At 41.0% G+C, this 72,073-nt stretch overlaps 1 protein-coding gene across 5 annotated transcripts; it reads right to left on the reverse strand.

Annotated features, from left to right (window-relative positions):
- Positions 1-31,090: 31,090 nt before the first annotated feature.
- LOC311117151 (NXPE family member 3-like) lies at positions 31,091-58,578 on the reverse strand. 5 transcript variants are annotated; one of them, XM_084192134.1, is made up of 7 exons: positions 58,479-58,515; positions 50,685-50,769; positions 42,278-42,335; positions 35,505-35,574; positions 34,249-35,081; positions 33,850-33,917; positions 31,091-32,821 (listed from the first exon to the last, which is right to left on the reverse strand). In XM_084192134.1, exons 3-7 carry the CDS (start codon positions 42,298-42,300, stop codon positions 32,082-32,084), a joined length of 1,734 nt encoding a protein of 577 aa, XP_084048260.1. In that variant the 5' UTR covers positions 42,301-42,335; positions 50,685-50,769; positions 58,479-58,515; the 3' UTR covers positions 31,091-32,081. The 5 variants fall into 5 exon arrangements, with proteins under 5 accessions (XP_084048260.1, XP_084048259.1, XP_084048262.1 ...); XM_084192133.1 differs by lacking the exon at positions 50,685-50,769 and having other exon boundaries at positions 58,479-58,578; XM_084192136.1 differs by lacking the exon at positions 42,278-42,335.
- Between the last annotated feature and the right edge of the window lie 13,495 nt (positions 58,579-72,073).

The following is a 72,073-nucleotide window of genomic DNA, read 5'->3' on the forward strand; positions in this document are numbered from 1 at the left end:
ATACACTGTGAGTAGAGACTAGTGAGACCATAGGACACCACATACACTGGGAGTAGAGACTAGTGAGACTAAGACCATAGGACACCACATACACCGGGAGTAGAGACTAGTGAGACCATAGGACACCACATACACTGGGAGTAGAGACTAGTGAGACTAAGACCATAGGACACCACATACACTGGGAGTAGAGACTAGTGAGACTAAGACCATAGGACACCACATACACTGGGAGTAGAGACTAGTGAGACTAAGACCATAGGACACCACATACACTGGGAGTAGAGACTAGTGAGACCATAGGACACCACATACACTGGGAGTAGAGACTAGTGAGACTAAGACCATAGGACACCACATACACTGGGAGTAGAGACTAGTGAGACCATAGGACACCACATACACTGGGAGTAGAGACTAGTGAGACTAAGACCATAGGACACCACATACACTGGGAGTAGAGACTAGTGAGACTAAGACCATAGGACACCACATACACTGGGAGTAGAGACTAGTGAGACTAAGACCATAGGACACCACATACACTGGGAGTAGAGACTAGTGAGACTAAGACCATAGGACACCACATACACTGGGAGTAGAGACTAGTGAGACTAAGACCATACGACACCACATACACTGGGAGTAGAGACTAGTGAGACCATAGGACACCACATACACTGGGAGTAGAGACTAGTGAAACCATAGGACACCACATACACTGGGAGTAGAGACTAGTGAGACCATAGGACACCACATACACTGGGAGTAGAGACTAGTGAGACTAAGACCATAGGACACCACATACACTGGGAGTAGAGACTAGTGAGACCATAAGACACCACATACACTGGGAGTAGAGACTAGTGAGACCATAGGACACCACATACACGGGGAGTAGAGACTAGTGAGACCATAGGACACCACATACACTGGGAGTAGAGACTAGTGAGACCATAGGACACCACATACACTGGGAGTAGAGACTAGTGAGACTAAGACCATAGAACACCACATACACTGGGAGTAGAGACTAGTGAGACCATATGACACCACATACACTGGGAGTAGAGACTAGTGAGACCATAGGACACCACATACACTGGGAGTAGAGACTAGTGAGACTAAGACCATAGGACACCACATACACTGGGAGTAGAGACTAGTGAGACCATAGGACACCACATACACTGGGAGTAGAGACTAGTGAGACTAAGACGATAGGACACCACATACACTGGGAGTAGAGACTAGTGAGACCATAGGACACCACATACACTGGGAGTAGAGACTAGTGAGACTAAGACCATAGGACACCACATACACTGGGAGTAGAGATTAGTGAGACTAAGACCATAGGACACCACATACACTGGGAGTAGAGACTAGTGAGACCATAGGACACCACATACACTGGGAGTAGAGACTAGTGAGACTAAGACCATAGGACACCACATACACTGGGGGTAGAGACTAGTGAGACTAAGACCATAGGACACCACATACACTGGGAGTAGAGACTAGTGAGACTAAGACCATAGGACACCACATACACTGGGAGTAGAGACTAGTGAGACTAAGACCATAGGACACCACATACACTGGGAGTAGAGACTAGTGAGACTAAGACCATAGGACACCACATACACTGGGAGTAGAGACTAGTGAGACTAAGACCATAGGACACCACATACACTGGGAGTAGAGACTAGTGAGACCATAGGACACCACATACACTGGGAGTAGAGACTAGTGAGACTAAGACCATAGGACACCACATACACTGGGAGTAGAGACTAGTGAGACTAAGACCATAGGACACCACATACACTGGGAGTAGAGACTAGTGAGACTAAGACCATACGACACCACATACACTGGGAGTAGAGACTAGTGAGACCATAGGACACCACATACACTGGGAGTAGAGACTAGTGAAACCATAGGACACCACATACACTGGGAGTAGAGACTAGTGAGACCATAGGACACCACATACACTGGGAGTAGAGACTAGTGAGACTAAGACCATAGGACACCACATACACTGGGAGTAGAGACTAGTGAGACCATAAGACACCACATACACTGGGAGTAGAGACTAGTGAGACCATAGGACACCACATACACGGGGAGTAGAGACTAGTGAGACTAAGACCATAGGACACCACATACACTGGGAGTAGAGACTAGTGAGACCATAGGACACCACATACACTGGGAGTAGAGACTAGTGAGACTAAGACGATAGGACACCACATACACTGGGAGTAGAGACTAGTGAGACCATAGGACACCACATACACTGGGAGTAGAGACTAGTGAGACTAAGACCATAGGACACCACATACACTGGGAGTAGAGATTAGTGAGACTAGACCATAGGACACCACATACACTGGGAGTAGAGACTAGTGAGACCATAGGACACCACATACACTGGGAGTAGAGACTAGTGAGACTAAGACCATAGGACACCACATACACTGGGAGTAGAGACTAGTGAGACTAAGACCATAGGACACCACATACACTGGGAGTAGAGACTAGTGAGACTAAGACCATAGGACACCACATACACTGGGAGTAGAGACTAGTGAGACTAAGACCATAGGACACCACATACACTGGGAGTAGAGACTAGTGAGACCATAGGACACCACATACACTGGGAGTAGAGACTAGTGAGACTAAGACCATAGGAAACCACATACACTGGGAGTAGAGACTAGTGAGACCATAAGACACCACATACACTGGGAGTAGAGACTAGTGAGACCATAGGACACCACATACACTGGGAGTAGAGACTAGTGAGACCATAGGACACCACATACACTGGGAGTAGAGACTAGTGAGACCATAGGACACCACATACACTGGGAGTAGAGACTAGTGAGACTAAGACCATAGGACACCACATACACTGGGAGTAGAGACTAGTGAGACCATAGGACACCACATACACTGGGAGTAGAGACTAGTGAGACCATAGGACACCACATACACTGGGAGTAGAGACAAGTGAGACTAAGACCATAGGACACCACATACACTGGGAGTAGAGACTAGTGAGACCATAGGACACCACATACACTGGGAGTAGAGACTAGTGAGACTAAGACCATAGGACACCACATACACTGGGAGTAGAGACTAGTGAGACCATAGGACACCACATACACTGGGAGTAGAGACTAGTGAGACTAAGACCATAGGACACCACATACACTGGGAGTAGAGACTAGTGAGACTAAGACCATAGGACACCACATACACTGTGAGTAGAGACTAGTGAGACCATAGGACACCACATACACTGGGAGTAGAGACTAGTGAGACTAAGACCATAGGACACCACATACACTGGGAGTAGAGACTAGTGAGACTAAGACCATAGGACACCACATACACTGGGAGTAGAGACTAGTGAGACCATAGGACACCACATACACTGGGAGTAGAGACTAGTGAGACCATAGGACACCACATACACTGGGAGTAGAGACTAGTGAGACTAAGACCATAGGACACCACATACACTGGGAGTAGAGACTAGTGAGACCATAGGACACCACATACACTGGGAGTAGAGACTAGTGAGACCATAGGACACCACATACACTGGGAGTAGAGACAAGTGAGACTAAGACCATAGGACACCACATACACTGGGAGTAGAGACTAGTGAGACCATAGGACACCACATACACTGGGAGTAGAGACTAGTGAGACTAAGACCATAGGACACCACATACACTGGGAGTAGAGACTAGTGAGACCATAGGACACCACATACACTGGGAGTAGAGACTAGTGAGACTAAGACCATAGGACACCACATACACTGGGAGTAGAGACTAGTGAGACTAAGACCATAGGACACCACATACACTGTGAGTAGAGACTAGTGAGACCATAGGACACCACATACACTGGGAGTAGAGACTAGTGAGACTAAGACCATAGGACACCACATACACTGGGAGTAGAGACTAGTGAGACTAAGACCATAGGACACCACATACACTGGGAGTAGAGACTAGTGAGACTAAGACCATAGGACACCACATACACTGGGAGTAGAGACTAGTGAGACTAAGACCATAGGACACCACATACACTGGGAGTAGAGACTAGTGAGACCATAGGACACCACATACACTGGGAGTAGAGACTAGTGAGACCATAGGACACCACATACACTGGGAGTAGAGACTAGTGAGACTAAGACCATAGGACACCACATACACTGGGAGTAGAGACTAGTGAGACCATAGGACACCACATACACTGGGAGTAGAGACTAGTGAGACTAAGACCATAGGACACCACATACACTGGGAGTAGAGACTAGTGAGACCATAGGACACCACATACACTGGGAGTAGAGACTAGTGAGACTAAGACCATAGGACACCACATACACTGGGAGTAGAGACTAATGAGACTAAGACCATACGACACCACATACACTGGGAGTAGAGACTAGTGAGACCATAGGACACCACATACACTGGGAGTAGAGACTAGTGAGACTAAGACCATAGGACACCACATACACTGGGAGTAGAGACTAATGAGACTAAGACCATACGACACCACATACACTGGGAGGAGAGACTAGTGAGACCATAGGACACCACATACACTGGGAGTAGAGACTAGTGAAACCATAGGATACCACATACACTGGGAGTAGAGACTAGTGAGACCATAGGACACCACATACACTGGGAGTAGAGACTAGTGAGACTAAGACCATAGGACACCACATACACTGGGAGTAGAGACTAGTGAGACTAAGACCATAGGACACCACATACACTGGGAGTAGAGACTAGTGAGACTAAGACCATAGGACACCACATACACTGGGAGTAGAGACTAGTGAGACTAAGACCATAGGACACCACATACACTGGGAGTAGAGACTAGTGAGACCATATGACACCACATACACTGGGAGTAGAGACTAGTGAGACCATAGGACACCACATACACTGGGAGTAGAGACTAGTGAGACTAAGACCATAGGACACCACATACACTGGGAGTAGAGACTAGTGAGACTAAGACCATAGGACACCACATACACTGGGAGTAGAGACTAGTGAGACTAAGACCATAGGACACCACATACACTGGGAGTAGAGACTAGTGAGACCATAGGACACCACATACACTGGGAGTAGAGACTAGTGAGACTAAGACCATAGGACACCACATACACTGGGAGTAGAGACTAGTGAGACTAAGACCATAGGACACCACATACACTGGGAGTAGAGACTAGTGAGACTAAGACCATAGGACACCACATACACTGGGAGTAGAGCCTAGTGAGACTAAGACCATAGGACACCACATACACTGGGAGTAGAGAATAATCAATAGTGTTGCTGTGGACACCGGATAATCTGACTAACACACACCTGTTTGACCTCTCTGGGATACTGTAGTACTACTTCTGTTCCTTTTCTGAGTCAATGCAGGAAGCATTCAATGTCCTGTGTTTGTGTTAACCATGGCAACCAGCATTGTAAATAAAGAGATGTGCAGAAAGATAATCAGAAAATTGCAGTAAATAGCGCCACAGTCAGGCAGAAAAGTCGGAATGTTCTATCATAAAGTGAGTACAATTAGTTTCCCTGGCTGATATTGCTTCTACATAGAAATACTATGAGAGTAAATGAATAGATGCCATTCACTGCTATAAACCTGTCTCCAATATAATCAGCTAGTTTACACAGACCCACCGCGGACCTTCGCGTGTAAAGGCCTTTTATGGTCTGTTTTGGCAACGAGCCCAGATGATCCCAATAATGTAGGTTGCCTAGTAACTGATGCCCTCCTCTGGTATGTTCTATTGTGAACTGTCTGGGACTCCTTGTTGTTTCTCTGTTTACTACTCAAACATATTTCACTGATTAAGTCTAAAACAAAATTAACTGCAAATATATTAGCGTAACTAGACTACACAGAACATGGCGGACCAACTGTAAAATGAGAGTATTTTATGGTATTAAAACGTGTCCCAGTCCAACATGCCTAGCTCTGCCCACTGGGGCCTGGTTGACGGAGCGCTCTCTGAAAGAAGTCCTCGTATCGTCGTATTCCACCGGATAGAGTTCTCTCATCACACCGGCAGTAGCAGTTCTGTCTCCTCATATTGATCCGTCATCAAGTAGCGTGTCCCCTTCACTGGATTAGGACGCGCTGTTTGAGAGCGTTGCTCTGAAAGTGCTGCTACTGCTGTCGGTGCTCTCCCCCGACATGCCCGCTCCAAATAGGCCATTTATCTTTTAATGCAGTCATCTCGCTTTTCATTTCAAGCGTCTTTTTTATCCTTCGCTTGCTTGTAACAATTGCAAAGACATTGGCAACGTTGTATTTGTAGTCCAACTTCGTTGTGAAGTTATCGGCGGTCACAGAGAGACAGATAAAACATGTAGATTTTTTGTTTAGTGGAGGTCTTCTGTGCATGAAGAGACGCAGTAGTGAAACAACGCATCTAACGACGCACTTGGCTGTTCTACGAGTGGTCTGAGGCAGTCGGTAAATAATGAGGGTTTTCAAGTGCACTTGAACTTTAGTAACGATGGTTTTTGGGGAAACAGCTCGGAGATTTAACAATGCTCCTACAAAGGTTCTACTGATAAACTTAGCCTTCAGATGCTTTTTGGGAAACCGGTCCTAGATGGTCTCCGTAGGAAATGTTGTGAAAAATATTGGGCTTAGGCTACATGCCCTGTTATTTAGACTTAACACCGATTTGTAGGTGATCAGTCCTGCTACTGATAGCCAATGGGAACTGATATGAACAGGTTTAGGCTGGTCATCTAGGATATGTAGACCATATCAGAAGTACAGTACCAGTCAAAAGTTTGGACACACCTACTCATTCCAGGGTTTTTCTTTATTTTTTTACATTACATATTTACATAGGGTCCAGAGTTTTACTGGTTAGGTTAACAGATAAGGAAAAACTCTGGGCCCCAGGAGGTAAAATTGCCCCTCTACTCTGGGACCTATGGTGCCACCAGTCTGCTTGCAGTTGTCAGTTATCGTCAGGTATGTGGATGATCAGGGCGTTATTCAGGAATGTTTCTTGGGCTACTTTGATGTGTCAAGTGGGCGAGATGCGAACTCTGTGTTTAACTTCACGCAGAAACATGTTGTTCAAACCTATGAGTGCGCAGCTGTAATGGAATGTATCTGCTATTTGTTTTTCCAGCTAAGTCCCCTCCTGTTCCCTGATTTAAGAGGTGATGACTGCTCCACTCTACTACCATTGTCAACTCTGTCCTGACATGAACTGAAGCCACGTCTCATGTGCCCGCTCATCCACTGGCACATTGGAATGTTTCCTCTCCAAGCACTGTGAGTACCCCTATCAATTTTCTCTCGTTACTGTATGTAGAGTCAATCACATACAGAAACACAATGACATTATTACACATCAATGGTTTTACTCCTTGCTTGGCCTGTCTCCTTCTCAGCTCTTTGGTCTCTAACTGTGTAGTGTGTTGTGTTGTTGTTTTTTGTCTTCCCAGTCAAATCCTGTCCTGCACTGAAGTCAAGCCTCTGAACACCTCAACACATGCCTCGTAACCTCATTCAACCACTGCTGTGATCCCTTCCCAACACTGTGGAAGTAGCCCTCTCATTCCCATTCCCCATAATATTGTACTATAAATGTCTTTATTAAATGCTTTAGGTTAAAATAATTACTCTTTGACGATTTTTGAAACACACTTTGACATCTCAGTGCGTTCCGCGCCTATACCGTGGGTCTCCCATCCTCCTTGATTTTTCAAGTCACCAGCCTCTGCTGCTTTGTTACCAGTACAGTAGAGGAAAGACCCTTCTTCTTGGATAGACAGTAGTATGAATACCTGTGTTACCAGTACAGTAGAGGAAATACTCTTCTTCTTGGATAGACAGTAGTATGAATACCTGTGTTACCAGTACAGTAGAGGAAAGACTCTTCTTCTTGGATAGACAGTAGTATGAATACCTGTGTTACCAGTACAGTAGAGGAAATACTCTTCTTCTTGGATAGACAGTAGTATGAATACCTGTGTTACCAGTACAGTAGAGGAAAGACTCTTCTTCTTGGATAGACAGTAGTATGAATACCTGTGTTACCAGTACAGTAGAGGAAATACTCTTCTTCTTGGATAGACAGTAGTATGAATACCTGTGTTACCAGTACAGTAGAGGAAAGACTCTTCTTCTTGGATAGACAGTAGTATGAATACCTGTGTTACCAGTACAGTAGAGGAAAGACTCTTCTTCTTGGATAGACAGTAGTATGAATACCTGTGTTACCAGTACAGTAGAGGAAAGACCCTTCTTCTTGACACGCCCCAGCAGCAGTGGATGCAGCAAGGTTGATCTGCTCCTGTTTGGGAGACATCCAACAGAAACCAACCACCTCACACTCCAGCCACTCCAGTTGGTCTTCATGCATTGTGGGAGGTCAGCAGGTACTTGGTCCACCTTCTAAGTTCCACTGATTTTGGTGGCCAGAAGGGTGACATAAGCACCTGCTGCCAACTATATGAAGCAGAAACATGAAACAATCAATGATCACATATCTCCAAGTAGGGTTTTCCATATCTTGGATGTGTAAATCCAGGATGTGTAACTACAGGATGTGCAACTACAGGATGTGCAACTACAGGATGTGTAACTACAGGATGTGTAACTACAGGATGTGTAACTACAGGATGTGTAACTACAGGATGTATAACTACAGGATGTGTAACTACAGGATGTGTAACTATAGGATGTAACTACAGGATGTAACTACAGGATGTGTAACTACTGGATGTGTAACTACAGGATGTGTAGCTACAGGATGTGTAACAACAGGATGTGTAACTACAGGATGTGTAACAACAGGATGTGTAACTACAGGATGTGTAGCTACAGGATGTGTAACTACAGGGTGTGTAACAACAGGATGTGTAACTACAGGATGTGTAACTACAGGATGTGTAACAACAGGATGTGTAACTACAGGATGTGTAACTACAGGATGCGTAACTACAGGATGTGTAACAACAGGATGTGTAAGTAAAGGATGTGTAACTACAGGATGTGTAACAACAGGATGTGTAACTACAGGATGTGTAACTATAGGATGTGTAACTACAGGATGTGTAAATATAGGATGTGTAACTACAGGATGTGTAACTACAGGATGTAACTACAGGATGTGTAACTATAGGATGTGTAACTACAGGATGTGTAACTACAGGATGTGTAACTACAGGATGTGTAACTACAGGATGTGTAACAACAGGATGTGTAAGTAAAGGATGTGTAACTACAGGATGTGTAACTACAGGATGTGTAAAAACAGGATGTGTAACAACAGGATGTGTAACTATAGGATGTAACTACAGGATGTGTAACTATAGGATGTGTAACTACAGGATGTTTAACTACAGGATGTGTAACTACAGGATGTGTAACAACAGGATGTGTAACAACAGGATGTGTAACTACAGGATGTAACTACAGGATGCGTAACTACAGGATGTGTAACTACAGGATGTGTAACTACAGGATGCGTAACTACAGGATGTGTAACTAAAGGATGTGTAACTACAGGATGTGTAACTACAGGATGTAACTACAGGATGTGTAACTACAGGATGTGTAACTACAGGATGTGTAACTACAGGATGTGTAACAACAGGATGTGTAAGTGATAGATTAATTATTAATGACTAATTATTACACCCTGAAACTGTGTATAATGTGTGAGTGTAGGACCAGTAAAGGCTATGGCATTGAGCCATTATTTAGCAATGTGAGTAAGAGTCAGGCCAGACAACAAAGACAACTGAGAAACTAAGATAAAGAGGCCTCCCAATTTAGGGAGGGGAGAAACTTATGAAAACATGGTGCAGAATATTGTGAGAACGGCAATAACTGAGTAAAGCAGGGAGTAGGATATGTGTGTGTGTGTGTGTGTATGTATGTGTGTATGCATGTGTGTATATGTGTGTGTGTGTGAACTGAAGGTCAGTAGAGCAGTTTTAGAGTGGAAAACTACAGCCCGCCTACAGAGGGAAGGGATTTCTTTTTGTATGACGTATGAGTATAAAAGATGGACTCTGAAATTGTGATGGCAGAATTCTCAATGAATAAATATCTCTGACCATGCAGACCGGGACTCTGGGCGTTACTTAAATCCCAAAAGACTTACAACCTTTTGGGAGACGCACAGAGACACTAAAATAGTTTGTTAAATAATTCACGTAACAGCTTGGTCCTTCTGAGCCGGACTCCAATACCCTGTTTCTGTCATTCCAGGTAACTCTGAAAACCGTCGACGGGCGAATGATACATTCGTAAATAGAAAGTCCTGCCCTTTGACATTAAGGGTTAAAACAGGCCAGAGGACACCTGATTAATGACAGAGACGGTGACGGAATCCAAACCTACATTGAATCTCGGCTGCAAGGATAAGGTCAGTAGTCTTTATTCATTAACTTGGTGAAATTGATTTGAGAACTTGCTAAAATATTGAAAAGTAGCAAATTGATCAATGCGTAGCCATTTTAAGTGGGGTTGACTGTCAGGAATTATCAAGATTACATTGTGAGGATAGACTCCTCCGTAGAGTATGAGATAATTCTGGGGGACTAGTCAACCTGGTGGTGGGTCCGTAATGATTCACGGTAATAGGCCATTACCAAAAGAAACTACCCGGTGTTGAAATAGAAGGAACTATTAAAAGTACACCTATGGGATGTAACCTGTAAGAGATTATTGCGCAGTCAACAAATAATCCGGGTTAAACAAATACAAAAAGTACACCAGAAGGAATTAAAATAGCATGTGTGAGAAATAGAATATTAGTTAAGTCAAAAGTCACAAACAACTGTAGATTTTGCTGTAACTCTATCCGTTCTGGAGCCTTATAAACTCCAGGTTACCGATATAACACCAATAATCATGTAAGGTTGTATACGTGTGAGACCTAATGTTTGCTCAAAAGTCACATGAATAATTCCAGGTGGTTGTATAGAGGAGGGAGAACCCATTCCTGTTGTATGAGACTGTCAGGAATTATCAAGATTACATTGTGGGGATCAATCCCTCTGTAAAAGTATGAGATAATTCTGGGGGACTAGTCAAGACTACATATACAGGGAGAGGTGGTTGTATAGAGGAGGGAGAACCCATTCCTGTTGTATGAGACTGTCAGGAATTATCAAGATTACATTGTGGGGATCAATCCCTCTGTAAAAGTATGAGATAATTCTGGGGGACTAGTCAAGATTACATATACAGGAAGGGGTGATTCAAGGTGTTGTTGTGTGAAGCTATTTTGAATTACTTGTTAAATTGACTTGTTATATAGAAGAGGTGGCTAAGGGATTTTTAACAGTACCAACCATGGGGGGGGGGCAAATCCTCACAAGAGGTCCCAGAATTTACTGGGGACGAGAAATACTTGATGTAATTAAAATGGAATCCAGGGATAGAAGAAATGTCCATTATGTAACCAGGTGGAGGGAGAGGTATGGTTTTGAGGGACGTCTAGACGCAGATAAACTCGAATCCATGCTTAAACAGATACATAAGGTGTGTAAAGGAGAAATAAGCAGTGAGAGAGAGAGAGAGTAGGAGGGGGGCCAGTACCCACTGATAGCCTTACCTAATCTATTGGCGGGGAATGAAAGGGGCCCCAGCAACCTTAGATGTATACAGTAATAATAATAATATGCCATTTAGCAGACAGGCCATGAACACAGAGGACGTGGCCAGAGCGGTAGAAGGAATGACCCACCCCGAAACAGGAATAGTAAGGTTTGGGCTGCCGTTAGAGGGCAGTGGGTTTCAGGGGATGCCCAGAGGACACTTTTGCCATGGGCCGATTACGGAGAGTATGTTGGGAAAATAACTGAATTGTGTAATAGCCTCAGAGAGACATGCAATCCATCATGAGCAGAATAACAGACAGGACAGAGCCAAGAAAGAAGAGGAAGATGCAGAGTAACTAATTGCCACTCTGGGAGAGATGGCGGGTAGAACTAGAAACTTAGGAGAGAGAGGAGATAAGGCAGGAAGAAAAGAGAAGTGAAGGTTGAGGTCTCCGTGCCTCCCCCAGAGCAGAGGGCAGAAAGGTTATATCCAAACTTGGCAGACCAGGCATGGAGAGAAAATCCAGATGATGAATACGTAGGGAGGAGAAGGAGAGTGCAGGGGAATAATGTTGCCCCCAACCGGCCCCACCTCCCTATGAGGAAGAAGGGGCTGGAGGAGGAAGGGAAGATGAAGGTGAGGAAGAGCCAGAGATAGAGGAGTACAGGACAAGGGCAGAGAAAGTCAGACAGGAGAGAAAAGGAGAAGCAGGAGAGAGAACTGGAGGTGTTTGATCTGTCTCTTGTAGATTTGGCATTACAACAGGAACAGAAACCATACCTAACATTGACAGTAATGGGTAAAAAGATAACATTTCTCTGTGATACTGGGGCAGACCGAACCTGTATTTGTAAAGATAATGCACCAGAGGGAATTGACATTAATGGAGAAAAAATTATAGTGCGATCAGCCTCTGGTCATAAAGGTATTGAACAGCTGTCTGCACCAGTAACACTGAAACATGTAAAGACAGGGAGTGAAGCTACTCTGCCTGTACTGATTTCAGTACAATGTCCTGTTAATCTATTGGGAAGAGATGAGATGACGCAGTTAAACATAGAAGTAAGACCGACAGTGAGGGGAATGCAGGCTCATGTGATAAAGGATAATATGGTTGTAAGTGGTGAAGGGGAACCATGTTATTGGTATAGCCAGGACCTGTTGAGGGGAGGTAACTCAGACATACCAAAGACCTTAGTAGACTTGACTAAAACCCTAGTACCTGACTCACCTAAAATGACTGAGGATGACTTACATTGTACTCTGTGGTATAATACACACTCTGTCCCTAGTAAAGAATATGAGGAAGCTCTGTTTAAAACCACAGAAAGGACTATAGCCTTGAAATGGTTTTACTATGACAACACCCACGCAGTAGTGGAGGTGGAAATAGGGCCCCAAAGTCAGAGACTGTTCAGGGAAATATGGAGCCCACATGTGTCCCTAGCAAAGGAGCCAGCAGAGGACTGGAAAGACATGGGCCAGTGGGTATCCAAGGGCAAGAGGATCACTGATTGGGTCAATATTGTGAGTGGCGATCAACACAGCCCATCCACAGATAGTACATTTAGATGAGAATAGCAGATGCTGAGGAGAGGAATACCTGTTGACAGAACAACAGGAGTCAGACTTAAAAGAAGTTCCAGAGCATTTGTGGTCCCAGGGTCCAGCAGACGTAGGATTAATAAAAGGGGTAATTCCAGTACAGGTGATACCCAAATCTAATCATAGGCTATATCAGAAGCAATACCCTATGAAACCAGAAGCAATAAAAGGTTTGCAGTTTACCAAGAGCAGATTGGGAGGGACCTTGAGGGAGGGCCAATTCCCGGGGAGATAGTGAGGCCAGAAACAAAGGTGCAGTGTCCTGGAAATCACAGTCTGTTTTGTTTTTTTTCAGTTCTGCTGGGAGTACATTGGATGATGGGGTTTTGTGTTGAATTAGAGACAGTGAGACTATTAGTCAATAGCTAGGAGAGAAGAGAGGTTACGGTAGCAAAGACAGACAAGAAGGAAATGGTAATAGTGGAGACAGGAGTGAGTGGAAGTGTTACAATTGTGACAAAACGGGACATTTTGCTAGAGAATGTGAGGAACCGTGTAGTTACTGTGCAAGGGAAGGGCACCAGTTAAGAAACTGTAGGCAGAAGGGGAAGAGAGAAATCAGGAGTCCTCATGACCTGGCTGTTTGGTTGTTGTTTTTTAATTGGGGTTTTCAAATAAAAAACAACACACCTAGTATGATGTTTATAAAGCCTTGTTGTTTCAATTTTGGGGGGTTTTCAGCAGGTCAAGGGTGATAGGTCTTAGAGGAGCACACAGTGAATTTTATGGAGTTTTTTAGGTTTTTGCTGAGTTTGGGGTATATATGATTTCTTATGAGAATGAATGTCATGAGGATTAATGAACACTTGGGATAAGTAACATTTATTAAATATTTAGAATAATGGTAATGTTTGGTATACTATGGGATGGAATTTCAATTGCCTCTGAACTCTGTTTTAACTTTCTGGTGTTAATTAATCATCCACACTGGTAAATTCTAAAGGCATGAGAGGAGGACTTTAAGATAGTTTATTTTACCAATAAATAAAAATAAGGGATGGCAATTGGATGATAAATTACCAATATTACCTAAGTGATTGTTAGGTAGGTGATAATATTGACACATGGGCAGTGACATGTGTCAAAAGGAGGGATGGATGGTAGAACAGATTAGACAACACTTTGTTGCACATGGGATTACTAATTATTTTTAAAAAAAAATATGTGTTATCTGTGCTCAAAATAATCACCAGGGCAGACAAAGGGCACCTCAGGGTGAGTATCCTCCGGCTAAGTACCCTTTCCAGCAATTGGAAATGGATTTTATAGTGTTATCACGGAGTGAAGGGAAGAAATTTAGAGTAACCCCAGATAAAATGGGTTATCCCCCTTTGAGAAAGTGTTTGGAAGACCTTACAGAATGCCACAGTTGGCAGAACCAGACAGGCAGACATAGAACTAGAGAGCACCCTAGCAGAACACGTGAGAAGGTCGTTTATTAACCACACCTGTATGTCAGAGGTTTTGTGCCCCCACAGGTGAATTAAAGGAGAAGGTGACCCACTCTATCTAACCAGGAGACTGAAGCAGGCCTGGCGGGAAGGGCCCTACCAAGTACTGCCTTTGCCAGCAGAACAGCTGAGAGATCCATCTGGGTGCATGTCACACACTGTAAAAAGGCAAAACCAGCTACACCTGACGAACAAACACAGAGTTAGGAGAAAGATCCGATAACCACAAGGGTCCGGGGGTTGGCTCCTTAACGAAGATTCCCTTACCCTGTCTGATCATCCCTGTGTGAGTTCGGTAGAAGGTGAAGCAATGGGTTGGCCTCTGGCATCTGACATGTTCTCAGGGCAAGGGTGGGGATTCACAGGTCTCCCGACGGTAGGTAGCTGTCTGATTGTGGGGGCCATATTCCTAACACACATGGACCCTCCTGTTTCAGCCAGAAGTGGTAGTTAACCTAACACAAGTTGAAAAGGCATAGGAGACAGCTAGACGTAGGGAAAGGGGAAATACTAGGGACTTTAGGGAAGGACATCACCATATGTATGTCACCATGTACATCCTGGGACTATGTAGTTGCTTATACCAAGCGGGGGGGGGGATATGTCAATCTCCATACACAGTTTAGGGACAGGTGTAGTATTGTGAAAGTAGGGAATTATCAGAAATGGCAGTGCGACCCATATGAGGGTAGGTACTGTCTGAAAGTCTGAATTATGCTAAAACAGATTACAGACCTGACAAGTGAGATATCTTCTTCAACTGGGGCACCCTATAGAGTAAACCTCTCTGAGGGAGGTAGTGAGACAGTGCAAACTATAGACCTGAAGGAAGTAGTACAGATGGAGACGGAGTAAATAGATTTTAACCTGTGGTTGGAATGGATTCAGTATACGGTCTAAAGAGGACTGTTATGCCTGTAGGACAGCCAAACCAAGGTTAACAACTACTCCGTTCCCCTTGACAGGCTTTAACTCTCTGTCAGGTTCCATGCAAGCCACCTGGGAATGTGGTGAAAGAGTCTTATGGTAACTTGCACTATCTGTTTCCCCCGATAACAAAGTCATCCCGACCTGGGTTGCCTCAGTTTGAAGTCACAGGGGATTCTTATTATTGTTTTTCTAGGACTAGTAAGGATAGGATACAGGGTAGGGCATCTTAGCTCCTGCTCCCACACAGAGAATGTCACACCTAAAGAGACCATGACTAAATCTCTCCTCTTTGTTGCAGAAAGAGGATTATAGGAGCCAAAAGCAGGCCCGTGCTGACATCTGATGGTTGTGTGGTGATAACTGATTGTGAACTCACCTACATACGCAAACAATCAAACGTGTCAGAGACTGGTGAGTTGTCACGTAGAAAGTAGAACCTCCTCCCGGGATCCTTTGATGAAAGGATATATATATTGATGGGATAGGAGTACCTCGAGGGGTTCCAGAACAATTCAAAGCTAGGAATCAGATCGCAGCTGGGTTTGAATCAAGTATTTTCTGGTGGTCAACAATTAATAAAAACGTAGATTGGATGAATTATGTTTACTATAACCAGCAAAGATTTATAAACCACACTTGTGATGCAATAAAGGGATTAGCTGAGCAGACAGCGGCAACTAGCTTAATGACATGGCAGAATAGAACAGCTTTAGATATGCTTTTGGCTGAGCGGGACGGGGTTTGTGTTCTGTTTGGATCTATGTGCTGTACTTTCATCCCCAAACAATACAGCACCGGACGGGTCCGTGACCAAAGCGCTTCAGGGACTCACCACGCTGGCGAACGAACTGGCTGAGAACTCTGGTATTGATAGCTCCCTAAACGGTTAGTTTGATAACATATTTGGTAAATGGAAAACTATTGTTGTAACTATTCTGGGTGAAGTTATAGCTTCTATGAGTATACTTGTTCTTTGTGGATGTTGTCTTATTCCCTGTGTCTGAGGGTTGGTGAGCAAGGCGGTTTCCCAACAGATGGTGAGATACGGCCCAATCCCGGACTCCGACTGAAGGATATGACCTACCAGGCTTGGTGGAGGACGACGACGATCCAGATAATTTGAGACTGGATGTTTTCCTAGAACTATAAATCTCTAGTTTAAAAGTTATTGTAATGATCTTTTGTGTATTAAAGTCTCGTTTTAAGTATGATGTACTAGTTACCATTGCTAAAAAGTAACGTTATGCTTTTAATCATGGGGTAACCCTGATGAACCTGTAATGTTTTAATATGCAAACCAACTTATATACTTCAATGAGTGTGATTCATTTCTATAACAACATATATTTTGTATGTGTGTAATATTTAGTCAAAGGGTGGAATTGATAGATTAATTATTAATGACTAATTATTACACCCTGAAACTGTGTATAATGTGTGAGTGTAGGACCAGTAAAGGCTATGGCATTGAGCCATTATTTAGCAATGTGAGTAAGAGTCAGGCCAGACAACAAAGACAACTGAGAAACTAAGATAAAGAGGCCTCCCAATTTAGGGAGGGGAGAAACTTATGAAAACATGGTGCAGAATATTGTGAGAACGGCAATAACTGAGTAAAGCAGGGAGTAGGATATGTGTGTGTGTGTGTGTGTATGTATGTGTGTATGCATGTGTGTATATGTGTGTGTGTGTGAACTGAAGGTCAGTAGAGCAGTTTTAGAGTGGAAAACTACAGCCCGCCTACAGAGGGAAGGGATTTCTTTTTGTATGACGTATGAGTATAAAAGATGGACTCTGAAATTGTGATGGCAGAATTCTCAATGAATAAATATCTCTGACCATGCAGACCGGGACTCTGGGCGTTACTTAAATCCCAAAAGACTTACAACCTTTTGGGAGACGCACAGAGACACTAAAATAGTTTGTTAAATAATTCACGTAACAGTAAGTAAAGGATGTGTAACTACAGGATGTGTAACTACAGGATGTGTAACAACAGGATGTGTAACAACAGGATGTGTAACAACAGGATGTGTAACAACAGGATGTGTAACTACAGGATGTGTAACAACAGGATGTGTAACTACAGGATGTAACTACAGGATGTGTAACTACAGGATGTGCAAGGCCTACAACTACAAGGCCCCATCCACAACCAGAACATACTGGTGGAGTGGCTCCATTATCTTCTCTGCAGATCCTCTCAAGCTCTGTCAGGTTGGATGGGGAGCGTCGCTGCACAGCTATTTTCAGGTCTCTCCAGAGATGTTCCATCGGGTTCAAGTCCGGTCTCTGGCTGGGCCACTCAAGGACATTCAGAGACTTGTCCTGACGACACTCCTGTGTTGTCTTGGCTGTGTGCTTAGGGTCGTTATCCTGTTTGAAGGTGAACCTTTGCCCCAGTCTAAGGTCCTGAGCACTCTGGAGCAGAATTTCATCATGGATCTCTCTGTACTTTGCTCCGTTCATCGTTCCCTTGATCCTGACTAGACTCCCAGTCCCTGCCGCTGAAAAACATCCCCACAGCATTATGCTGCCACCACCATGCTTCACCGTAGGGATGGTGCCAGGTTTCCTCCAGACCTGACGCTTGGCTTTCAGGCCAAAGAGTTCAATCTTGGTTTAATCAGAGCAGAGAATCTTGTTTCTCATGGTCTGAGAGTCCTTTAGGTGCCTTTTGTCAAACTCCAAGCGGGTGTCATGTGCCTTTTACTGAGGAGTGGCTTCCGTCTGGCCACTCTACCATAAAGGCCTGATTGGTGGAGTGCTGCAGAGATGGTTGTCCTTCTGGAAGGTTCTTCCATCTCCACAGAAGAACTCTGGAGCACTATCAGAGTGACAATCGGGTTCTTGGTCAACTCCCTGACCAAGGCCCTTCTCCCCCGATTGCTCAGTTTGGCTGGGTGGCCAGCTCTAGGAAGAGTCTTGGTGGTTCCAAACTTCTTCCATTTAAGAATGATGAAGGCCACTGTGTTCTTGGGGACCTTCAGTGCTGCAGAAATGTTTTGGTACCCTTCCCCAGATCTGTGCCTCGAAACAATCCTGTCTCGGAGCTCAACAGACAATTCCTTCGACCTCATGGCTTGGTTTTTGCTCTGACATGCACTGTCAACTGTGGGACCTTATATAGACAGGTGTGTGTGTGCCTTTCCAAATCATGTCCAATCAATTGAATTTACCACAGGTGGACTCCAATCAAGTTGTAAAGACATCTCAAGGATGATCAATGGAAACAGGATGCACCTGAGCTCAATTCCGAGTCTCATAGTAAAGGGTCTGAATACTTATGTAAATAAAGCATTTCAGTTTTTTATTTTTAATACATTTGCAAACATTTCTAAACCTGTTTTTTCGCTTCATCATTATGGGGTATTGTGTGTATATTGATATATATATTTTTTAAATTCATTTTAGAATAAGGCTGTAACTTAACTATGTGGAAAAAGGGGTCTGAATACTTTCCGACTGCACTGTATATGGGAAATGCCATTTGGAAGATATATTGTTGTTTTACTGAACTATCCCAATCATAAATACAATGTTAGTGTCACGGATCCCCCCGGTACTGCTGCTCATTCCGTTCACCAGCTCCGGAGGTCTACGTCACCGGCTTTCTAGGCGCCACTGACATGGATCATTACCACCAACCCCGGACTGTCTTGTCTAATTACCACACCTGGTTCCCATTCCCCCTGGTTAGTATGTGTATATATGTGCCCTCTGTTCCCCATTGTCCTTGTCCATTATTGTCCCATGTCCGTTGGTCTGGTGAGTACATTGTATTACAGTTTACATACTAAGTATTGTGCATTCTCATCCCGTGTAGAGGTTATACCTCCCTCTTTGTTTGGGTTACATCCCTTTTGTATATATATTAATGTGTTTGTGTTGGGTGGAGTAAATAAAACCCCTAATACCCGCAAAGCACCAGTCTCAACGTCAACAGTGAAGAGGCGACTCCGGGATGCTGACCTAGGCAGAGTTACAAAGAAAAAGTCCAGTGTCTGTGTTCTTTTGCCCATCTTAGTCTTTTCTTTTTATTGGCCAGTCTTAGATATGGCTTTTTCTTTGCAACTCTGCGTAGAAGGTCAGCATCCCGGAGTCGCCTCTTCACTGTTGACGTTGAGACTGGTGTTTTGCGGGTACTATTTCATGAAGCTGCCAGTTGAGGACCTGTGAGGCGCCTGTTTCTCGAACTAGACACTCTAATGTATTTTGTCCTCTTGATCAGTTGTGCACCGGGGCCTCCCACTCCTCTTTCTATTCTGGTTAGAGCCAGTTTGCGCTGTTCTGTGAAGGGAGTAGTACACAGCGTTGTACGAGATCTTCAGTTTCTTTGGCAATTTCTCGCATGGAATAGCCTTCATTTCTCAGAACAAGGATAGACTGATGAGTTTCAGAAGAAAGTTATTTGTTTCTGGCCATTTTGAGCCTGTAATCAAACCCACTATTGCTGATGCTCCAGATACTCAACTAGTCTCAAGAAGGCCAGTTGTATTGCTTCTTTAACCAGCACAACAGTTTTCAGCTGTGCTAACATAATTGCAAAAGGGTTTTCTAATGATCAATTAGCCTTTTTAAAATGATAAACTTGGATTAGCAAACACAACGTGCCATTAGAACACAGGACTGATGGTTGCTGATAATGGGCCTCTGTACGTCTATGTAGATATTGCATTAAAGAATCAGCCGTTTCCAGCTACAATAGCCATTTACAACATTAACAATGTCTACACTATTTCTGATCAATTTGATGTTATTTTAATGGACAGAAAAATTGCTTTTCTTTCGAAAACAAGGACATTTCTAAGTGAGCCCAAACTTTTGAACGTTAGTGTGTGTATATATATATAGAAGGGAATATATATATATATATATGCAATATCTACATAGACGTACAGAGGCCCATTATCAGCAACCATCAGTCCTGTGTTCTAATGGCACGTTGTGTTTGCTAATCCAAGTTTATCATTTTAAAAAGGCTAATTGATCATTAGAAAAGCCTTTTGCAATTATGTTAGCACAGCTGAAAACTGTTGTGCTGGTTAAAGAAGCAATACAACTGGCCTTCTTGAGACTAGTTGAGTATCTGGAGCATCAGCAATAGTGGGTTTGATTACAGGCTCAAAATGGCCAGAAACAAATAACTTTCTTCTGAAACTCATCAGTCTATTCTTGTTCTGAGAAATGAAGGCTATTCCATGCGAGAAATTGCCAAAGAAACTGAAGATCTCGTACAACGCTGTGTACTACTCCCTTCACAGAACAGCGCAAACTGGCTCTAACCAGAATAGAAAGAGGAGTGGGAGGCCCCGGTGCACAACTGATCAAGAGGACAAAATACATTAGAGTGTCTAGTTCGAGAAACAGGCGCCTCACAGGTCCTCAACTGGCAGCTTCATGAAATAGTACCCGCAAAACACCAGTCTCAACATTTTCTGTCCAGAGATTTTGAGAAATAACAACCAGGAAAGATAAATCATAGAAATATATGTTTATTTTACATATTACAATAATTGTATAGTCTAGATTTAATTTACAAACAGACACATTCACTACATTAGTTCCATTATTCACTTAATTACTGATTATTTATTTTCAGTAAACTCTTATTCTATAACCTTTATTGTTTTAACATTCACACTGCTAGTTTTACACATTATATATATATATATATATATATATATATATATATATATATATATATATATATATATATAATGTGTAAAACTAGCAGTGTGAATGTTAAAACAATAAAGGTTATAGAATAAGAGTTTACACATTATATATATATATATAATGTGTAAAACTAGCAGTGTGAATGTTAAAACAATAAAGGTTATAGAAGAAGAGTTTACTGAAAATAAATAATCAGTAATTAAGTGAATAATGGAACTAATGTAGTGAATGTGTCTGTTTGTAAATTAAATCTAGACTATACAATTATTGTAATATGTAAAATAAACATATATTTCTATGATTTATCTTTCCTGGTTGTTATTTCTCAAAATCTCTGGACAGAAAATGTGCCAATAAAGTCAATAAAGTTATGCACCAAATTTTTAGTTTAGTTTACGCCTGTAATGATCTGCGACATTTTGATTGGTTGACTCGCCATCAGTAGATTGTGTGATTTGATTGGACCATGAGTATTTGGACACCTAGGCCTACGTCATTGGATATTCAATTGACACATGCGCATTCACGCTCAGTTTCCACCTCCGAGAAACAGAAAGGAGAGGAAAGTCTGGGTTTTATTTGATGAACGTTTATTGTAAAAATCTGGTTTTCAGAAGAAGAAGAAAAAAAAGCTAATTGAAGGTCTCAAAAATAATATTTTTTATTTTTATTTAGAACATCAGCGAAGAACACTGCATCCCAGTTACGGTACAGAATAGCATTGTTGAGGACCTCAGAACCATTTTGGATGCATTTATGACACACTACAGCGATCCCCTCAGGTTTCATCTTACAAATAAGCAAATAAATGTGGATGAAGATGGGACTTGCTTAACAACTCTGCAGTATTTGAGGAATGCATTAGATGCATAAGCTCTGAGTGGATGCTGGAGCATTACTGTGTGAAAGAATTGGGCATGGTCCGGCCAATTGAAGTACCACTGAGCAACAAAGAAGGTTATAAAACAAGGTGATTTCAATACAGCTACATGGTCCCCAGGGTATATGAATATAAAGAGACATGATAAAAAACAATGGACCTGTAGAATGGAATAAGTTATAAGACCTCTATTCATCTCATTTGTCAGTTCTTCCAGCTAATGTGAGATGTGACATAACATTTGAGGACACATACTGTAATTTAGCTGGCCATCTTTTCCCCTCCCTTTCTGGCTGTCCTCCTCCTTCCCTTCTAAGTTCAAGTTGGTTTATTTGTCATATACGTGGAGTTAACAGTACAATGAAATGCTGACTAGCAGGTTAACCTCTTGACAACAACAATAGAACAAGTCAGTAGCTAAGTTAATATAAAGAGTAATACAATAGTAATAAACCCTGCATTCATAACTATCCTTAACATACCTGGGGTGTTTCTGGGATAGAGGGTTGATATAAAAGTCAATATAATCAGCAATACAGGAAGATTCTGAGACACAATCACTTACTATTGGTCAGCCGTAGGGAAACCGCCAACGTCTCAGGAGATATGTATTTTAGGCAGTAAGTAAAACTGCCTAGGCCTTGGAGAATCTGCCCCAAAAAGATAGACCATCTGTTTATCTGTAATGTACTTATCCTCATATAATTTACTCACTATCTCCTGGATTCATCTTTGTGTTTTCCGGTTGTGTTGAGTGGGACAATGGAACATAGTGTTTACCATTATCCTATTGGCTATTGGCTTCAAGAAGATATTCACTTTATCCATTACAACAATCTGAGCCCCCTTATCTGCTGGTTTAATCACTATATTCTGATGTTCAATGTTTCTAGAGCTTGATTTTTTGAAAGATGTGTAAGGTTAAGCTGATATACAGGTCTGGTTCTGAATTGTGAAAAGGAAGCCACATCCCTACGTATAACAGTCTGTATAGTTTCTGACACTGACTCCAACTGAGGTTCCCAATGTGAGGGGTTTGGAAATAGTAAATGAGGAAAATCTGTTTCATAATCAAAATGATGTAATAACTTCAATCTTCTATGATGGAAGTGTAGATCCCTCCGGAGCTCCCTGCAGTCCACCTGTTTAGGAGTTGGTATGAAAGTCAGTCCTCTTTCTAGAACCTCACTCTCGGCTTGGTTGAGCCCAATGGGACGTTGCTGGTCAAGACCTCAAATCGGTTGTGAAGTAGTATGGACATATTGATGGAACAAGGTCACTAAACTGGTGGTTAGACAGGGTAGATCCAAGAGCAGGCCTCTGCTGTCATCTAGAGGGCGTTTCTCTGTACTGCTTGACACATGGAGACTCAATGGAGGCACAGTGCAAGTGCTCAAAGTAAGGCCCAAACAATTGTTTGTCAGGCTGGGATCTATAAAGCAGTATGTTCTTCAATTAGATGGCAACTAATATTCATACAGGGACAATAGGTGGGGCAGGAGGAAGAATGAAACATATTAATGCTAAACTGGTTTTTACACATGCTCAGGTCTTGGGTTTTGTTCTTGGGTTTTGTTATCAGCAAAACGTCTGGTGAAGATGGTGCAGGAGCTTTTCAATGATATGGTTTGATGTTTATCTCAGGGTTTCTCAATCCTTTTGTTCTTGCCCAGGACTTACACACCTGATTCAACTAATCATCAGATATTTTAAGACAGTTTATTTGAGGACTGTTAACAATTATTATAGGCCTACAGTAAATCGTTTTTTGGAGAGAAAAAACACAACTAAACCTGGTTTCGAGTAAATTATAAGTTTAGCTAAAATAATGTAAGAGATGTGTCGTATCTGATGAATGGTGGCCATTATTGCTGTCAACAAAGAGTCCGTTTTATGCTGCATCGTGTTAGAGGCTTTTATTAAAATCACGAGGTTACAGCATAAATGACAGGTGACATGACACCTGGAGAACGGCTCCCCCGATTGCCATGGCCGTTCTGACGTCTTCCTCGCCTAACCCCCCTATTTATAAACAATGAAACTGACCTCTTCTGGCCAATCCCCAGTCTCCAAGACACATCCGGTCTGCTGGATGTGGCGTTACACCTAAAACATTCCCTCTGGATACTAACATAAACACATTCCATTTCTTCATGAAAAACATTTAACAAAGGCATAATCTTCAGATACTATATTCCCCCCTTCGAGACGAACTAAACGTCTCGAAAACAACCAGAATAGGATTATGACTAGTAACCATTTATCTTATTGAGTATCTTTAACATTAAACTAAAAAACATTCTCCTCTAGAGTGTAAATACCTTTCTATGAAATCTGAATAGCTGTTTATGAAGTGTGAATACATTACTATCTTTATGAAGTGTGAATACATTACTATGAAATATGAAGAAATCTCTATGGAGTGTAAGAGCGAAAAACTGTCCGGCAGCCATCTTTTCAGATATCCATCCATCAATCAAGACAGTAAAATTCTCTCACGGTCCCTCTGCCCCAGGCAACCACCGTCGGTACTCCAGATAACATCATAAACCATGTAAATGCATTTTGAAACTATGATGCAATTAAATACACATGTAAGCCCCTGCAAACAAAATCCTATCCAATAACATCCATTGTTCGGCTGGTCAACCCATCGGATCGTACAATGAATCTCTCCCTTCCTAGCCTCTCTGTCCCTAAACATTCACGAAATAAACACAAACATCTAAGATCCTCACATGTATTCAATAACATCAAACATCATTCTACAAAAATTAATACCTGAGACTATTACACAATTATGTATTATACATGTCTATATTTCATTGCAGACACTGGAATGTAGTCCACTACACTTCATCTCCCTGTAGTCTTGACTTGGATGAATGGATTGTTGATGATGAAATCAGCCACACCCTCATTGTTTCATCTCCTCCAGTCATATTGTCCCTTCATATTGTCTTTGTTTGAGTATTTCAATCTCCACATGTTCTCCCAAATGCTTCTGGAATGAAAAGAAAAGAAACGACCAAACAGTATCTTTTGCAAAACAACCCTTTCAAATTAAACATCAATATCCACTAAGAATATAAACTGATATATAAATAATGCATGAATCACATAAACCTATTCCCCCCTTTGATTCATAAATCATACCAACATCACCCCAATATTGAATTTTTTTTTTTGAAAAATAATCAACTCATTAAAAAATGATATTTATCCATCAGTAGTGCATCCATCTTCCTCCAGATCAGGAACAGTCAACACCGGCATCTGAGTGTTGTCTCCAGGAATCACTCTCCAACCTATCTCAATATCATAGCTTTCTCAAAGGTCAGTAACAGATTACACATCACACAGTGTTATCAAAGCTGAAACTAAAATCTGTCCCATCACTGCCCCTACTGGGCCTAACTGATCTTGCAACCAAGTCTTCCAAATGCATCCCTTATTTAACCCCAGTGATATTATCTGAAAGTATAACTAATATTTATCACTATGATCTTCCCAAATGTTACACCATACCATGAATAAAGTCCCCCCTTCTCCCTTAAACTTATCCTTCAATGATAGGCTTGAAGCCTATGACATGTCCCTTTTCATCCTATTTTGAACTCTAGTTTCAAATTGATCTGTGTTCGGTGCTACTCCTCTTTTAATAATAAAAGCCTCATATGGAAGCTTCAACGTTGACATTAACAACATCCTATCCATCCATAGGATAAGAATATATATACGTTTTATCATCACAAACCCTCCAAATATCTCTAAAATTCCCCATAGCCACATTGTCAGACAAAAGCTAATCATTTAACCATCAAAGTCCTGCTGTTCCTACTAACTGATCCATAAAAAATTACATTATATTTGTCATCTCTAACCTTATGTTCATGCTTATCCAAAGTTATCATATAACATCCCAATCTGATATTCCCATAAACATACCCTTTACCTCATATGTTTTATTAGAACAAAAACAACTTTTAGCCCTCAATGTTTCACCTGAATACTTCAGGTTTCCGTTGTTACCTGATTTTCCTTTCCCATTTAACAATTCCCATAGGGTAATTCATTTAACCAAGAATACTTAAACCTAGGCTTAAACCACTGTTCTGACAACGACATTATTTTATCTGTCAATGACTGTTGCTAATACCACAGTCATGACAAAGCATAAGACTGACCCATACCTGATAGAGGCTGCGCGACCGTCTAACATGTTTGGTGCTGGAATTCTCAACAGACATGGACCCTCAAGATTCCTCACTGATCTTACAGAATGAGTTAATATATCTCTAATTTCCACAACAGAAGAACGAGCGGTACTGATCAGATACCTCTCCCTGTCTGTCATCAAAATCCAAGATCTCATCCTGTCCTCCATGATGAATCTATATTCTCTCTACTACTATCTGTTCTCCTATTTTAACCCCATTTGTACTATCATTGACAGCACTCTCCATCCGTAACATAACCCATGAGTCTAAAATTCCCCATTTAATTTCAGAAAAGTTGTTGTCGATGTCATACTCCCTCCTTTGCTATTGCCATCGTATCACTAATCCCTTCCAAAGTTACCATTAAAGTAGTTGACTTAATTGCTGTATCAACCCTAATTACTTCTAGTGCAACAGTTCCCATTATCCTCTGTGTATTATCTACTGTTGGAGTGACTACTGTAATCTACTCCTCCTGAACTCCTTCGGTGACTGCGGAAGCTTCAACAGATTTCAAATCTTCCATTATAGGCATCACTTTACGAATTGCATAGCCCTTTAACCCATAATTCTTAACCGGAACACCTTCTAATGCTTGCACTAGATAAGTATACATATATTCTCCCTGACCTTTCTCTGTAACATTACGCCAAATAAGTGAACAGTCACTCCTAACCTCTTCCACTTCATATCGTTGTACAAACTATCCCTCCTTTGACTAAGTGCAACAGCTTCTACTCCTGGTCCTGATAACAATACTTATTCTCCATAATTATCTCTCCATATGGGAGGAACGTCCCCATCCTAACCCTAATAAGTATTCTTTCCCCTAAAATTGGTGCTGTATTGGTTCCCTTATAACCAAATGCGATATATTTATGGCTTTAATACCTATCAATGTTGAAAGAGTTAAATTGCTTCTCACTGTTGTTATAATAGACTGAAGTGTTAATGTCCTTATTGTTGCTCCTAGTTTTCCCCAAAGAAAAAAAGTTGTCTTTGCTTGTACTTCCATCTATCACCACTAGTGTCACTTTTTCCCCAAATCTCAGTCCTTTCTCTAATTCCTGACTTTCAAACTTTTGATTACCCAAATACACCTATAATTACCTTGATCTTCCTGCTGGAAACTGTAAATATAGATACTCAATCACCCTCAATCTTCTCTTATCATTCAGCAACACATACTTTCTCAATGCATCTGCTCCTAACCGATCTAAACTCCTAATTTTCCCCAGTTTTCCCCTAAGACTTTGAATTCTTTACTTGTACTTCCATCTATCACCACTAGTGTCACTTTTTCCCCACTCTCAGTCCTTTCTCTAAATCCCTGACTTTCAAACTTTTGATTACACAAAATACACCTATAATTACCTTGGTCTCCCTGCTGGGAACTGTAACTATAGATACTCAATCACCCTCAATATTTTCTTATCATTCAGCAACACATACTTTCTCAATGCATCTGCCCCTAACAGATCTAACCTCCTACCATATCTTCCCACTAAACTTCTAAAAATGTCATTCACCACTTCTCTCTCTGTCTTACTACTAACTTTGAAACTTAGCTTACTGTCTCAGAGTTCCTTCAACCCTAATCTACTCCTAACTTATTTTAATCTAATCTTTTCTCTCATAACATTTACAACTTTTCCCCCTGATTTTCCACAAAATCCCTTACCACCAAATGTTTAGAATATGTGATTGGGAAAGTTCCCCACCTGCTTCTGACTCATTACACACAGACTTGGCAAAATGACTAAACACCTTTTAGCCTAGCCTGAAATCCCTTAGTGTAAGAATGTAACCCAGAATAATAGTCACCCCTTTTAACTTTTCAGACAGATTAGTACCTTAAGAGTAATTAACTGTTTTACTACCTCAAATCCCTATCCTAATTCGTTATCAATTAGTGAGATGTTTAACCTCTTTAGGCTGAACCCAGATAAGTTTTTCCACTATTCACCATCCCTTCTAATGGTCGGTTGTTTTTACTTCAATTGTTGGCTATTTTCTCTTCTTCTCTCATCGATGCTCTCAGCAATGCACCCCCCTTCGTCTCCAAATCTTCATCGCTTTCTTCATCAGAACTCGAATCTCTTGTCCCCTTCTTCGTTCAACTTTCATCAGAGATCAAATCTCGTGTATCCTTCTTCGTTTCTCTCTTGCCAACTTCCTTCTGATCACAGAGTCATATCCACCCATGCATGACCTCTCTCAATCACTCTCATCTTCATCATCCTCATCTTCTTTAAGTTCCCAGACATCTCGGTTTTTCTTCCTTCTGGAGTTTTGGATTCATCTTTATCGTCGTTTCTGCTTGTCCTCTATCTATTATTCGTCTTCATCTCTGATGCCATAATCACCCTGCTGGATGATCACTGAAAGCTTCCTTCTCATAAGGTGGGTGTCTTTTTGCTGAATCCGTATGTGAGAAAGGTGTACTAACTTCTGCCATTAGTCTTTCTAACACTACTTTCTAACACTACTTTAGTTAAAGAATTACTATTGTTCCCCTATATCAACCCTTTTATATTCCTTTATTATGAATTAGCTTCTTTTAGACTGTATAGCCTAAGGCTTCCCCCCCTCTAATTATTAATATAACCCTAAACAACTCCAAATAAATTCAAATAAATCAATTAAAAATCATGAATAATTCAAACCAATTTTTATTCCTATGTCACCAATTTATCAATTAGTGTTGGCTATATTACCACATCCCATCAACTGCCAGTAAATGCAAGTTAGTCATCTTCAGACTAAAATACCCATAAACAAAGTCTGTAACCCCTAATTATAACCCATAATTATCATAAATTTAACCCATAATTATCATAAATTTACAGAAGAATGTCAGTCTTCGATTCCCAACACATCTGTAATGAAACCCCAGTGATACACAGATCTTCCAAAATGCAATTTTTAATGAAATAGCATTTGCCAAGCCTATGTAAAATCGTCATAACATCACATATTTTGTTAGGATGATTTTGTGCACTAGCCTGATCTGATCCTCTCGTCTGACTCTGTCTCGTCACACCTTGTCACGTGACGCACGTCAGTCACACGTTAACCCCTCCTCTCTCCTGTCGTATCGTATCGCTCCACTCATATGACAGAAAAAAAACAGAGACACAGAATCACATTTTAGTAGTTAATGCAATCCCTGAGTTATTTCAACCATATACAATATTCCTTCGTTCACCCATTATTCACTCCAAGACTAAAATCAGAACTAAATAGATCGCTCAAAAACATTTTTATTTAATTTTAATCCGTCATTCAATTCAATGCATTATACTTCGTCAACATATATTTAATTTATAAATTTACTACATCTCAACAAATAGTTTAACGTTCAAATAACAGTTACTTTAACGATTTTAAAAGATTCGTGTCCACCTTTCCTTCTCGGTAGCTATTAAACCCCTGAAAGGAAACCCCCAAAAAAACCTATGACCTTACGCCACCATTTTGTTTTGTAGGCTTAGCCCAACCTCATGTCGTAGTTTTTAGCCCCGTAAAATCAACACGTGTCCTAATCTCGTGTCATAAACTCCCCCTTTCTGTAGTGTAGTATCGCAAAATTAAACGCATGCGCACAGCCATTCAAAAATCCCTTTTCACCGTGAAAGGAAGATTCTCTACTCTCTCTCCCCAAACAGACAGAATAACACTCCAGCTATAACTCCCGTTTCCCCCTTATAGTCAAACAACATTTAACAGCGCTCACAAAACATATAACCTGACTTAAACACAGAGACAAATTTAAGACTTTAATCCATCGCAATGGAATCTCTAAGGATACGTTAGCATGTAGCACCACAATTAGCATTTAGCATTAGCATTTAGCATTAGCCTGAGGTACACTGTGACACAACACACACTTAGCATTTAGCCTTAGCATTTAACCACGATGTACCACGTGGCCTGAACCATATAATCAAGCATTTCAAATTAGCGTTAGCCTTTAGCTAACTGCGGCCTACTACGCAAATAAATATCCTGCACCGTGGCCAAATCATTGTCCATTATTATCAATATCTCCGCCTAACTTTATGTTGCCGTAAGTTCTGGATAATCATAGAGAGGTTACCCCATGCATTATAGTTCGTCAACCATACGATGAGTATATAACATGCATATAATCCGTCCAGCTTATAATTCCCAGAATTAACCTTACACCACCGAACGCGTTGCAAGGATTTTATGGCCCATTCCTAAAGAATCGCCTCGCATCGAGGTCTTTACCAGATTCACGGTGCCCTAAAGAATGCGCATATCGGCCTTCTCTAAATCCTCATTGTCACCCGTTACCAATGAAATCTATCTTAATGCTCTAAATTATCATTGTCACCCGTTACCAATGAAATAACATTTTAGCAGACTCCAGTCGACCGCAATAACGCCACCCGAGGCAAGGTCGGAATGGTACATCTCTCCAGTGTACACAAGTCGTATCCAATCCAACAAACTCCGAAGCGGTAAGAAAAACTCACAATTTTTTTGGCCATGCTTCAGAGCAGGTTAGCCTGGCGGTTGACTGAAACAAGGAAGAGACGCAAACCCAGCCCCACGTTGGGCGCCATTATGTCGTATCTGATGAATGGTGGCCATTATTGCTGTCAACAAAGAGTCCGTTTTATGCTGCATCGTGTTAGAGGCTTTTATTAAAATCACGAGGTTACAGCATAAATGACAGGTGACATGACACCCGGAGAACGGCTCCCCCGATTGCCATGGCCGTTCTGACGTCTTCTTCGTTTAACCCCCCTATTTATAAACAACGAAGCTGACCTCTTCTGGCCAATCCCCAGTCTCCAAGACACTTCCGGTCTGCTGGATGTGACGTTACACCCAAAACATTCCCTCTTGATACTAACACAACCAACATTCCATTTCTTCATGAAGAACATTTAACAAAGGCATAATCTTCAGATACTATAGATGCATATGTGACTTTCAACGTGGCACCGTCATAGGATGCCACCTTTCCAACAAGTCAGTTCGTCAAAGTCCTGCCCTGCTAGAGCTGCATGTTTTTTTTTTTTTTTCATATTGAGTCTTTCCAAGTTATTACACATTTCATGATTTACAATCAGATTACTTCATACAGTTACATTCATTTAGATGGGTCAGAGGGGCATGTACATTCAAGGTCATGGACATTTTTACATTGCTCAAATGCAGTGCTTCTCAGTCCTGGTCCCGGGGACCCAAAGGGGCGCACACTCCAACCCCCGCCCCCTCCCACCCCCGACTCTCACACCAAACCCAAACGAGAGGCTCCATGATGAGTTGAATAAAGTGTGAGAGAGAATGCGCACTAGCAAAAGCGATTGGACCCTGCATTGCCCTGGGCAAGATTAAACCAGTAGGTGAAAGCCCAAAAAGGGCCACCAGATGACACACTTCTACATTGACTGCAAACATCATAGACTGTTGTTAATTAATGCATAAAAAAAAAGAAAAGACAATTTGCTCTAAAACAGCCCACAAGTTCTTTAAATGAATCATTGCTTAACTATATTTTATGCATGACAGAAGAATCAGTGCAGAGCTGAAAGCAGGCAATAGTTTGACAACCACCATGTTCTATGCAGTTGATTTTACAGGCAATCCCTTTTGAATGCTTCTCTTTTCTCACTGCGGACAAACAAAGGACAGGAAGAGGTCCACTTCATTTTGGATCACCACGGGGGGCGGGTGAATGTTATCCGGAGAATAGTGGCAGGAGGTCATCTGCCAAACGTCAATGAGGACCACGGGCAAGTCCCTGAATATTTCCCTTAGAGCCATGTCGAGCTGCCAGGAGAGCCAGTCGCTGCCGTACACATCCTTGTAGCCTGTGTTGGCTGATTTGATCACTACCAGAGTAGTGGGAGATCGTCTTAGCAGCGACGCCACAGCCCTACGGATGACGACCAGACGGTGTGCATACACAGCCAGTGGGTACGTGGTGAAATGAGCCCAGATGGTGAAGACGACTACAGAGTGTGCACCCCCTGCCAGACCCTCCACCTCCCTGGCGATGTAGTGGAGGTCAGCCCAGGGGGTCTTGCTCGTCCGTATAGGTATCCCATGGGCCCGCCAGATGATACGGGTGTTGGACTGGGTGTCGACTGCCTCAAAGGGGCCCGATTTGCTTGATGTGTGAAGGTTCAGGCGTTTCAGTGTTGGCACAGTGTTCTCCAGGTACTCCAACCATTGACGGAGAGTGGAGTCACCCATCATAAGGATCTGTTTGTCCTTCAGGCATCCAGATATCAGTTTAGCTGAGGGAAATGATTTTGAGTCACACACCATGGACGTCCAGCGATCCTGGAGGTAGAATCCAGACGGTACTGGGGTGTGCAAACCAGGACGGCATTTTGTGTTTGGACCTAGAGAGAGAGAAATCATTGTTAGATCATCTGAGCCGAATCTGCATCGCTAGCATGAAATAAAATGTTATTTTCACGTGCCGAATACCGTGAAATGCTTACTTACAAGCCCTTAACCAACAATGCATGAAAAAGTTAAGAAAATATTTACTAAATAAAATAAAATAAAAAATCAAATATACAGGGGGTACCGAGTCAATGTACGGGGATACAGGTTAGTCGAGGTAGAGGACGCTGATTTGTGATAATGACACCAGTTTGCAAGTTGATAACAAGCCAGGTTTAAACCAGATAACAAAGGATATGACTTGTTTAAAGATTGTGACTTATGTAGGTAGCAAGGTACTGCTGTATTCTGTGCAGTGGTATTACAATAACCCAAGGAACTGCTGTATTCTGTGTAATGGTATTACAGTAATGCAAGGTACTGCTGTATTCTGTGTAGTGGTATTACAATAACCCAAGGAACTGCTGTATTCTGTGTAATGGTATTACAGTAATGCAAGGTACTGCTGTATTCTGTGTAGTGGTATTACAATAACCCAAGGTACTGCTGTATTCTGTGTAATGGTATTACAGTAATGCAAGGTACTGCTGTATTCTGTGTAGTGGTATTACAGTAACCCAAGGAACTGCTGTATTCTGTGTAATGGTATTACAGTAATGCAAGGTACTGCTGTATTCTGTGTAATGGTATTACAGTAATGCAAGGTACTGCTGTATTCTGTGTAATGGTATTACAGTAATGCAAGGTACTGCTGTATTCTGTGTAATGGTATTACAGTAATGCAAGGTACTGCTGTATTCTGTGTAATGGTATTACAGTAACCCAAGGTACTGCTGTATTCTGTGTAATGGTATTACAGTAATGCAAGGTACTGCTGTATTCTGTGTAATGGTATTACAGTAATGCAAGGTACTGCTGTATTCTGTGTAGTGGTATTACAGTAATGCAAGGTACTGCTGTATTCTGTGTAATGGTATTACAGTAACAGGAGGGAAATGAGGAATATGTTGTAGGGACTTACGGGTTTCATTGCCTTGTTGCTGGACATGTACAACTGAATTATCATATGGTACAATAATGTTTGTGAATCTGCAAAAAATGAAATATTATTTGAGTGTGAAGAACAACAATCAATAATTTGGAGACACTACCATTAAGTGATGGAACAGGATGCAGTGCAGTCATGGTTTGTACACATATCTGCTAACATTGGGTCTACAGCAATTTACTTTATTTTCCTGAACAGCATGAATTGTCATTTCACCAATGTTATGTGAGTTCCTCTTTCCCCAACATAAAATATTTTCAAATAATAGGATAGGATTGTGTTTGGATAACAAGAGGGGCCACATTAAATCAGATGGTGGGTAAACAATGACCCCCAACCTGCATATTTGACACCCGATTGAAAGATATCTACCTCTTAAGAAGAGTTGTCTCCAACTTGGAGAGTACTGCCTGGTAACCACCCATGCTGTGGTAGGTCAAAGCATGGCAGGGCAGGGAAGATGGCCGACGACAGAACCAGGACTCTCCGGTGACTGGCTCTCTGTACTCACAGCAACACTGCGAGCTGTTCCCCACCAGCCTAGGACTTCTCTGGGCATTGCACATCGTTGTTTCCTGCTTGCCACCATCCTCAAAGTAGCCTTGGAAGTAGACCTTATCTGGGTCCTGTTCCCTTTGCCTGCACAGTACCTGCACGGCCTCACTGGAGTGCACTAGGCGGATGGACACCTTGGCAGGTCCGGGCCAAAGCAGGGCCAGGCGGGCAGTGTAGGTGCCATTAAAGTGGTCTGTTACAGCTCCATAAGTACTGGCCTTAAGTTCTGCGTTAAACAACTTGGCCTGAAAAAAGTCCCCTCCATAGGTTTTGATCCTGTTTTTAGTATCTCTAGCTATCAAAATGACATCTATAAACCCTCCAACTGTGTGGTTTGAATTGGGGTTGACAACAGAGAATGAGCACTTAGTGGGGTTTGTGGCCTCATCTGTGGATAAGAGGTCAACAGGCGGTAATGACCATTGTAGCTTTGTGACCAGAGATTCCCATTCCTCTGTACTTATTAAGGAGTCATTGGTTGGCGTAAATGTCCTGTTGGTGATTCCATTACAAATATCAACATGTGGAGTTTGAATGGTAATATATGGGGTATGAGTGGTAACATATGGAGTATCAGTGGTAAAGGTAGTGTGGTTGACTTTAAGGTAATGTGAAAGAATATTCAATTGGCAATGGTTGTCTCGACACACCTGAAATAGAAAGACATGGTAGCCCTTATTACATTTAAAATATGATCTCATGAACTCTGCTATATTTGATGTTTGTCCAAAAGATGCAAATGTTGAACTGCATGCTCAACGATGGTGTATAATTTCATCTTGGAGAAACATTGAATGTAGCAGTGTAAAGCTGGGGAACAGGCTGTCAAGTTAACAAGTAACTCTTTGAATGATCAATAACTAATAATTCCATGAATCATTATTTTGACCAAAACCTGAGCAATAAAAAGTAATCTGACTGAACAAAGGCAAATTAAAATGGCATTTTAAATTAGATTAGACCTTAATGGAGCCTAAGCTTTTTAATGATTTCAAGCATCTTACAGTACTTGTATTTATATGTCTTATAATCATTTATAAGATCAAGAATATAAAAAGTGCTTTAGAACTTACTGACAAAAACAAAATGGTGATCGTTACCACCATAAACAATATCTGTAGCCGCAGTCTTCCCATTCTCAATCTGTTGGTAAATCAGAAGGTAAAAGATTAACAAAGTTTGAACAGACAGGAAAGGCAGCTCTCCAAATCTTGAATATGATGGACAGGAAAATGTCAAAATTAGAGCCATATACATAACTTACTTTTGGACAGTTTTACTTTTTATGAGTTCCTGTGACATTTTTTGTGCAGGGCCCCAGTATTGACTAACTAACAATACTACTGGAAATATGTTTTCATTCTCTTAAGGGTTCTTTTTTTTTGTTTTCCTTTTGTTTTGTTTTTTTGTTTTTTGTATTTTTAGTTTTAATTTTTTTTAATGGATCAGCTTAATATTGCAGATCGATTGTATCTTCTATCAATGTAATTGTCTGCATCACTTCCAATCCCCCATGTTTTTTTAAATCTTTTTTTTTATATATATACTCCCCTTTATTACTTTTCAACCCCACCATCCTTTCCCTACTTGGAGTAAATTAGTGAACAACAATGCCCAGCCCTCTACTTCCGGTCTATACCTACTATCTACACCTTATGGACAGAGTTAATTTTACAATAATTCTATTTTATATATATATATATATATATATATATATATATATATATATATATATATATATATATATATATATATTTTTTTTTTTTAATTGTAATTTTTTTTGCTCCTGAACTTCTTCTACTCTCAACCTCTCCGATCATTTTCATGATGTCCATCCGGTTTGCTTCTATATGCCATAACTTTCTAACTGTGCTCTTTCCCAAAAGCTCCCAACATACAACCTATATACTTATTATGGACACAGTATGCTTACATTATTAGCTATCTTTGTTATTATTTGTTGTTATTTGTTATTAGTCCCATCCTTCAACTCTATTCAATACCTTCCATCTATCTCTTAACACCATCCATATAGGATTTCTATTTGCCATATATATTTCAACCGTACTGTGATGTTTTACAAAAGTTCTGAACCTTTCTATTCTCATTGCTTCTACAGATTGTGAATTAAAAATAAACATTTTTGCTAAAAGTATTATTATATTATTGATTGATTGACTATGACTTTTCAGATCACCCAGTAATGCTATCTGCAAGGTTAGTTCCAGGTAAATATTGCAATCCTTTAGCCATTCCTGGACCTGTGTCCAAAAACAAGCTACAAATGGACAGAACCAAAACAAATGATCTAATGATTCTGTCTCTTCACAGCAAAATCTGCAGAGCTGGGAAGATTGTATCCCCCATATAAATAACATTCTATTGGTAGCAAGAATTTTATATAATAATTGAAATTGAAAGATTCTAATTTTTGAATCCGGTGTCGTTTTGCGTGTCAGTTCATAACCACTATGCCATGGGATCGGTACGTCAAAGATCTCTTCCCAACTATTTTGCAATCTATATGGGACGGCTGTCAATCCTTTGGTCCTTAAGTGAAACTGATATACTTTTTTATTTATCACAGTTTTCTTTAACCAATTATGTTCTTTAATGCAAGGCCGACAGACAAGTTCCTTACTTTCTCCCCCTTCCACTTTCCTCTTCCACTTTTGCGGTAAGGCTGCAATTATTTGGTTGTAATTTTGGGTAGAGCAGACATTTCCATATGTTTTTGTTAGCTGCATGTGCGTCATAACTCCACCAGTCCTACCGATGATATCATTTACGAAGATTATACCTTTTTTAAACATTCTGTCAAAAAATAAAGGTTTTTTGTCAATTAGTATATCTGAATTTAACCACAATATTTGTTGCATTATTTGTTCTGTTGTTTCTGGAGGATTAAATTGAAATTGCAACCAACTTTCTATGGCTTGTTTTAGAAATAGTGACATTTGGGAGATGATTTCCTTTTCAAATAACTGAAAGTGAGAGGTTGTAATCTGAATAAAGGGAAAAAGGCCTTTCTTGAACATTGGGTGAGACAATCTTACTAATTTGCTTGAGAACCAGTTCGGATTTAAGTATAACTTTTGTATGACTGAAGCTTTTAGTGATAGGTCTAATGCTTTAATATTTAATAATTTCTGTCCTCCGAATTCATATTCATTATATAAATATGCTATTTTAATTTTGTCTGGCTTGCCGTTCCAAATAAAATTGATTATTTTTTTCTCATACAATTTAAAAAAACTGTTCGCTAGGCGTAGGCAAGACCATAAGCAAATAGGTAAACTGGGATAATACTAAAGAGTTAATCAGGGTGATTTTTCCACAAATTGACAGGTATTTTCCTTTCCATGGTATTAAGATCTTATCTATTTTTGCTAACTTTCTATTAAAATGTATTGAAGTGAGATCATTTATTTCCTTTGGGATAGGTATTCCGAGTATATCCACATCACCATCAGACCATTTTATTGGCAAAATACATGGTAATGTAAAAATTGTATTTTTTAGTGATCCAATACGTAATATAGTACATTTGTCATAATTTGGTTGTAATCCAGAGAGGTTAGAAAATGTATCTAGATCCACTATGAGGCTGTGGAGGGATTCTAGTTGTGGATTTAAAAGAAAACATGAATCATCAGCGTACAATGACACCTTTGTTTTTAAGCCCTGTATTTCTAATCCTCTGATATTATTATTGGATCTGATTTTAATAGCTAACATCTCGATGGCCACAATAAATAGATATGCCGATAGTGGACAACCTTGTTTCACTCCTCTTGACAGTTTAAAACTTTCTGAGAAATAGCCATTATTTACTTTTTTTTTTTACTATACATGATTTTGACCCATTTTATAAGAGATTCTCCAAAATTGAAATGCTCCAGGCATTTATATATAAACCCCAGTCGAACTTTATCAAATGCCTTTTCGAAGTGTGCTATGAATAGCAGGCCTGGTTTCCCATATTTTCCATAGTGTTCTATTGTTTCCAATACTTGCCTTATATTATCTCCAATGTATCTTCCATGTAAAAAACCTGTCTGATTAGAATGAATAATATCCGACAATACCTTATTAATTCTATGCGCTATACATTTTGCTAGGATTTTTGCATCACAACACTGAAGTGTAAGGGGCCTCCAATTTTGTAAATGGACTGGATCTTTATATTTTCCACTTGTATCCTGTTTCAGTAATAATGAGATCAGACCTTCTTCTTGAGTGTCAGATAATCTACCATTTACATAGGAGTGGTTAAAACATGCTAATAACGGTCCTCTTAGTATATCAAAAAAGGTTTGGTATACCTCGACTGGTATGCCATCCAACCCTGGAGTTTTCCCAGACTTAAAGTCTTTAATTACATCCAGAAGTTCCTCCTCTGTAATTTCACCTTCACATGAGTCTTTCTGTGTGGCTGTTAATTTGACATTATCAAGAGAAAAAAAATCTCTACAATTAGCTTCAGTTAGAGGAGATGGAGGCGACTGAAAAGAAAACATATGCTTAAAGTACTTTGTTTCTTCCTTCAAAATATCATTTGGTGAATTATGGGTGACTGCGTCAATTGTAACCAGTTTCATTAAGTTCTTTTTGGTAGCATTCCTATGTTGAAGATTAAAAAATAATTTTGTGCATTTTTCCCCATATTCCATCCAGTTTGCTTTATTTTTATAATATATTACACTTGATCTTTCTTGAATAAGTTTCTCCATTTCTTTTAGTTTTTCCTCTAATTTATTCTGAGCCTCTATGTTACAGTTTTTATTGCCATCTATCTGTTCTGTTAGACTTTCTATTTCCTTTCTTAGTATAAACTCTTTTGACCTAAATTGCTTTTGTTTTCGAGATGAGTACTGAATTGCATGGCCTCTAAAGGCACATTTAAAGGTGTCCCATACAATAAGGGGATTCGCTGTACCTATGTTATGTTGGAAAAAGTAAGTTATAAATTCCTTTGTTCTAATTATATATAAATTATCATCCAATAGGCTTTGATTAAATTTCCAATATCCTCGCCCACGTGGAAATTCAGTAAGAGTAATGTATATGCCTATTATATGATGGTCCGACCGCATTCTGTCCCCTATCAACACTTTTTTTACTTTTGGTGCCAACGAGAATGAGATAAGAAAGAAGTCAAGACGACTAGCTTGATTCAGTCTCCGCCATGTATATCTCACTAGATCAGTATATTTAAGCCTCCATATATCTACTAGTTCTAATGTATCCATGACATTCACAATTTCCTTAAGAGCATGTGGGTGATTGTTTGTGGTGTGATTTCCTTTACGGTCCATTGAGCTATTTAAAACAGTATTATAATCCCCCACCATAATAATATTGTCTTGAGTTGCTTGCAGGCTTGATAATTTATTATATATAGTCAAAGAATTGTGGATCATCATTATTTGGTCCGTAAAGGTTAATGAGCCATATCTGTTTATGGTCCAATAACATATTTAAAATAATCCATCTACCTTGTGTATCTATTTGTACAATTTGCACATTCGGATCGAAATTACTATTAATTAATATCATCACCCCTTTTGAATTTCTTTGCCCATGGGAGAAGTATATTCCCCCCCCCCCCCCCTCCATTCTTTTTTCCACGCTACTTCATCTCGAATTGTTGAATGAGTTTCCTGTATACAATAGATATTATATTCTTTCTCTTTGAGCCATGTAAATATTGTTCTTCTTTTGTTATTATCAGCTAAGCCATTACAATTATAACTGGCTATACTTATTTCATCATACACCATAATGAGATACAAGTTTCAAGTCTATTTATCATTATATATGTTTGTAAATTTACCAATAAAAAAATAGCGTAATGATTGAGTGTCCATATAGCTGTACCGTGATATTTGCATTGCTACGGAGTAACCCTTCAATTGTTCTCCACTAATTCCCCCGCTAAAGCCCCTCCCCATCCCAAGTTGAGCCGTCTTCCCAGTGATCAGCATCCCACCCACGTCCCTCCGTATCCCTAAGGCCCCGAGAGGCCAGGACCCATCCATCGAAAACAGCACACAGTGCCACCCACAAAACAGAAGCAGATTAACCGCCAAAAGCATTTCCAATGCTTTCACCTCTATATATATATATATATATCTATATAACTATTTTTATTTTTAATTAGAACTGCATGTTTGTTGATTTATGTAATGGCATATATTTTAATGCTTTATGTAATGTATTTTATCTATTGAAATATAATTTTGATATATTTTAAAATGTAGTTACATGGTGATTTATTATGTTTTCCAGAATCTCCAACCAAACTCTGAGATCAGTCTCTCCAGTACCCAGTCATCTGTCCATGAAGAGTGACATCTCTATGGATCATCCTATACATTTTAGTGATAAATCAGGGACCTTTGACCCCAGGTAAGTTACTGGTCAGAATTGATGATATTACTATTGAAGAGGAGAATCTTCTAGATCTGAAACCAGATGTATTTTGTGTATCTGAGCATATCATTTGTTGTTTATGTTACATATTTTAATACACTGAGTGTACAACATTTTCCACAACATTTCCAATGGAGACCATCAGGTTGGTAAGTCATCATACTGTAGCTCAAACCTACTGTGATGACGACCTAACTTTATAATAGTTTGTAGCCTACCTAGCAGAATCTGCCCGTCTTTCTTTCAAAATCAACACATTTATCCGTCTTCTAATGCAGTGGTGTAAAGTACTTAAGTAAAAATACTTTAAAGTACTACTTAGGTCGTTTTTTTGGGGGTATCTGTACTTTACTATTAATATTTTTAACAACTTTTACTTTTACTTCACTACATTCATAAAGAAAATGATGTACTTTTTACTCCATACATTTTCCCTGACACCCAAAAGTACTTGTTACATTCAGAAAATGGTCCAATTCACACTTATCAAGAGAACATCGCTGGTCATCCCTGGTCACAAATGCTTTTTTTAAATGATGTCTGAGTGTTGGAATGTGACCCTGGCTATCCGTAAATGAAAATAACAGGAAAATTGTGCCGTCTGGTTTGCTTCATATAAGTAATTGTAATTTTAATTATTCCTACTTTACTTTAGCAATTACATTTACTTTTGATACTTAAGTATATTTAAAATCAAATACTTTTAGACTTTTACTCAAGTAGTATTTTACTGGGTGACTTTCACTTTTACTTGAGTCATTTTCTATTAAGGTATCTTTACTTTTTCCACCACTGTTCTAATGTTCCATATGCGCCACAGTTTGAACAGACATTTTGTAACTGCGTAGGCTACAAAGTCACTTTCAATTTCAAATAAGGAAATAAAGTTATAGCGGTGACTGGGTAAATTAGTTTTGCATTGACCTGCTCCCCGGTTGAGCAGAGTTTGAATGTTTTAGAGCATTCCATTGGTCATTAAATTAAATGTCCACCAGGTTTAGCTGTGCTTTTTTCCATCCAAAATGTGAATTACTGTAGGCCTATAATAATTGTAAACAGGCCTACAAATCCAAAAGGTTTAAATTTGAGAATGTTCATTTGTATGCCTCAAATATTAAACTGTCTTCAAATATCTGATGATTAGTTGAATCAGGTGTGTAAATGCTGGGCAAGAACAAAAGGATTGAGAAACCCTGAGATAAACATAAAACCCTATCATTTAAAAGCTCCTCCACCATCTTTACCAGACGTTTGACCGATAACATGTGATAACACTTTGAAAACTGCTGTCTGTCAGCAACTAAACTCAAGCAGCAGTTCTACTAACTAGTACTATCTCATTCCAGGTATTCATTCTCTTACTCTGTCCATTAGAATAGATTATTGTTCAGAAATACTTAGAAATACTCACTTTATTTTTTTAGTTCTCTCCATATCGTGTTTTCTGCCCTGTTGTCTCAAAATGGATCCTGTACAACAGGGGTGTCAAACTCATTTTAGCTCAGGGGCCACATGGAGGAAAATCTATTCCCAAGTGGGCCGGACCGGTAAAATCATGGTATATATAACTTGTTTTAATACTATCAACATAAAACATAAAGCTGGAGCCTGAGGACAGTGTGTCCAAAATAGTACAAGCACAACATCACTATTAATCATAAAACACCTCAAGTTTATTTGAAAATTCTAAAGAAAAAGAACACACAAACAAACAATGCCTCAGTGATTCACAGAACTGTTTCACAGATCACAGAACTATATCAGGGTGTCATTTCTCAGGCAGAAATGTAGATACAAATAATGAAATCCTGTTCCCCAAACAAGTGCAAGAACCACAGAGTCAAGAATAGGTTAAATATACAAATAAAATAAAAACAATTAAAAACAATAGCACATCAACATAAAAACATATAAACATAAAGCTGGAGCCTGAGGACAGTATGTCAAAAAGCACAACATCACTATTAATCATAAAACACCTCAAGCTATTTGAAATTCTGAGGACAAACAACACACAAACACACAATGCCTCAGTGATTCACAGAAGTATATCACAGATCACAGAACTATATCAGGGTGTCTCATGCAGCACTTTAAGTGGGGTTGCATAGTTTATTTGACTCCTGATACCTGGCATCTTTTAGCTTTCACCAGCGCATCAATATCAGGCGTCACATCCTGAGTGGCAGCCAACTTCAGGATGTGATTCAAGTGCTTTTGCGTGAGCCTTGAGCGCAGCTTTGTTTTATTTATGCTCATTACAGAGAACTTGCTCACAAAGATATGTGGTTCCAAACATGCACAACAGTTTTGCAGCGAGGGCTGTCAAGTTGGTGTAACCTGGCAAGAGGTTCTGATAAAATGTGTCCAAGCCAGCTGCGGCAAATTTGCCCTTCAAATCCGAGTCACACTGCAAGTATATTATTTCAAGTTGGATGCTGACGGGCAGATCAGAGGGATTCACGGTTAATGGCGAACAAAAAACGTTGAAGTCTTTCTCCAGTTCACCAAAAATCTGAAAGCGTTGCTAAAACTCCCTTAACAGTCCCGTTATTTTATATTTGAACCGCTTCATGTCTGCCACATGTTGGGTCGCGCACACATTTTTCAGACAGGGGAAGTGAGCTGCATCACCACCGGCGAGTTGCGTCTCCCACAATGACAGCTTCAACTTGAAAGAACGTATGCTGTCATAATACTGCGTGGCAACTTTGTTGCTCCCTTGCAGCTGTTTGTTCAAGTTATTCAGGTGCTCTGTAACATCCACCATAAATGCAAGGTCCTGCATCCATTCTGCGGAATGAAATTCTAACACTGGTTTGCCCTTTTCTTCCATGAACTGTTCAATTTCTTCTCGTAAATCAAAGAAACGCCTCAGCACAGCACCTCGGCTTAACCATCTTACCTCAGTGTGGTATGGCAGGCCATAGATGTGGTCTTTCTCTCTGAGAAGGCTGTCAAACTGACGTTGATTCAGGCTTCTGGATCGGATGAAATTAACAGTTTGGATAATATAATAATAATAATATAATAATAATATAATATAATAATATAATAATAATATAATAAAAATAATAACCAGCTTCATGACATTATCCATCGTTAATGACTTGCAACACAAAGCCTCCTGGTGCAAAATACAGTGAAAAGTCCAAAAATCACGTCCTCCATTTGCAGATTGCACTTTCTCTCTGAACTTTGTCACAACGCCTGCTTTTTTCCCGATCATTGAGGGCGCACCATCTGTAGCCAGGCTGACAGCGCGGGACCAGTCCACTCCGACCCTGTCCAGCGCGCTGACAAGTGCAGTGAAAATCTCAGCTGCTGTCGTTGTATCTGTCATCGGCACCAACTCCACAAACTCCTCGGTGACGGTCAATGTGTCATCAACTTTGCGGATGAAAATGGCCAGTTGTGCAACATCTGTAATGTCCGTGCTATCATCAATTGCAACCGAAAACGCAATAAATTACTTCACTTTTTGCTTCAACTGGCTGTCCAAATCCACTGAAAGATCGGAAATCCTGTCTGCAACTGTGTTTCTTGTCAGGCTGATATTTGCAAAAGCCTGGTGCTTTTCAGGGCACACAATCTCCGCTGCCTTCATCATGCATGTTTTTACAAATTCACTGCTTTTTACAAATTCACTGTTTTTCAAATTTTTCAAGCCACTGCGATTTCATTAGCAATGAGGTAGCTAGCTTTCACTGCAGCGTCACTGATGTCTCGGCTGTGAGTAAACACAGACTGCTGTTTCTTCAGACCCGCCAACAGTTCATTCACCTTCTCTCTTCTCCTCTGTCCTTGAAAGTTGTCATATTTGTCGGCATGAAGACTCACATAGTGGCGACGAAGGTTATATTCTTTCAGCACTGCAACATGCTGTGAACACACCAAACATACAGCTTTCCCATTCAATTCTGTGAATAAATAGAAGGATGACAATTTTTCTTTGAACACTCTGCACTCTGCGTCCACTTTTCTCTTTTTTGACAGAGACATATTGGGGCAATGAGGGTGCCAAAGCACATAATGTTAAAAGTAGAAGCCGTAATAAATATCGCGGGCAAAACAAAGTAGCTCATCCGGACTGGCTGCACTTGCTTGACCTATTTGCTCTGCCCCGGTATAAACAGTTTGCTTGCTTAACACAATTGCTATTGCGCCATCCAGTGGACTCAATTGGAACAGCAGTTTATTTTATTGAAAAATTGCAGCTCATTTTTATACTTTACAAAATCATCTCGCGGGCCGGATTAAACCCGTTTGCGGGCCTAATCCGGCCCGCGGGCCGGACGTTTGACACCCCTGCTCTACAAAATAACAAGTTTACTTTCTGTTTCAGCTCAACCGTCTCCCCTTCCTGATAATCAAGTGTTTTATTGGTATCTTCAACTAGATGGCAGTAAACACCTGCTGTAACTAGACTACGACTATGTGTTCGGTTTCATACATGCAGTTTCCCAGAGGAGGAGTGCTGATCTAGGATCAGGTCCCCCCTGTCCATTTAATCTGTTTCATTATGATCTAAAAGGAAAAACTGATCCCAGATCAGTACTCCTACTCTTTATGAATACTGTCACAGGTGACTCCTCAAGATGTGGCTCATGATTTATAAGTTATATTCTTTAAGAATAAATTAATATCATTAATTGAACTGCTTTGCCATGAACAGATCTGTGACATCTTAACTTAAAGGTGCTATATAGACTTTATGGTCATTTAAATGGGGTTGAACATTCATCCCATCAGATTGTGTAAAGGATTTTATGAGTTCTGAAAAATACTGACTTGGAAGCATCTCTCTGACCTCACCCTGCTGAAACACACCCAAGTAAAGACCACATAGCTACAGTTATATGCTTTTCTGTTTTTACCCACTTTTACAGGCAATGTGTGACCTGGCATCCATATGAATCAGTGGAAAAAACAGACTAGTTAGCCATCTCCCAATAGATGGACCCCACGCAGAACTTTCAGCAATGCAGCATCTTCAGTAAGCGAGTATTCCAGACACTCTCTTCTTATGAACCAGTTGCTATTAAATGAAGTTTTTTTGGACAGAAAACCTGCGGCTACGGTAGGATTCTAGGCTAATCTGGGCTGGCACCTCTGTTCCAAGATAGTCAGGAACAGTCGGAGGTGGAGGGGGCTGTGGAGCCATTATCCTGGCGGTGCTTGTGGAAGGGTGGGTAGGCTCTGCACACGGAGCTAACTGGAGCTCGGCAGCATCATCACTGTTGGGCTTGCCGGCGGCCTCGCTGGTTTGATGATGCTGCTGCTGCTCATCACTCTCCTTTGGCTTTGTTTGGCTAATTTCTGTCCATTGTCTGAAGAAGCCTATTGTGGTGAAACGTCAGGAGCGCATTTTTTAAATGTACTTTTAAAATCTTTTTAGAAACTTTTAAATGAACCACATGGATTCTAACTGGGGACTCAGCTAAAACGAGACAAAAAATTTTTTTTTTTGTATTTTTGGTACCCAAAAATACCCAGCAAACTCTCTAGTGGAGAATAGAGGGAGTATTCCCCTTGGAGAGTCCAGAGTGGCACACTGAAGAAAAACATATTGGAGAATAACAACAATCTCAATCTGAAGCTACAAAGAAAAAAGGGGAATTCCTCTGAAAATCAGGAACACCATTCTTCCTCCTGCCCCACCTATTGTCCCTGTATGAATATTAGTTGGCATCTAATTGAAGAACATACTGCTTTATAGATCCCAGCCTGACAAACAATTGTTTGGGCCTTACTTTGAGCACTTTGCACTGTGCCTCCATTGAGTCTCCATGTGTCAAGCAGTACAGAGAAACGCCCTCTAGATGACAGCAGAGGCCTGCTCTTGGATCTACCCTGTCTAACCACCAGTTTAGTGACCTTGTTCCATCAATATGTCCATACTACTTCACAACCGATTTGAGGTCTTGACCAGTAATGCCCTATTAGGCTCAACCAAGCCGAGAGTGAGGTTCTAGAAAGAGGACTGACTTTCATACCAACTCCTAAACAGGTGGACTGCAGGGAGCTCCGGAGGGATCTACATGTCTATCATAGAACATTGAAATTATTAGATAATTTTGATTATGAAACAGATTTTCCTCATAAACCATTTCCAAACCCCTCATATTGGGAACCTAAGTTGGATTCAGTGTCAGAAACTACACAGACTCAGAAATACACAATGAAAAGAGGAACAAATTGTCTTCGTGGAGAGTGGATATTGAAATTTAGTCTGTTTGCTTTGTAAATAAATATATATTTAGTCCCTACTTAGTTGTGTATTCAGCGGATTTCATTTAGAGAAAGCATTTCTCATTCTTTCATAATTAATTTTCACTCACGGACCTGCAGCCGCTAGTTAGCTTGTCAGTTGACATTTGCCGCGGAGCAGCACCACAGAGTTCTATTGAGCAGTGGTCAGTTTTTAATCATGCCTGTGATGACATTCCATTCACTATAAACAGGCTACATCCTCAGAGTAAATCGTCTGTAACATTTAAACCATATATGTTAGAGGCATGTGGTTTGGGCTACTGTTTTGATGACGGAATTGTCTAATGAATGGACATATTTGTATAAACCTTGAATTAATTCATCCTTTTATGGGTGAACACCCAATATTTTTCATTCACGATTGACAGTGATGGCCTATTTTGAAATTAGGCATGCTTAACTTAGTGTTTAAGGGTATTAAAAAACAAAACATTTCTTTAGACCAGGGGTGTCAAACTCATTTTAGCTCAGGGGCCACATGGAGGAAAATCTATTCTCAAGTGGGCCGGACCGGAAAAATCATGGTATATATAACTTAAAAACAACAACTTCAGATTGTTTTCTTTGTTTTAATACGATCAACATACAACATAAAGCTGGAGCCTGAGGACAGTGTTCCAAAATAGTACAAGCACAACATCACTATTAATCATAAAACACGTCAAGTTTATTTGAAAATTCGAAAGAAAAAGAACACACAAACACACAATGCCTCAGTGATTAACAGAACTGTTTCACAGATCACAGAACTATATCAGGGTGTCATTTCTCAGGCAGAAATGTAGATAAAAATAATGAAATCCTGTTCCCCAAACAAGTGCAAGAACCACAGAGTCAAGAATAGGTTAAATATACAAATAAAATAAAATCAATTAAAAACAATAGCACATCAACATAAAAACATATAAACATAAAGCTGGAGCCTGAGGACAGTGTCCAAAAGCACAACATCACTATTAATCATAAAACACCTCAAGTTATTTGAAAGTTCTGAGGACAAAGAACACACAAACACACAATGCCTCAGTGATTAACAGAACTGTTTCACAGATCACATAACTATATCAGGGTGTCATTTCTCAGGCAGAAATGTAGATAAAAATAATGAAATCCTGTTCCCCAAACAAGTGCAAGAACCACAGAGTCAAGAATAGGTTAAATATACAAATAAAATAAAAACAATTAAATACAATAGCACATCAACATAAAAAGATATAAACATAAATCTGAAAGCGTTGCTCAAACTCCCTTAACAGTCCCGTTATTTTATCTTCGAACCGCTTCATGTCTGCCACATGTTGGGTCGCGCACACATTTTTCAGACAGGGGAAGTGAGCTGCATCACCACCGGCGAGTTGCGTCTCCCACAATGACAGCTTCAACTTGAAAGAACGTATGCTGTCATAACAACATGACAACTTTGTTGCGCCCTTGCAGCAGTTTGTTCAAGTTATTCAGGTGCTCTGTAACATCCACCATAAATGCAAGGTCCTGCATCCATTTTGCGGAATGAAATTCTAACACTGGTTTGCCCTTTTCTTCCATGAACTGTTCAATTTCTTCTCGTAAATCAATGAAACGCCTCAGCACAGCACCTCGGCTTAACCATCTTACCTCAGTGTGGTATGGCAGGCCATAGATGTGGTCTTTCTCTCTGAGAAGGCTGTCAAACTGACGGTGATTCAGGCTTCTGGATCGGATGAAATTAACAGTTTGGATGACCACCTTCATGACGTTATCCATCTTTAATGACTTGCAACACAAAGCCTCCTGGTGCAAAATACAGTGAAAAGTCAAAAAATCACGTCCTCCATTTGCAGATTGCACTTTCTCTCTGAACTTTGTCACAAAGCCTGCTTTTTCCCGATCATTGAGGGCGCACCATCTCTAGCCAGGCTGACAGCGCGGGACCAGTCCACTCCGACCCTGTCCAGCGCACCGACGAGTGCGGTAAAAATATCAGCTGCTGTCGTTGTATCTGTCATCGGCACCAACTCCACGAACTCCTCGGTGACTGTCAATGTGTCATCAACTCCGCGGATGAAAATGGCCAGTTGTGCAACATCTGTAATGTCCGTGCTTTCATCAATTGCAACCAACAACGCAATAAATGACTTTACTTTTTGCTTCAACTGGCTGTCCAAATCCACTGAAAGATCGGAAATCCTGTCTGCAACTGTGTTTCTTGTCAGGCTGATATTTGCAAAAGCCTGCCGCTTTTCAGGGCACACAATCTCCGCTGCCTTCATCATGCATGTTTTTACAAATTCACCCTCACTAAATGGTTTTGAAGCCACTGCGATTTCATTAGCAATGAGGTAGCTAGCTTTCACTGCAGCGTCACTGATGTCTCGTCTGTGAGTAAACACAGACTGCTGTTTCTTCAGACCCGCCAACAGTTCATTCACCTTCTCTCATCTCCGCTGTCCTTGAAAGTTGTCATATTTGTCGGCATGAAGACTCACATAGTGGCGACGAAGGTTATATTCTTTCAGCACTGCAACATGCTCTGAACAAACCAAACATACAGCTTTCCCATTCAATTCCGTGATTAAATAGGATGACAATTTTTCTTTGAACACTCTGCACTCTGCGTCCACTTTTCTATTTTTTGACAGAGACATATTGGGGCAATGAGGGTGCCAAAGCACATAATGTTAAAAGTAGAAGCCGTAATAAATATCGCGGGCAAAACAAAGTAGCTCATTGGCTGCACGTGCTTGACCTACTTGCTCTGCCCCGGTATAAACAGTTTGCTTGCTTAACACAATTGCTATTGCGCCATCCAGTGGACGCAATTGGAACAGCAGTTTATTTTATTGAAAAATTGCAGCGTATTTTTATACTTTACAAGTTTTTATTTATTTTTATTTTTAATCATCTCGCGGGCCGGATTAAACCCGTTTGCGGGCCTGATCCGGCCCGCGGGCCGTATGTTTGACACCCCTGCTTTAGACAATATGTGGGCATATGCAGATGTTGCATTTGGAGGATGCATTTTATGCATATTCTATAACAGGGCTCTCTAATCCTGTTCCTGGAGAGCAACCATCCTGTAGGTTTTCATTCCAACTCAAAATTAGTGCACCTAATTCAAATAATGAGTTGGTTTCTAAGATTAATCAGGTTAGTTACAAATGGGGTTGGAGTGAAACCCTACAGGTGTAGCACTCTAGAAACAGGGTTGGAGAGCCCTGTAATGTTAGGCTGGCTATTCAATAGGCTACATCTGTCTGTACAGACTTTGATATGACAAAATTATGACTTTGTTGACATTTATTTTGGTGCTCCCTCACCTAAATAAATAGCACTACACCACTGGATAAAGGACCATAAATGATTCTGTAGCTCAAGCGGACTCTGTCTATTGAATGTCTGACGGCGACCTAACTTTTTAACATTATAAGAGTTTGTATGCAGCCCAGAAGTACCAGTCTGCCCGTCTTACCTTCAAATCAACACATTTATCCGGCTTCTAATGTTGCCTAGAAATTTGCACCACAGTTTCAACATCCATTGTGTAACTGCGTAGGCTACACACTTACTTTTAATTTCATATGAGGAAACTGGTGCGGCCGCCTGTTTTCTTGCAGATGAAGTAGCCTCTCATAGGGAACTCATTCAACCAGCCTAAACAACAGTAAATAAAATATGTCAAATGGTCAAAAAACAATGGTGTAAAGAGAATCATGTCCTCCTAATATAGCCATGTACATTAAAGAGAGGTATATTGCTACAGATGTAGGATCTTCATTTGAGCCCGTTTGCTACAGCAGGAAAATAATCCTGAAGCAACTCGACATTTGAATTATTATGTGGATTATAATGAATGGTCATTTTTTAAAAGGGAAAGGTGGAAAAGTGGAAATTACAAACTTCAGAAGCCTTTTTAACCCTCCAATACACGAAAAGTGTTAGTTCTACTGTAACAAGGTGATTCAATTAAGATCCTACATCCGTACAGAACATGTCTTTATCTAAACCAAGGCAGTTTGCATTATTAGCAATAACGTTGCAACTGTCAGCTGCTGTAAACCGATGTAATTGGATGTTATAGACCCCCATCTGAACAGTTTCTTTCCCCATGCTGTAGCCCTCACCAACTGGCCATCTGGCCCATAGAGACTAAAGGACTATACACTCTATGCTGCACACCACATCAAGCCATCTCTGAACTGTACACTACCATCTGGTCCATAGAGACTAAAGGACTATACACTCTATGCTGCTCACCACATCAAGCCATCTCTGAACTGTACACTACCATCTGGTCCATAGAGACTAAAGGACTATACACTCTATGCTGCTCACTATATCAAGCCATCTCTGAACTGTACACTACCATCTGGCCCATAGAGACTAAAGGACTATACACTCTATGCTGCACACCACATCAAGCCATCTCTGAACTGTACACTACCATCTGGTCCATAGAGACTAAAGGACTATACACTCTATGCTGCTCACCACATCAAGCCATCTCTGAACTGTACACTACCATCTGGTCCATAGAGACTAAAGGACTATACACTCTATGCTGCACACCACATCAAGCCTTCTCTGAACTGTACACTACCATCTGGCCCATAGAGACTAAAGGACTATGCACTCTATGCTGCACACCACATCAAGCCTTCTCTGAACTGTACACTACCATCTGGCCCATAGAGACTAAAGGACTATACACTATGCTGCACACCACATCAAGCCATCTCTGAACTGTACACTACCATCTGGTCCATAGAGACTAAAGGACTATACACTCTATGCTGCTCACCACATCAAGCCATCTCTGAACTGTACACTACCATCTGGTCCATAGAGACTAAAGGACTATACACTCTATGCTGCACACCACATCAAGCCATCTCTGAACTGTACACTAAATAACTGCACTGTACTGCATTAGCACTCTTTTCATCTCTCTTAGATATATTTATACTGGTACTGTATATGTGGACATCCACTGTATATCAACTGTATTCCCACTGTACTGTATATCTGTATACCAACTGTATTCCCACTGTACTGTATATCTGTATACCAACTGTATTCCCACTGTACTGTATATCTGTATACCAACTGTATTCCCACTGTACTGTATATCTGTATATCAACTGTATTCCCACTGTACTGTATATCTGTATATCAACTGTATTCCCACTGCACTGTATATCTGTATATCCACTGTATACCCACTGTACTGTATATCTGTATACCAACTGTATTCCCACTGTACTGTATATCTGTATATCAACTGTATTCCCACTGTACTGTATATCTGTATACCAACTGTATTCCCACTGTACTGTATATCTGTATACCAACTGTATTCCCACTGTACTGTATATCTGTATATCAACTGTATTCCCACTGTACTGTATATCTGTATATCAACTGTATTCCCACTGCACTGTATATCTGTATATCCACTGTATACCCACTGTCCTGTATATCTGTATACCAACTGTATTCCCACTGTACTGTATATCTGTATATCAACTGTATTCCCACTGCACTGTATATCTGTATATCCACTGTATACCCACTGTACTGTATATCTGTATACCAACTGTATTCCCACTGTACTGTATATCTGTATACCAACTGTATTCCCACTGTACTGTATATCTGTATACCAACTGTATACCCACTGTACTGTATATCTGTATACCAACTGTATTCCCACTGTACTGTATATCTGTATACCAACTGTATTCCCACTGTACTGTATATCTGTATACCAACTGTATTCCCACTGTACTGTATATCTGTATATCCACTGTTCATTCTCTTATAGCTCTATGCTCACTCTTCCTAGTTGTGTATAATGTTGTACAGACATTTGTGTAAACTCTTCTGTCTGTATTCTGTCTCTAAATGTTGTCTGTCACTATCACCATGTAGAATTATGTCTACAGATGTAGGATCTTAATTTGATCACCCCCCACTGCAGAATAACTTTCCCGCAATGCAGGAAATGTAAAACTTGTAGTGTATTTGAGGTTTTAAAAGGCTTTTGGAGTTTGTAATTTCCACTTAGAAATGCCAGACTTGAGTTTCACTTTATAAAAATGTATCAACCGCTACAAAAATGTCCATTAATTATAATTCACATAATAATTCATATTTCCTGTTGCTGCAGTAATATTGTCCTACTGTAGCAAACTGGCTAAAATTAAGATCCTACATATGTATGTGCAAATGTACTTGGCGAATAAAGGTGATTCTGATTCTGCAAAGGTTGAGTCTCTAGATTCCCTTGCTGCTCTGGTGAAATAATTAAATGGTTGTCATAGTGATTTAAACTTATTAAACCTGGTTATCTCCAAACTTTGAGACCATGCCATTTGTTACATTTCACCCAATTGATAAAGGAAGCTAGAAGGCTGAACCCAGAAGACAACTCTAAATGAACACTAACTGATATTATCCTAAAATCCTTTCACTCATATTGTTGTGTCTCTTTGTTCAACGGACGTCGGGTAGCCTGTGATATTAATATTGTAGAAAACAGTGGGGCAGGGCAGTGAACCCAGGTCGCTGGCGAAAAAGGCAAACACCCTAAGCATCGCAGCAATAGGGCTAAACCTAATTATAACCTGTCTATAGGGTTAAACTAACTAATTATAACCTGTCTATAGGGTTAAACCTATAGCTGCAATGGGAATTGTAACCTGGCTCACACTGCCCCCTATAAAAGCAAGTCCTGTGCTTCGACTAATCAGACCCCTCACACATCCGGGCTGTGCATTCTGATGGCCTCACAGACACCATACTACTTCTGACACCAATGTAGCAAACAGCAGGGCAGGGAAGCGAACCCAGGTTGCACGTGTAAAAGGCAAACAACCTACGCATCGCACCAATAGGGTTAACCCACTTGGTGGGAATTGGAATGTGGCTCACACTGCCCCCTCCGACCAGGAAGTCGACTACTCACACGTCCAGGCCAGTCTGATGGCCTCACAGCCGCCATTCCACTTCTGACACCAATGTAATTCTCTGGCAACAGCTCTGGTGGACATTCCTGCAGTCAGCATGCCAATGGCACGCTCCCTCAAAACCTGAGACATCTGTGGCATTGTGTTTTGTGACAAAACTGCACATTTTCGAGTGGCCTTTTATTGTCCCCAGCACAAGGTGTACCTGTGTAATGATCATGCTGTTTAATCAGCTTCTTGATATTCTACCCCTGTCTGGTGGATGGATTATCTTGGCAACGGATAAATGCTCACTAACAGGGATGTTAACAAATGGGTGCACAAAATCGGAGAGAAATATGTTTTTTGTGCATATGGAACATTTCTGGGATATTTTATTTCAGCTCATGAAACATGGGACCAACACTTTACATGTTGCATTTATACACTGCTCAAAAAAATAAAGGGAACACTAAAATAACACATCCTAGATCTGAATGAATGAAATAATCTTATTAAATACTTTTTTCTTTACATAGTTGAATGTGCTGACAACAAAATCACACAAAAATTATCAATGGAAATCAAATTTATCAACCCATGGAGGTCTGGATTTGGTTTCAAATTAAAGTGGAAAACCACACTACAGGCTGATCCAACTTTGATGTAATGTCCTTAAAACAAGTCAAAATGAGGCTCAGTAGTGTGTGTGGCCTCCACGTGCCTGTATGACCTCCCTACAACGCCTGGGCATGCTCCTGATGAGGTGGCGGATGGTCTCCTGAGGTATCTCCTCCCAGACCTGGACTAAAGCATCCGCCAACTCCTGGACAGTCTGTGGTGCAACGTGGCGTTGGTGGATGGAGCGAGACATGATGTCCCAGATGTGCTCAATTGGATTCAGGTCTGGGGAACGGGCGGGCCAGTCCATAGCATCAATGCCTTCCTCTTGCAGGAACTGCTGACACACTCCAGCCACATGAGGTCTAGCATTGTCTTGCATTAGGAGGAACCCAGGGCCAACCGCACCAGCATATGGTCTCACAAGGGGTCTGAGGATCTCATCTCGGTACCTAATGGCAGTCAGGCTACCTCCGGCGAGCACATGGAGGGCTGTGCGGCCCCCCAAAGAAATGCCACCCCACACCATGACTGACCCACCGCCAAACCGGTCATGCTGGAGGATGTTGCAGGCAGCAGAATGTTCTCCACAGCGTCTCCAGACTCTGTCACGTCTGTCACATGTGCTCAGCGTGAACCTGCTTTCATCTGTGAAGAGCACAGGGCGCCAGTGGCGAATTTGCCGATCTTGGTGTTCTCTGGCAAATGCCAAACGTCCTGCACAGTGTTGGGCTGTAAGCACAACCCCCACCTGTGGACGTCGGGCCCTCATACTACCCTCATGGAGTCTGTTTCTGACCGTTTGAGCAGACACCTCCTGCTGGAGGTCATTTTGCAGGGCTCTGGCAGTGCTCCTCCTGCTCCTCCTTGCACAAAGGCAGAGGAAGCAGTCCTGCTGCTGGGTTGTTGCCCTCCTACGGCCTCCTCCACGTCTCCTGATGTACTGGCCTGTCTCCTGGTAGCGCCTCCATGCTCTGGACACTACGCTGACAGACACAGCAAACCTTCTTGCCACAGCTCGCATTGATGTGCCATCCTGGATGAGCTGCACTACCTGAGCCACTTGTGTGGGTTGTAGACTCCGTCTCATGCTACCACTAGAGTGAAAGCACTGCCAGCATTCAAAAGTGACCAAAACATCAGCCAGGAAGCATAGGAACTGAGAAGTGGTCTGTGATCGCCACCTGCAAAACCAGTCCTTTATTGGGGGTGTCTTGCTAATTGCCTATAATTTCCACCTGTTGTCTATTCCATTTGCACAACAGTATGTGAAATGTATTGTCAATCAGTGTTGCTTCCTAAGTGGACAGTTTGATTTCACAGAAGTGTGATTGACTTGGAGTTACATTGTGTTGTTTAAGTGTTCCCTTTATTTTTTTGAGCAGTGTATTTTTGTTCAGTATAGATAAAAACACAAAGCTTCCAGCAGAGGTCAGTGCTCTTCTGACAGCTGTCAGATGGTAGTGTGATGTCCGAAGCTTCGACAGTCATCATCACGTAGTATTGTTACTTTGATACAAGCATTGATACGTTGTGTCGAATCAGTAGTGCTTTGAAAACTGCAACGGCGCATCAGACCTCCGGTTTTAATCGTCCAATCCCTAATATTCACTGAATGTTGACTAGCAACAAGAAAGTGGTACCTAAAAGACTCCCACCATGAGTTCCCATTGAAGTGGCTCCAGACGAGGAAATCTGAAATAAAAACCCTCCAACTTACAATATGGAGTAAAAAAACAAGTGGAGCAAACCAGACCAAACCAGACCAGACCACACCAACCCAAACCAGACCAGAGCAAACCAGACCAAACCAGACCAAACCAAACCAAACCAAACCAAACCAGACCAAACCAGACCAAACAAACCAGACCAGCCAGACCACACCAAACCAAACCAGACCAAACCAAACCAGACCAAACCAGACCAAACCAAACCAGACCAAACCAGACCAAACCAAACCAAACCAGACCAAACCAGACCAAACCAGACCAAACCAGACCAAACCCAGGGAGATACAAGATAGGAAGACTTTGTTCATCAACTTAAAGAAGCAGAGCTACAAAGAGGTGCCAGTCTTCTAACATCTCTAAGGCCAACCAGAACACTGGACTAGCTGCTCTTAAATATCACATAACAGATGGAACCCTTCTGACTAAAGAGATGACAAGCCAGCACAGGCATAAGCATACTGTCTAATGAGGTGACGCCAAGAGGTGCGGCCAACATGCTAACGTCCAACCTCAAAATATAAATGGAAATATCAAAGCCTGTAACAACATGTAGTCGTGACTGATATTTTTCACCTCATCTTCCTGTTACTGTTTGTTTAGGTAGTTATAGACAGTGCAGCAACACAAGGCCACATTCCTCTCAGCCTTTCCACTCTCTCAGGCTAATGTGTATTTATTAAAAGTAGACTATTTCTTTCAATCTGTTATTTTCTAAACATATCTGAGAATGTAGACAGAAGGGCTAAAATGGACATGATTGATCTGAGGGGGATCAGATCCGTACAGAAAGGTTTTTTGCAACAAGTAAGAGATTTTATATTATGTAAAGTAGGCTAGGTTCTACTGTATAATAGCAGTTTGTTAGTGATATGCAGATGGAGTTCTATACCTCAGCTATAGCCTACATATCCTAGAAGACCAGCCTAAACCTGTTCAGATCAGTTCACATAGGTTATCAGTAGCAGGATTGATCACCTACAAATCGGTTTTAACCAGTATATCTAGCTTGCATCATAGTCCACCCCTCAGGCTAAGATCAAGTTTCAGCATGAGGCAGGCATCAACAGCCGAGTTGTAGGCTACTACCTGGGTCGTATTCATTAGTTTACACCGCAGCCAACAGTTTTAAAATGTTGCGTAAACAGTTTACTCCAAATGCTGTACAACGTGACCTAAACGGTTTCTGTTGCCAAACGTTTTGCTACGGTGGGCACTAATGAACACACACAACCTGTTTTGAGGAACTGTAAGTTGTTGTTAGTCTTTCCACAGTATTTATTTGTCTCTCTTTCTCACGAAATACCTTCCTGAGTGAAAAGAGTTAACAGTAGATTAGAAAGAGTAAATGTTGTTGCTTGTTGTGTTTTAAGCCTGTTTTGAGAAGACAAGTCTATAGACCTATGATACAGAACACTCTTAGAAAAAAGAGTTCCAAAAGGGTCCTCTGGCTGTCCCCACAGGAGAACGCTTTTGGGTTCCAGGTAAAACCCTTCTGGCTTCCATGTAGAACCCTCTGTGGAAAGGGTGCTACCTAGTACCAAAAATGGTTCTACAAAGGGTTCTCCTATGGGGACAGCCAAAGAACCCTTTTAGATTCTAGATAGTGTAGGAGCGATCACCCTGGGGGACACAGATGGAAACAGAACGATTTCACCCCACGCATCTAATTTATATCCAAAACATTTTAAGGAGAGTAGGCCTATTATAACACTGTCCACAAAACATATCATCAACTATATGAATACACATAACAATATCATCAACTATATTAATACACATAACAATATCATCAACTATATTAATACACATAACAATATCATCAACTATATTAATACACATAACAATATCATCAACTATATGAATACACATAACAATATCATCAACTATATTAATACACATAACAATATCATCAACTATATGAATACACATAACAATATCATCAACTATATTATTACACATAACAATATCATCAACTATATTAATACACATAACAATATCATCAACTATACGAATACACATAACAATATCATCAACTATATTAATATCATAACAATCGTCGTCTTACCTTTTATGTGTCTCTCAATAGAAGTAGAGTCTGGAATGATCATTCGGTGGTGGAAAGTTCCTTTAGTTTGTTCTGCTCATTTCCATATCAGGTTCTACCTGTTGTCTCTCCCACTCCCTGTCTCTTTATAGCTCTTACAATGTGCCTTGGCATACATTCTACAAGTGTCTGAAACTCTATTGGAGGGATGTTTAATCATTATTCCAAAATAAATTCCATAATTTTGTGTTTTGTTGATGGTTGTCTTCAATTTGGTTGAGACCTGGTTACTGAGACGGCCATGGCATTTTGTGAAACATCAGCAAGTTCAGCAGTTTTCGTCACTGAGGTTCCTGCCAAACGTGCCCCAACAATCACCAATCGTTAAGCTCTTCCCAAGCAGGGTCGCAGTCTCTCCTGGTTGCAGCTCCTCTCTCCCCAGGGGTAGCAGCTCCTCTCTCCCCAGGGGTATCAGCTCCTCTCTCCCCAGGGGTAGCAGCTCCTCTCTCCCCAGGGGTAGCAGCTCCTCTCTCTCCAGGGGTAGCAGCTCCTCTCTTCCCAGGGGTAGCAGCTCCTCTCTCCCCAGGGGTAGCAACTCCTCTCTCCCCAGGGGTGGCAGCTCCTCTTTCCCCAGGGGTAGTAGCTCCTCTCTCTCCAGGGGTAGCAGTTCCTCTCTCCCCAGGGTTAACAGCTCCTCTCTCTCCAGGGGTAACAGCTCCTCTCTCCCCAGGGGTAGCAGGTCCTCTCTCCCCAGGGGTAGCAACTCCTCTCTCCCCAGGGGTAGCAACTCCTCTCTCCCCAGGGGTAGCAACTCCTCTCTCTCCAGGGGTAGAAGTTCCTCTCTCCCAGAGGTAACAGTAGTGGAAGTCGGTGGTGGTGGTTGTAGCTGTGACTGGAGTGAGGCCTGTCCAGGGGCTTTTCTAGGATTTGAAGACAAAGCCAGTATGGGGGTTCAGGGCATTTCAACAGATAAATGCATGAATTTGGTGCACTTTGAGATGAACATTGAGAGATTAGAACATTGAGAGATATTTCTCAGGTAACTTGCACCTTCCCACCTGCCACAGCAGACACTGTCAATCCTCAATTACAGTCGCTACTGTGGGTCTCTACTCTGGAATACTCTCTCGACTCTGGAACACTCTCTACCATGGAACACTCTCTACTCTGGAACACTCTCTACTCTGGAACACTCTCTACTCTGGAACACTCTCTATTCTGGAACACTCTCTACTCTGGAACACTCTCTACTCTGGAACACTCTCTACCATGGAACACTCTCTACTCTGGAACACTATCTACCATGGAACACTCTCTACCATGGAACACTCTCTACTCTGGAACACTCTCTAATCTGTAACACATACATCTACAGTGTATTGCCAACAACCACTCAAACAACTTCAATAGACTCTGACCTGTCCAATGAGCCAAAATGATTAATGAATCCCACAGTACACCAACTCTCTCTCTCTCTCTCTCTCTCTCTCTCTCTCTCTCTCTCTCTCTCTCTCTCTCTCTCTCTCTCTCTCTCTCTCTCTCTCTCTCACACACACACACACACAAAAACAAAAAAAATCACATCAAATCCCTATTATCAAAACAGCATCGTGCTTTTAAAACTCACATCACTGTGATTGATCCATTAGAAGAAAGAAGTTCAACAGGTTGAAACTGAGTGAAAAACATGGTTGTTGTGGATGTTGTATATTATGTATACACACAGGCTATATATGAGACCAAGCCCGAAAAAAACGAATGATAAAATAATGATTTTGCCATTATACAATACATAGCCTACTGCATATTACACACAGCAGAAAAACATTAAAAACTGAAAAAAGATTGAAGATGTCTTCGGTACATAATTGGTCTAGCCTTGACTCCATAATTAAACACATTCTAGTAATGGCCTTTGAGTGATGACTGTATTATTATACATACTGGATGGACTGGTTACCTTATGTTACACTCCACACTTCCTATCCATGAGTCTGGGAGAGAACGTATAGGCCCAGGCCATGCTGTTGGTTCATTGATTGTGCAGGGCAGCTTACAGAGTTAGCCTTCCGGTTTACAGAATTAGATTTTAATATAGTCTAGTAATAGGAAGAAAACAAATATGTTCATAATTAATAGGATAACATATTACTGTTAGCTACAGAATATCTCACCACCGTGCGTTTCCATCTCCTCCCCTCTATCCTTCATTCATTTTTCGAGCGCGCAGAGAGAAGGGCTGTCAACAGTTTAGTGAAATATGTTTCCTTGTGAAAACATGTTACTATTGATGATCCAAAACAGATTCCACCTGGTTTCCCGAATGAAGCACTGGGTAGCTGCAGGAACAGGGTTGTAGAGCCCATGGCATACAGAGTTTGGGCGGAATATCACCTGTCCCGCAGAGAGAGGCTGCATGCTCCTCAAACAGTGGTGAGGTTTTGGAGTGAAATAACCAGAGTATACACAGCATATGATTGAAAAACTAAAAACGAACAGGCAGGAAAGCAGTCTCCCATTCACTAGTCGAGCTGTTCCCCCTGACCCTGTTCATGCCCATTTGATAATCGGACATTATAAATCGAAACCAATTGTAAAATATTAAGGCCAGGCACCACAGGCAAAACTTTTTGATTTTGCTTCCATCTGTCAATGTTCCGATTTTGGGATATTTTGGAACTATAACTTCCATACTTTCATAAAATGTACAATTACATCGGCAATAATGTATATAAATACTTGATTTGTATCATTTTATCCCAACTCCGTCAACTACACCTAGCATAAATGTCGTTTTTGTTAGCATGTTTCATGTAGAACTTCAACCGCTATTTTTCAAACTCTCCATGTTGAATCATACATAATTCAACCGCTATTTTTCAAACTCTCCATGTTGAATCATATATAATTCAACCGCTATTTTTCAAACTCTCCATGTTGAATCATATATAATTCAACTGCTATTTTTCAAACTCTCCATGTTGAATCAAATATAAAACAACAGCTATTTTTCAAACTCTCCATGTTGGATCATATATAATTCAACCGCTATTTTTCAAACTCTCCATGTTGAATCATATATAATTCAACCGCTATTTTTCAAACTCTCCATGTTGAATCATATATAATTCAACCGCTAATTTTTCAAACTCTCCATGTTGAATCATATATAATTCAACCGCTATTTTTCAAACTCTCCATGTTGAATCATATATAATTCAACAGCTTGTTTTCCGGAGCTGATCGTTACTAGTCCATATATGGCTATATCCTTTGTGACGTAGTGCTGAAAGAGGAGGCGTTTACTGACATCCGATTGGTTACTGACATTTTTAATGGCAATTTCCGGCAACCTGATTGGTTACTGACATTTAATGGCACTTTCCGGCAACCTGATTGGTTAAAAGGCCTGAAGTGCCGCACAGAGCTTCCTTGTTTGAAAATATCTCGAGCGAAGAATCCACGTAAAGAGAGAAAAAATTAGAAAAATCTCGAAGAATATACCTACAGTATGTGAATTAAAATAGGAGATCTCAGTTAGCCAATGCGAGAAAAGCAGTGAATGAAAGAAAACATGAGCCTGATCAGCCGATCCAGGCAGTGGCAGTACAGGTAGAGGAGGAAAAGGAGGAGGCCGGCAGCAGCGCGTCGAGACGCACATTAGTTGAGATGAAGATGACAGCTAGCAGCGATCAACCAGACAGACAGACAGACAGATAGCCAACAGTGGCTTTTATTCCACATGTCACAAAGAAACCAACTTGTACATGATTTGATTTGCCCTAAGTGTCTAAACACTGGACTGAAAATCACCATAGACCTCCACCAACCAGGGATTCTGTAATTCTGTCATGATAGAATGTGCACCCTGAGAAGGTGATCGTGATGCATTTAGGAGGAGTGTTTACACTTCCTCCAGGCTGCAGGAGGGCTCCAGGGGAGATGGGGCATTTTATATAAATGTGAGGATGGTTCTTCTAGCACAAGAAACTTGGACTTGGTTATGCAGCTCTAAAGAAAATAAACAAAGTCCTAGGGATTCCTTCCTTGAGTCTCAGCTCATATCAGAGACATGACAGGAGAGTGACAGGTCAATAAAAAGGGAGAGTAGCCCATTATTGTCAGGTGACTTGCTGTGTATAAATAATATTTAGTAGCCAACTGTGATTACTGAGAAATTAGCTTTACATAAAGTAAATGCATGCTGATATTCTAATATGTACATAGGGTAACATGCTGATATGCTAATATGTACATAGGGTAACATGCTGATATGCTAATATGTACATAGGGTAACATGCTGATATGCTAATATGTACATAGGGTAACATGCTGATATGCTAATATGTACATAGGGTAACATGCTGATATGCTAATATGTACATAGGGTAACATGCTGATATGCTAATATGTACATAGGGTAACATGCTGATATGCTAATATGTACATAGGGTAACATGCTGATATGCTAATATTTACATAGGGTAACATGCTGATATGCTAACATGTACATAGGGTAACATGCTGATATGCTAATATGTACATAGGGTAACATGCTGATATGCTAATATGTACATAGGGTAACATGCTGATATGCTAATATGTACATAGGGTAACATGCTGATATGCTAATATGTACATAGGGTAACATGCTGATATGCTAATATTTACATAGGGTAACATGCTGATATGCTAACATGTACATAGGGTAACATGCTGATATTTAGTCCTGCAATTATGACTGTAATGTCGACAGACATCAAAATAAGTACTTTTCCCCCCCACTTTAGTAGCAGAGATTCAGAGAGGGCAACAGCCAATGGGGAGTGCTGCAAAGCTAATTAGAATACGCAGATATAGACCCAGACATAGCAGAGTTGCTGAAGGAGGATGAGGATGCCATCATAGACATTTATGGATCTTTTGATGGCTCTTGGCACAAGAGAGGATTGATTCCAACTATGGGATAGGTGTGTACATTGGTGCTGGTACCAGCCAGCCCTAGAAAATGGTGAAGATCCACCCAGTCGCAAAAAATTTGGAGGCCATACATTCTTTAATTGAGAGGATGCACAGAAAATGGTACCTGTATATCACAGGATGTCAAATGATAACGTCCTCAAAAGAATGTAGCACGGAGAAACCCAGAATGCAAATGAATGTCTGAACTCTAATATGGTCGCGACGCCCCAAAACTGTCTTCGTGGGCAAAATGTTAGGCTGGGTGGGGGACTCAGGTGCAGAGACGGACACACGGACAAAAGAGGGTGAATTAGGATGTTGTTTATTCAGCGTGTTTTGGCAGAGAGAAACAGTTCAGGGTTGAGTAGCTTCAGACCGGGGTAGGAGCTGAGTGGGGTGGAGAGCCAGTAGTACTGAGAGCTGGATGACGAGGATATCAGACAACAGATGAGCAGGTTGCGGCGTGGGAATGGCAGGCAGGCAGGCAGCAGGAACAGACGGGATCTGGTCGAAGGAGAGACAGGTTACAAACGTGGCAGAAACAACTATAATGCTGAGAGAGTAACAACTAAACTGAGATTGCTGTACGGAGCCAAGTTACCACAGGTGGTGTAGGAACGAACTGGCGCTGGAGAGGTGTCCAGCCCGGGTAGATAACTGCTGGTTGATTGGTGACAATGAGCTGCAGCTGGATGTAACTGAGCATGAGAGAGAATGGCCACGCCCCCTGACCTAGATCCTCTGACTGGGCTGCACAGCAGGGGGAGACAGACACACAAAGGGAAAAAAGGAAAAGGAAAACAAGCAGGAACAGGACCAACAGTGCCGGACCGTAACACAAAAGCCGCATTGTCAGTATGGCACTAGCCACGTTCAATGAGGGAGCCACTGCTATATCAGATGTGATGGACTAATTGTGTATTGGCAGCACTTTGGCGACACTGGAAGCAATCAGAGAGGAGTTGTGAGAGCTGATGCTGCTTCAATGGAGTGTGACAAGGGGAGGCGCAGGTCACATGACACAGTCAAGAAAGTAAAGCGGCACCAGCAACAACTCAAAGAGGGCCGTACATATGGGGCAGGCATAGCTGATTACTGTTCTGCACATTTTAACAGCCATACAAAAGCCTTGGATGTGACAAATTGAGCAAAGTGATATGAGAATTTGGACAAAACTGCATATTTGCCCTACAGACCAGTATTCAAAGCATATGCTCTATTGCTTGAAACAAATGTATTAAACATGCTGATGTATTTGTAAAAGGTATATTTGATGTTTATTTGTCAGTTTAGAAGTGATATATGAAAAAGAGATTACTTTAATGTGACGTAAATGGTCATATTTATGGAAAGTACATTTTAATTGTAGTGTGTGGTGTTTGGCATTACAGGTGTTCTCAATTGCTAAAACACAATTTCTGAAACCTTGCTCCATTTCCTGAAAACCTTAAACGCAAAACCTCATCTTCAAGCACTATTTACAAAACCTCTGACTCCTCTCGCAAAATGAAACATTCGCCCTCAAAATAGTTTTTACCTGTGTTCAAAATCAAACACTGCTCTCAAATCATAAACAAAGTGATCAAAATGATATACACTCTCAAGCAGTCAGTAAACAATACACCGAAAAATAGAAAACACATTGTTCAAAACATACAGTTCTCAGGGAGAAGTACATTTTTAATCTCAAAACAAATTTCATATTTTTCCGTCATTGTCTTTTGATGAACGAAAACATGTTCTATCATGGTAGCTCAAAATTGATCAGAAATTACTACTCTGCTTTGCTCTTTGCAATTTAGTTTTTTGTTCTTCCTCCTCCTTGTACCCCTATTTTTACAGTACTGTACCCTGCATCTCACAAACTTGTCCTTTGTCTCTGTGATACTGTAATTCTTGTTCTTTGTTGACATGAACCTGCAACCAGTCAAAATCTATTGAGCAGTCAGTTCTGTTAACAAATGGAAAGCACAATGTTCAGGGCCATACAATTTGTCCATTGTACAGTATACAGCCTACAAGGCACTGTACTACAGTATACAATACTAAAAGGGACAAAAATCAAAGGAGTAAACATGTGATCAATGTGCTTCTTCTTGTCTTTGGGCTGGGTCAGGCCAGAGCACTTCGTCCACATCACCAGCAATATTGTCCCTCCTGAGGCAACGGGGGAAGAAGCCTCTTGTGTGCCGTAACCAGCCCTGACATGATTCCTCACCTGTATCACCACAGGCTAAATCCATGGCTTGCAGCAGATTTACTCTGGTGTAGGGTTGTCTATCATACACTTTCCATCTCCAAGAGGAGAAAAACTCCTCAATCGGATTCAGGAAAGGCGAGTATGGAGGGAGGTACAAGTTCATAAACTGCCCATTGATGTTAAACCATTCCCTTACCTGACCAGCTGGGTGGAAACTGACATTAACCCACACTATCACATAGGTGGGAATGGGATTCTCATTTAGCTCTTGACCCTGCTGCTCTTGAACCTGCTGCTCAAATAAAATATATCTTAGATTGGCAGTAGATCTTAGAAGGTGCCGGGTGTTATATGGCCCGAGTGTAACATGATGATGTAGAACGCCATGGTTGCCGATAGCAACACAGATTGTGACATCGCCACCTCGTTGACCAGGGACTTCAACAACGGCCCGCTGTCCAATCATGTTTCGGGCCTCTCCTTCTCCTCTTTGTTAGATTGAAGCCTTGATTCATCGACAAAGATGAACTCATGGGGTAAGTCCAAGGATTCCAAGTCAAATATTGTCTGTGTAGAAATACAATATACTGTATGTAGGATTTTGTAAGTGGTCCAGATACAGTGCTATACTGTAGAGTACAATTAGGCCTACTGTATGCACTTCTGATTCACATACATTGTATGTACTGAAGAGTAATGTCATTCACATAGTATGTGTTAGTACTGTAGACAATCTGGATTACAGTAAATGTTTCTGAATGTACACTTACTTGCACATACTGAGCTCGCAGTTCTTTCACCCTTGGTGAGTTGCGCTCAAAAGGTACTCTGTATACTTGTTTCATTCGCATCCTGTTACGATGGAGGACACGGTCAATAGTGGAAATGCTCACACTGTTCGATTCCCTGGAAGTGTGTGTTGTCTTGTATCACTCGTTCCTGGATTTCTCTGAGTCGTATTGCATTATCTTGAAGGACCATGCCAACTATAACGGCCTCTTGCTCCCCAGTGAATATAGCTGTCCTTCCACCTGCATGTGGCAGCCTTGCAATTCTACAAAAAGTAGCTGTGCAGTTACAAAACATATTCATGCAGTACAATACATACAGTGATTAACTTTAAAAATGTCTATTGAAACAGCTGCATATATTGTAGTACAGTAAATTTGCAATTACAAAAATACAGTAGTACACTGTACCTGTTCTCTTCTCTGAATGTCCTTACTATGGTGGACACAGAAAATCGGCTCAAATTGGGATGCACTCTAAGTCCTGCTTCCCTCATTGGCAGTCCATGGACAAGAACATGGTCTATGACTGTTGCTCGAATTTCATCAGATATTTCCACTCTTTGTCTTCCTCTTCCTCTTCGTCCTCCTCTTCCTCTTTCTTGCCCTCCTCCTCCTCCTCTTCCTCCTCGTCGCCCACCTGGCATACGCACTCGTCCTCGTCCTCTCACATTGTTTCTTCTATCCATTCTCAGACATTCTCCTTCCCACCTTCAACAACCTGTTTGCTCTCTGAACTGCCTTATATTGGTTGTGTCTCATCATTTGAAACAGGTTAAATCCATTTTGAGTGGTTGTGTTCAATCAATGACATGTGTTCTCTATTTGTATTTGATTGTTGCCTCTTGTGTTTACCAGTATGGATGACATGTGCATTAGAGTGCAGAATGTGTTTGGAGAATGAGAACGTGTTTAGAGTTTTGCTGAAAAGTCTAAGTGAGATCTGCATATTGTGTTTTACCATGTGAAATGGTTTAAGGTATTGACAACAGACTGCATAATTAGCTAAATGAGTCCAGGCAACTGAGAACTTTGTTCAGCCAATGGGTTTTAGTGTTTTAGCAATTGAGAAAAACTGTAATGCCACAGGGGGGAAACAGTGTCCAACTGATCAGGGAAACCCAGTTGGCAGGACGTTAATGCCACAGGGGGACAACAGTGTCCAACTGATCAGGGAAACCCAGTTGGCAGGACGTTAATGCCACAGGGGGACAACAGTGTCCAACTGATCAGGGAAACCCAGTTGGCAGGACGTTAATGCCACAGGGGGACAACAGTGTCCAACTGATCAGGGAAACCCAGTTGGCAGGACGTTAATGCCCTGGCATTTGCTGCCCAGTAATAATGCTTAAAGATGGGGAGGCCTAAGACGCCACTTTCCTTGGGCTTTTGCAAGTGGGCTTTACGAATACGATGGTTTTTGTAACCCCAGACAAATGATAAGATTGCCGAGTCCAAAGTCTTAAAAAATGACGAGGTAAGACAAATAGGAAGATTCTGGCAAAGATAAAGTGTAACAAAGTGAAAATGTAAAGTTTCCATCAACCTCGGTGCAATGTAGACATCAAAGAACGGTGCAGTTCGCGGTAGAGTAGTGGGTGAAACCATTCATTTCAGGAAAAGGGGTGATATAAATAAAGTTTCCTTTCATTTTGTGTTACTGAATTCATAAAAACATTTGCTGCCATTGTAGTAAGGTTGGTAATACGCGAGGTCTTCGGACTTAGCATTTTTTGTACTATTTTCTTTTGAAAGAACAACTAGTGGGTTTGGAGTGCCTCTCCCCTATTTGGGAATTTGGTCTACCCGCTCCTCAGTCTGAGAGAGATATTCTGAGAGCAGGGTCGTGTTCCTCTGTATATAAAAACGGTTTAAAGCTGTATAGCATAAGTGTTTTGGAAAACTGGTTCATATATCCTAAAGTCAATAGCAAATGTGTCTGTGTATATATTTATTTTGCCGTTAATGTATTGAAGACCTATTTCATGCAGGTGAACCAAGTTTTTGTTGGCTTAGCTAGCCATGTTAATGATGAGCTAACTAGCACTGTTGGTCACTACACTACAACGTCACGCTAGCTATTGCCAGCAGGTGACTTATTGAAACTAAGTGAATGTTTATTTTCTTACTACCTTAAAAGGTTTATATAAAAGGGTTGTACTTGTGCTCTGTATTTATGGATTAATATGACTTCACATTGAGGGTATGTTTCACTACTGTTGCTCCTATCTAAAATATATATTGTGTCCTACCTAACCAGTGAACGTCAGGCTGTGACCGTCCTGTCAATGCCTGTCATCACTGTTTGATATATTTTACTGCTGGTATGCTTTTCTTTATTTTTGTTATTTTCTAAACACAACGCATGTATACTATACGATCACTTTGTGGATTCAGTCTGAGAGAGATATTCTGAGAGCAGTGAACGTGTGGATGTGACCGTCCTGTCAATGCCTGTCATCACTGTTTGATATCTTTTACTGCAGATAAAACCCGAGTCAACCTGAAGTGCGGGTGTCCGTGTGCCTTTCTTCTGGGGGGATATGTGAAGTTGGTTACAAAGGGAACCTGGGAAGAGAAACCATTTTTATGGCATTAATGCGCCCCATGAGGTCACTTTTTCCGTAATGTATTGAATTTCCAGATAGTTTGCCAAATGAATTGATTAAGTCTAGTAGGTTAGGGACAGAGGCTACTGGGTCTGAGAGGTATAATAGCACATCGTCTGCATATAACGAAATGATGCTTTCTATGTTTCCTACTTTAAGACCTTGGATATTAGGATGATCCCTTATTTGTATCGCCAGGGGTTCAAGGGAGACAGCGAAGAGCAGAGGACTGAGTGGGCAACCCTGCTGGACAGATCTAGGTAGTTCAAAGGGACTGGATTTGTCTCTGTTGGTCAGAATAGAGGATGTTGGGCAGGCGATCTCCTCCAGTCACATGCCATTCCCTTTTGTTTTATGGCAGACTCATATGAAATAATATGACCTCTCATAACCACTTGAAAAGGTTCCTATAGTGTAGAATCAGAAACCACTCCTGTGTCATTAGTCTTTGGCTTGGATGCATATTTGATGTGGTTGAAATACTGTCATCTTTTATGATGCTGATAAAGACAGGGGCCGTCTGTTAAGGTGCTAACTGCACAGTGTAGCTACAGGTTATACACTGAGTGGACTAAATATTCACAACACTGTTATGACCAGTTTCTCTGGTATCTCGTACTTCAGGATGTAAAAGAGTAGTCGACCACTTAGATGGAGAGTTGATTCATTGTTATTTAATGGTTACAGTACTGGATTCAATGACAAGCGGTACGGGCGTAGCCTCTTGTCATCTGAATGACTTCCATAGAAAACCTCTCAGTTTATATAATGCTCTCCGAGCTACTTCCATCCCACAGTTGCCAACCATTATTGAGTGTCACTCATCTCCTACAATAGGATCCCCGTACATAGTATCGTTTGGCACCCTAGCCAGGCCATTCCATCACGTACTCTTTCTAATATTAGCAACAGTGGCCCCTAATCTATCTTGGCACGCCGACCTTCTGGCCCCCCATCCGTGACCGACACAACACATGGTGTGTCCTTCTCCTCTCTCTCACCTACAGCTGATGACTTTAAAGACATTAATAAATGCTGTATCAAAAGACGTTATATCAAACACCTTCCTAATATTGAGTTACCGCCCCACTTTTGCCCTCAGAACAGCCTCAATTCATCGGGACATGGACTCTACAAGGTGTTGAAAGCGTTCCACAGGGATGCTGGCCCATGTTGACGCCAATTCTTCCCACAGTTGTGTCAAGTTGGCTGGATGTCCTTTGGTTGGTGTACCATGAGCGTGAAAAACCCAGCAGCGTTGCAGTTCTTGACACAAACCGGTGTGCCTGGCACCTACTACCATACCCCGTTCAAAGGCACTTCAATATTTTGTCTTGCCCATTCACCCTCTGAATGGCACACATACACAATCCATGTCTCAATTGTCTCCAGGCTTAAACATCCTTCTTTAACCTGTCCCGTCCCCTTCATCTACAAGTGACATCAATAAGGGATCATAGCTTTCACCTGGATTCACCTGCTCAGTCTGTCATGGAAAGATCAGGTGTTCTTAATGTTTTGTCCACTTAGTGTAAATTGCACAATAATGATCCATTGATGGATTTTCTTATGTAGTCTATTGTTTTCTCTGTATTGAACCTGCCTGCCAACCACCCACCTGGGGACTGTGGGTTATGAGACAACCCCCGCATCACTAGCTTGCATGTTCTGCAGCCTTGTAGAGATAGGGAGGGGATGACTGGGAGGCAGGTTGGCATTTATTGTCATGAATCTTGCCCTGGAGGCAGTTCTGCAAAGTGGTCACTAGCTGGCACAGGCATAAAGCAATACTATCTGATTTTAATGCTAACCTTAACCTCACTGCTAATCCTTACCTTAAATTAAGACCATACAACACAATTATTTTCCACAAATGTTTACGATATAGCCAATTTTGACTTTGCAGCTGTCATATCTAGAGGAAATTGCTCAGTTCTGCCTCCAGGGCAAGATCCATGACAAAACGTCAACCTGCGACTGGGAGAGGACAATGTAAAATCGATAACGACATTTTTTGACAATTAACATGCTTTTTATTATGAAAAGTACAATATATCCATGTACAATTATGGAACATATGTCCATATACAATTGTACAATTTGTTTTTCAACATAAAAGACATACAAAAATATATAATATTGGTATTTCAACGGAGGATACATCTAAAACAGTATTAAAAAAGTGCAGTATGTTCTGAGTATGTTACCTTAACGTCAACTAATAACGTCCCACTATAACTTAATGGGAGTCTAGTGGAAAGACTGCATGTTGCTTTGGGTGGATTCATCAACATTTGCAGAATATTCCTGTAATGTCAGATGGCATCTTGTCAGACGGCAACAGCCTAGTCGGCTGCAGACACTCATAAGGAGTTCAAGTAGTTTATTTGCCATTTGCAGGTATTAAAAGTAATACATACATTGTAATTCCTTGTTGGAGCTCATATAGGACAGTACATACCAGTGGAGGCTGCTGAGGGGAGGATGGCTCATAATAATGGCTGGAATGGAGCCAATTAAATGGCATCAAACACATGGAAACCATGGAAACCATGTATTTGATGTATTTGATACCATTCCACTAAATCCGCTCCAGCCATTACAAGCCTGTCCTCCCCAACTAAGGTCCAACCAACCTCCTGTGGTACGTACACACAAACAGTAAAATATTTCATAAGAACATCAATAAAACATGCAAAGTGGTAAAATATTATAAAAGGAAAAAAATGTTCAGTCATGTTCTAAAAGTATGATGGAAACAGTTTAGGTTGCTTGATTTAACAGGCAGATAGAACTGGGATAGAAGCTGTTCTGGAACCTGGGATCCAGAAACTGCCTAGCAACCACTGGTCCTCACTAGATTGGTGCCCTGCATGTCTATTTGTTCATTGGAGTTTATCAGTTGTTGAAGTGATGTCTGTGTTTGTTGGACACTTAGTGCTGGAATGAGGTGTCTGTTTGTTCCCAATTCTATCAGAAATGATGATCCTCATTTGAAGGTCCTGTGTCAAGATCCTCAATTTTATAGGAAGACGTATGTGTGTGTCCAGAGTGTGT

The sequence above is a fragment of the Coregonus lavaretus genome (genome assembly GCF_964263955.1).
Source record: "Coregonus lavaretus genome assembly, contig: HAP1_SCAFFOLD_253, whole genome shotgun sequence".
Taxonomy (NCBI): Eukaryota; Metazoa; Chordata; class Actinopteri; order Salmoniformes; family Salmonidae; genus Coregonus; species Coregonus lavaretus.

What these genes read in the sequence shown, in the direction of transcription:
- LOC311117151 (XM_084192133.1), bottom strand. Translation starts at nt 58,521, where the DNA reads ATGATCATTCCAGACTCTACTTCTATTGAGAGACACATAAAAG. An exon ending in GAGACAACTCTTCTTAAGAG is followed by an intron (nt 33,918 to 34,248) that starts GTAGATATCTTT and finishes CATTTTTTGCAG; the next exon opens with ATTCACAAACATTATTGTAC. An exon ending in GCAACAAGGCAATGAAACCC is followed by an intron (nt 32,822 to 33,849) that starts GTAAGTCCCTAC and finishes CTCTCTCTCTAG; the next exon opens with GTCCAAACACAAAATGCCGT.